The sequence below is a fragment of the Drosophila gunungcola genome (assembly GCF_025200985.1).
Source record: "Drosophila gunungcola strain Sukarami chromosome 2R unlocalized genomic scaffold, Dgunungcola_SK_2 000017F, whole genome shotgun sequence".
Lineage (NCBI taxonomy): Eukaryota > Metazoa > Arthropoda > Insecta > Diptera > Drosophilidae > Drosophila > Drosophila gunungcola.
The window spans coordinates 381,994-454,082 of record NW_026453173.1 but is presented as its reverse complement, the minus strand read 5'-3'; the positions used below and the strand labels follow the sequence as shown (position 1 = coordinate 454,082).

At 34.6% G+C, this 72,089-nt stretch overlaps 1 protein-coding gene, 2 long non-coding RNA genes and 1 pseudogene across 3 annotated transcripts; 2 read left to right on the top strand and 2 right to left on the bottom strand.

Moving 5' to 3' along the window:
- Positions 1-15,843: 15,843 nt before the first annotated feature.
- On the top strand, positions 15,844-17,364 carry LOC128256364 (alpha-amylase 4N-like; annotated as a pseudogene).
- A 22,141-nt stretch (positions 17,365-39,505) lies between these two features.
- On the top strand, positions 39,506-44,017 carry LOC128256393 (odorant receptor 42a). Its single transcript, XM_052986724.1, has 3 exons — positions 39,506-40,442; positions 43,461-43,818; positions 43,884-44,017. Exons 1-3 carry the CDS (start codon positions 39,667-39,669, stop codon positions 43,968-43,970), a joined length of 1,221 nt encoding a protein of 406 aa, XP_052842684.1. The 5' UTR covers positions 39,506-39,666; the 3' UTR covers positions 43,971-44,017.
- A 9,803-nt stretch (positions 44,018-53,820) lies between these two features.
- Positions 53,821-67,258, bottom strand: LOC128256403 (uncharacterized). Its single transcript, XR_008267772.1, has 4 exons — positions 67,170-67,258; positions 54,463-54,584; positions 54,015-54,176; positions 53,821-53,928 (listed from the first exon to the last, which is right to left on the bottom strand). It is a non-coding gene; the product is annotated as an uncharacterized LOC128256403 (long non-coding RNA).
- On the bottom strand, positions 56,947-57,745 carry LOC128256402 (uncharacterized). Its single transcript, XR_008267771.1, has 3 exons — positions 57,546-57,745; positions 57,409-57,486; positions 56,947-57,296 (listed from the first exon to the last, which is right to left on the bottom strand). It is a non-coding gene; the product is annotated as an uncharacterized LOC128256402 (long non-coding RNA).
- Positions 67,259-72,089: the final 4,831 nt, after the last annotated feature.

Here is a 72,089-nt window from a genome sequence, read left to right as displayed (position 1 = left end):
TTCGGCAAAGTCATCCGACTGACATCATGGACTTCGTATTTTACCGTTCTTTTTCTTTCGAATTGCTTTTGTAAGTCAAAGGCTGGTTTTCTATTTTTGAGGGATATTGCTCTATGGAACTCAAAGGCAAATTCACCTTTAAAAACTAAACATTTGTTGTTGCTGTTGTCGTCCGACAAAAAACAAAATGAAGTCTTTTTCCTATTTTTAAGAAAGTTTTTTTCTTAAAAGTTTACAATCAGAAAGGATTTCCATTTTTAATTACAATTTTTTCTTGAATCAAGAAATTTTTGTCATTGATTCAAAGACTAGCCGATTTAAAGGCGAGATTTCTAAATTTTGGGATTTTTTTTCTATGAGTGTAGTTTGATGCACTTTTATCCGATTCGGCTTCAGATAAATTTGGGCATTCATTTCCAGAATTATTTTTTGTATCAAAAGTATGATGAAGCTCTTCCTTTTGTTTTTTCGTTAAACGGTGAATATTTGACCGCGACATTCCCTTCATTTTAAATTATATGAGTTTTGTTTATTTTGTAAAATATTTTTTTTCAATTAATTATTTAAATTTATGTTTATTTTACTTTAATTTTTGTTCACTTAATTTGTGTTCTTAGGTTCACCCTAAAAAACACAACTTGTATGTAGATGTAGGTCATCCCTAGGTAGAAGTAAAAGGAAGAGAGAAAAAAGAGAGCAAACAAATAAACGAAACGAGTTCACAAAACAAAAAATTTAAATTTATGAAATATATATAAATTACCTTTTGTTTTGAAATAGTTTTTTTGGAATTAAACGAAAATAATATTTAAAACGCATTAATTAAATTAAAACTCAAGTCTTATTGCAGTGTACGCTCAAAAAAATAATTATTTTTATTTGCTTGATTAACAGCCACACACAGTTTTAGGGACAATTTGCTTACATTTGTTTTGACCGTACACTGTTTTTAAGACTGTTAATAAGTGTTTATAAATTTAATATTTATTTGGCACAGGTACACATCACTTATTGTTTTAATTAATCCAGTGTTTGGTTCATGTTATTTAATAACAGTATTGGAACTCCTATTTAGATTGTTTATATCAACACTATACTAACTTGAAAATTAAAACCGCAAAGAATATATTAATTTCACAAATCACAGAGGCACCAACTATTTCAATTGAAAATCAAAATGCAAGTGGCGAGAAATACAAAAGAAACGAAAAAGACCGCGCGCTTTCTTGCATTTTTCCTTTTGTTCTTGTCGTTTGCTTTTAAGAGTACCGTTTTGTTCGGTTACTCCATGTGAATACAGTGGCGGCAAATGTAAAATAATAATCAAATCAAAATCACGCTTTGAAAAGAAATCATGTAATCGAGTATATATTATTACCAAAACTAAAATATAAAAAACTGATTCAAGTTAATAATTTTCTAATACAATATAAAACATATTAAATATTATTATTAATAAAATTAAATATTAATATTTTTTACAGAATTAAATTTAGAAAAAGTTTAACAAGTCATATACCACCAACATAACAAAGCGTTTAGATATTCTTTTAAAGATATAAAGTGAATATATTTACGCCGCTGCTGTTCATTAAGAAAAATAGATTAAATTGGTTTCCCATTTTTTTGTCCATCCCAAAACAAGACTTCTTTTTGCGATCTTTCGTAAACGAGGTTTTCGGTAAAAAACACGATCTCAAAAATATCGGACGATCGGCAGCGTTCGGGTTTCAGCTTTTTATTTACATTGCAAAAGAAGGCTTTTTTATGCATTATAGTAGAAGGGACGATTTCACAAAAACTCTTTAGAATGCATAAACAATGCTTCTTAATAGCTTCTTACATTCTTTTTCGCTTGCAAAGCATGCATGAAAGAAGCTTTTTTTTATTGAAATGCGTTCTCTTACTTCCGACTGGGTATTCATACATATGTACATGTATGAATATGTTTAAATAATCCTTAGGTGTATTAAAATAAAAAATTGGCGGGAACCTCGTTGCTTTGAGCTCTGAATGCTAGCACATCATCCCCTTGCAAGTCGTCATTGTTGGTTACATGATCGTTCGGTTCATAATTGTCTGAACTGAGTTCTGGCGAATGCTGCGAGTCTTCGTTGCTTTTGTTGCTCATAATTGTCACTCACGCGTCCATGTCAGGCCACGCTCGAAACCAGAAGAAAAAGAGAGACCAGACCTAACAACGCATACGAAGCCACATTCGGCCTCAGTTCGCAAACTGAGTCCCCATTCTACCAAAACTATATCTAGTATATCTAGTATACCGGTACAACCCATGGTCATACCTGTCGAGAAGCTAAACTATATACTCTCCGACACATATGTGTATAAATTTGAAAAGTTTCAAAAAAATTTGTACACTGAAAACAATTATCAAGAATAAAAATTTGACGCTGTTTAAAAAAGATTAATAACAGCAGATAAAATACTAATAATAAATATAATAAATATCCGTTTCTCCGCAAACTAGTCTCTCAGTTTTAAAGCTATCTGCATAAAACCCAAAAGTTGTCTTTCTATTGCAGGTAGTATATAAGTCGTTAAGAGCCGGATCGGACGACTATAGCATATAGCTCCCATAGGAACACTCGGAAAAATAAATTAAAAAAAATTATAACTTTTTTATTTTTTAATTTTTGTTTAGTTCTTCGACACATAGTAATGGTTAATTATTTCAGAATTACGATTTAAATTTCATCAAAATCGGACGACTATAGCATATAGCTCCCATAGGAACAATCATAAAATTAAATAAAAAAAATTATAACTTTGGTTTATTTTAAATTTTTTTTTTAGTGCTTCGAGATATAGTATTGGTTAAATATTTCAGAATTACGGTTTTAGTTTCATCAAAATTGGACGACTATAGCATTTAGCTATAGCTGCCATAGGAATAATTAAGCTGAAAATCATCATAGCTTCAATGTTTTTAAACATACACGCAAGTAAATCATAATTTCAACGTTTTCAAGAGTATTTAGTTTTTGAAATAGCTACAAGGGTATATGAACTTCGGCACGCCGAAGTTTGCTTCCTTTCTTGTTTTTTCATATATTTTCCCAATTGTTCACATGGTAGCTGTATGATTTAGTCGACCGATCGGGGTCGGTTTAGCTAGTAGTAGCTAAGCTTTTTAACTGATAGGCTAGTTTGCGTAGAAAGGAGTGGACAGTGATGCTAATAGGGTCGGGAATGTTCCTTCTGACTGAAATTATTACACCATTTGTGGGGATATCAAAATTAACGAGAAAGTTGTCTGGCTCCCAATAGAACATTAAATTTTTGATGGGTTCTTTGTTTATCAAATATTGTATTAGCTTACATCTTGCTCACTTTTTTAATATTAACAAATACTACTAAAAATGTTTCTTCCTTTAAACTAAAACCATTTTTTTTACTTTAAGCGGGAAATTTTTGCCAAGGCGGCGTTAACTGATCTGTGCTGAGAAACATTCATGTAGCGCTTGGTGCAGCTGCAGATAGTCCAACGCCATCTAGATACGAAGTAAAAAAAAAATCGGTGGTGCCATCTAGATCTCGATGGGGAGAATTGGTGGCCTGGCAGGGTTAGATCATTTGGGGTAACAGGGCGAAATGTCAGACTTTCTCTGAGTGAGAGAATTTCTCCAATTAGGTGGAGAGATAGGTTGCCGCCTTTATTGCGGCGTCACTAGCCGCCATTCCTAATTGGGCATCCAAAAAGGTCGGTTGATTAAAAAGTGTTTGAAATCAGTTAACCAGTGAAAGTGCTCGACAAGCAGAGGCGGCTACCAACAGCCGCACAGTTAACACGGCAAGGGAGCCCAGAAGGAAGATCCCAGCGGGATTCCGGCCAAGTTCAGGGGTGAGTGAGAAGTGGATGAGGTCTTTTAGATTTTCTAAGGGGGCTCATCTTGTTGCATAGGTGTTGGCCAAAAGGTGCCGCCCCAAGTCCAAGACGCAACCCGTGAAGTTAAAAGCAGGCACCAGTTTTTTTTGCAGTGCTGTGAAGCCACCACAGCGCAAAAGGCCACCAGTGATCGGCGCTCCAAAGAGGAGAAGGAGGAGACCACGGATGGACGGCCGGCAGAAAACATAAAAGAAATCAGCGGTCAAGTCAGCGTCCGGCGGGAGAGCGAGAGTGTCGCAGAATTCGTCGGTGGTGTTAAAAGTCTCATCGTATTAAGAAAAATGGCATATTAATTGCCAATAGTTTTATCGTCAGCCCAACTAAAAAGTTAGGCAGCAAAAAGCTGCAATGATGTGCGGAAATTAGTAAAGTTAATTTAGTCTAAGTTTTTTTTAATAATTTTTTTTGATTAAGTGATTAAGTGAGTGAGAAAATATGGAATGTGTGGCTATCGTGGTGTTTCTTTATTGGTAGCTTAAAGGAAAAACGAATTAGGCTTACATTACAAAAAAAAAAAATAACTCAAAAAAAAAAAAAAGAATAAGAATTAAAAGTACTAACGTTCATTTAGTGGCATCGGGTAATGTTCAAATAAATAAAATTTCTAGTTCCTCCCAAACAGCAGACTACCGTCGCCGAAAGCGCTTTCATCGATGGATGTTTAAAGAAAATTGGTGAGTGATATTAATTCAATAAATCCCGATATTACCCCTACAAGAATGTTCCTACATTGCGTATAGTTATGCTGTTACAAAAAAAAAAGAAATAAATCATACGCTACCGTTCGCTAGGGCCTCTTGAAAAAGAAAAATGTAAACAAAGGCAAAATAACCAAAAGAAATTTACATGCATTAATATGTTTGCGCGAACGCAACCCAGTCGCCGTTTAAAAGTATTCCTATCCTCACGCACTATGTCAATCGAATACTCTGCCTTATGCAACTAATTTGCCCGAAATAAATTATCATTGTATTAGGATTTACCATTAATTTCATTAGTCGCATTTTTTTGATCATTAATATATTTTTAATTATTATTTATACCAACCGTTATATACGTTCATACATGTCAATTTCAATATTTATTTATTTATTCACCATAATTTTTATGTCTATTTTTAAGAGTATTATTTCGTCTTAGTTTTAATAAATATGTTTATAATGTTTTGAACATCAATATTTTTTGCCGCAGCTAGCATGAAGCCTCTGTAGAGTAAGTTACTTGGGCCTAATAAGGGGTCATCAATAATTAAGAAAATAAAAGGGTATGATGGCCATAGGTAGGGCGGGCAGAAGACCTCCTCAGTCATCGAAGGTGAACTGAGACTTGTTTGGGCTAGAAGAAACCAATGTCCCTCTCCACTTTTCTTATATGAGTTCTCTACTTCCGGTTCTAGTAAGCTTGTCTTTCACGCGAAAATAAGTTTTAAGATCAAACAAGAAAGAAAGCAAACTTCGGCAAGCCGAAGTTCATATACCCTTGCAGCTATTGCAAGAATTAAACATTTTTGAAAACATTAAAATTATGATTTACTTTCGTATATGTTTAAAAACATTGAAGCTATGATGATTTGCAGCTCAATTATTTGATAGTTATTTTATATATTTTTATTATTTCTAAGGGAGCTATATGATATAGACGTCCGATTTTGATAAAATTTAAACCATAATTCTGAAATATTTAACCATTGCTATATGTCGAAGAACTAAACAAAAAATTAAAAAACAGAAAAGTTATAATTTTTTTCATTTATTTTTCCGATTGTTCCTATGAGAGCTATATGATATAGTCGTCCGACTTTGATGAAATTTAATCCGTAAATCGGAAATATTTAACCATTACTAAATGTCGAAGAACTAAACAAAAAAATAAAAAACAGAAAAGTTATAATTTTTTTTCATTTATTTTTCCGATTGTTCCTATGGGAGCTATATGCTATAGTCGTCCGATCCGGCTCGTTCCGACTTATATACTACCTGCAATAGAAAGACAACTTTTGGGAAAGTTTCATGCAGATAGCTTTAAAACTGAGAGACTAGTTTGCATATAAACGGACGGACAGACGGACAGACGGACAGACGGACATGGCTAGATCGACTCTACTAGTGATGCTGATCAAGAATATATATACTTTATAGGGTCGGAAACGTCTCCTTCACTGCGTTGCAAACTTCTGACTGAAATTATAATACCCTCTGCAAGGGTATAAAAATTAAAAAACAGCAAAGTTATAAGTTTTTTTTATTTTTTTTCGATTGTTCCTATGGGAGCTATATGATATAGTCGTCCGATTTTGATGAAATTTAAACCGATATTCTGAAATATTAAACCATTACTAAATGCCGAAGAACTAAACAAAAAATTAAAAAACAGCAAAGTTATAATTTTTTTTCATTTATTTTTCCGATTGTTCCTATGGGAGCTATATGCTATAGTCGTCCGATCCGGCTCGTTCCGACTTATATACTACCTGCAATAGAAAGACAACTTTTGGGAAAGTTTCATGCAGATAGCTTTAAAACTGAGTGACTAGTTTGCATATAAACGGACGGACAGACGGACAGACGGACAGACGGACAGACGGACATGGCTAGATCAACTCGCCTAGTGATGCTGATCAAGAATATATATACTTTATAGGGTCGGAGATGTCTCCTTCACTGCGTTGCAAACTTCTGACTGAAATTATAATACCCTCTGCAAGGGTATAAAAAGGCATCTATGGAATCTGAAGCAAGACTACCACCAACGCTCGCGTGCGCTCAGTTCCATGTATTACCATCTCGCCTGAACTCGGAATTATTCGTAATTCGTTACACTCAAGGGCTATAAACGTAAAAAGTTAATTATTTGCAAAAAAGTAAAAGAAGAAAATTTAAAATTAAATAATTTGTAAACTATTTTATTTAGACCAATTATGTTAAGGCATCGTAATGAGCATTGCCAGTAGCTTTACTACACCCAGAGAAATATTAGACTTATTCAATATGGAGTAAAATTTCAGTTTAGGGTATTGCATTACCTAAAACTCTCAGAATATGGACTATTTTCGTACTGTTAAGGTTATGGGTCAACAACTTTTTTTAGGTTAATTGCCTTATTAAAAGTAGTCCATTTTACCTAAACATTTTTAGCTGCATTCAAACCATTTCTGTGACACATTTTGTTGAAATAGTATTGGTTAACAACACAATGTATGAATAAGTTGCTTATTGTCATTCAGTTAATAATTAAATGAATTATTTTAAGTTTAACTTGGCTTAAATGTTATACTGTAAGATGTATGCTAGAGGTGGGCGATATTTTATTTTAAGTTATCACTATCGTCCTAAAATTGGTGGCATGCCATCACTTACATAAAGAACGCGCATTTCGTAGTTTCTTGAAAGTGCAAGTGCAAGTGAAATGTTTTGAAGATAATTAAATGAGCAATTAAGTAATGCGAAATAACTTTATTTATACGCATTTAATATCGCACTGCTGGTTTCTTCATTTTAAGATAAAAGTTTTTTAAAACGGATTTAAAAAAGATATTTTTTGGACGGCACTTATTCACATCCATACACACATACATACATATACAAATGAGCAGTTGGGTCAAAATCTCATTAAAATACATTTTCCTGGAATCCAACTAATGCGTATTTACCATACAAAAGTATGCGGAAGTGGTTACTTATGTGTGTATGTATATACTCGGTGAGGCGTGCATTTCATATTTATTATTTAATATGTTTATGTTTCTAATTAGATTATTAGAGATTTGGATTTGAACTCAGTTTGGAAAACAAGTGGATTACATTCCGAACAGAGTTTAAACAGTTGGATCAAGAAAGGGCAAAAGAGCATTACAGCCTGGAAAGTTAAAAAAATTAAAAGATGATGATATAGGTGAAGGTAAGTTTTTCTATCCGTATACATTTTCCATATTAATACGTCTATATTTGCAGTAAAAGTAATTTTTGAATAACTTTTGAACAGAGCATCAAGCAAATTTGGTTTCATTCGACGCGGATTTCGAATAAATATAAACAGTTTTAAAAAAGTATAATATTTTACCAAGCTCAAGAGCTCCACTTCAAAAAATTTTTAGTATGTCACTTTCACCGACCTTTCTCCTGAACAGTAACAGTAAAGTTACTGTAACGACGAGGTTACCTTTCAATTTTTCTTTTTCAAATACATATATCATTACTGTAATTATTGGTACAAAGTTGGTTCACTCAGAAAATTAGAGAACGAAAATACCAAGAGCAAATCTTCTCCATTTCAGTATTTTTACATCTCACTTTATCGAGAAGAAAGCTTCTTGAAATCGAGAAGAAATTGGTTAAATTGTTCTTGGTTTGGTTTTTGAAGAACACATTTTGCTTATCGAGAAGAAATTAATCTAAAAGTTAAAAAAAACTGAGAGAGATAAAAATTGGAAGAGATTTTCTCTCAAATTTTTCGGGAAGTTACCGAAGTATACTTCTGGCCTCACAATTTCCTTAAAAATGTTTTTTCGCGGCGCGAAGTTATGTTATGTCTTTGATTCTTTCGGTGCTTAAAAGTTGGAAGATGAAGACGGCAGACGATGAACGGCTATTCGACCTGTTGGTGGGACTTAGTCTGGTAGACGCGCAGCTTTACATGAACCGTAAGTAAATAATATTTTATGAGATGAAAATTATAATATATAATTTTTACGTACATATATGTAAAATAATAATTTATATTATAATTTTAATTCAACTTAAACATGTGTAATGTGAAACTTTATTTATTTACTTTATTTACTTATTTGTGAACAAAAAAAACGTTTTTCAAATGTCTGAACTTCCATAAATCGAAGTGAAAAACTCGAGGTCAAAGTTGATTTTAATCTTTATAACACAACTTTTGATATCTTTCATCACACGGACTCAGATAGGACTAGCGTTAGTTTCGTCTGCGCGTCACCGCAGTCTCATCAGCTATCTCTGGGTACAACGGCTAAACGGCAAAAAATTCTTTTAGGCTCAGATCAGAAGATTGCAATTTTGGGCGTTTGCCATACACTTCAGGTTCTTGAGCTTAGATGCAGCTTTTGTCGTTAAAGTTTCTGTAGTGTGTAAAAGTTAAATGCATAGCCTATTCGTAAGCGATCTGCTTTCCCATATACAAATGTAGGCTCGAATGTAAATTCGGAAAATGTACGCAATTTATATGCAACATGCGACAAGTGTTGGGCGTGTAATTCCCCTTTAGATATGTGTCTAAAAACATGCGAAGCGTGACGATGCTACAAAAAAGTATATATTTAGTTTTACGATGTAAGACTTAACACGTGTTGTAAAATAAGTTAAACAAATCAAAATTAAAGTAAACATCAGCTTCCGTTCGAAGCCCAATTAATTGCGCCTTTTGCGTTTCGAGTTGCCACCAAATTGCATCGGTCAGCATAATTGAATTTCACAATGAGTTGCAACAGTTCCATCTTAAGCTTTTAATCTCAACATAAATTTAAGTTCTAAAGATCAAAAAGAAAAGCTCATTGCCGAGGATGATCCAATATCAGATTAAGAAACGAAGAGACCGTCTTATTTCGATCGAGTCCGCGATCGGTTCTCTGGCATTAAAAGTATCTTGTATTTATTGAGTATTAAGGATAAAGTCTTATCACCCGAGTAATAAAAATAAAAAAATTATACATTTTTTAAAATCATATTCAAACAACGAAATTATTTGGCGCCCTACGATTAAAAAAGTTCCAAATACTGTTTATTGAAAAATAATTTATATATAAACGGAGCTCGGGCGGCTAAAAGCTCAACATTTTTAATGAAAAAATTAAAAAATCCACCAAACAACACAGTGACCGTTAACAACAATTAAATGGAAATTAATAAATAAAATAATCCATTTAAAGGTGAATTTAAAATAAAGGTGGACCAAAATCTTAAACCAAAAAAAAAAAAACAAGAACACAAAATAAGTAAAATACGCAAACCAGAAAACAAACAAGAACTAACAACAACGAAAACACAACACGCTGAAACAAGAAAAAATAAATAAGGATGGAAGGGCATTCTCTCGGCTTTAATCTTCGCTGAATCCAGGAAGGAATATCAACCCACAACCTCACAGAAGGAAGACCCCATCGGGACAGTCTCGTGAGAAATTAATTTACAATAATAAAAAATTAAAGATCATAATTTAAGATCAGGGTATTGAGAAAAATAATATAAGATTTAAACATTTAGAAAAATAGTAAGATAGATTCACGATTTAGTAAAAAATATCAAGAAATAATCTGGAAGATTTAATAAATCGCTTTGGTGAATTAAATTTAACAATTGCAACCGGAGGTTCAGCACCAAATTTTTCATCAGGTAATATAGCCACAGCCGGCGTTTTAACAGTGAAATTATTATTTTGATTAATAAATGTTCAATTGAATGAAGTGAGCAGAAAAATAGAAGGTTTAGAAGGAAGGTTAGTCACAAGTGCAAACGCAGTGGAAGATTATAAAATACAAGCAACCGACCCAACTATAAAATGCGATAAAACACTTGAAGTGGTATAATCTTTACCAAAATTCACCGGGAAACCAACACATTATGCAAGTTGGAGGGAAACTGCAGAATCACTAATGAGTCCTTGTTGAGAGCAGACAAATATTTATAGCTAAATTACAATGTCACCAATTGATTGTTATCTACTGCAATGAGTTCACTGTAAACTCCAGCTGCCGGCATTAACATCTCTCTCTCGCTCTCTCGCTCTTGTCGTTGTTCCCTTTTTGGCATATATATACAGATTGCGGCTCTTTTTTTGTTGTTGCTCGTTGAATCTGAAGAAAATACATTGTCGTTGTCGCTCCACCGCAATTTTTAGGCCCAAAATAAATATATATTATAACGATTTAATTTACGATTTATTAATTAAACAAATAAAGCTGCCAAAAAGCTAGTAGCGTCAAAATTGTGGAGGCTCAACCGGGTTGCCATTATGCATACGGAAAGGACAACGTAATTACCAAGGAAACAAACAAAACAATAAGGAGCAATGCTTCACGAATATTTATATCCGGGCTAAATGGATCTATCCCTGAAACTCTTTTCTCATAAAATCCACCAGAATTACCAAATCCTTTGACAAAAGTCCAAGAATTGGTATCAAGCAATTTCAGTGTTCAATTTAAAACCAGGTTTAATGGATTTAAAAATTAAATTAAATATCAGGGAAACAACTTACGATTTGATAAAATACAACAGAATAATAATACTAATATAATAGGTAATTGTTGGAGTAATAACCAAAATTATTATTGGCCACAAAAGAGACATTTTGGCAAAAAAATAATCAAAATAACAATAACAATATCGATTCAACTCCAGAATAAAAATAATTTCAATCGGCAGCAGCGTTATAGTTGGCAGGCAAATAATAATCGAGGAATATATAATAATAATTATTATCAAAATAATAGTCGTTCAAATTACTATCGCACAAATCAAAATAGAGAGCAAACTCAAGCTCGAACAAGAAAGGAAGCAAACTTCGGCAAGACGAAGTTCATATACCCTTGCAGCTATTGCAAAAATTAAATATTCTTGAAGAACATTATTATTACACTATAACATTATATTTTACTTGCGCATACGGTTAAAAACATTGAAGCTATAATGATTTGCAGCTCAATTATTCGACAGTTCCTATGGCAGCTATATGATATCGTTTTCCGATTTTAATAAAATTAAAAGCGTAATCCTAAACTGTCAAGTCAAAAAGAATTTTTAAATTTATAAAATCGCCCGATTTTGATAAAATTTAAACCGTAATTCTAAATTTTTTTACCATTACCATATACAAGAAAGAAAGCAAACTTCGGCAAGCCGAAGTTCATATACCGTTGCAGCTATTGCAAACACTAAATATTCTTGAAAACAATAAAATTATGATTGACTTGCGTGTGTGTTTACATTGAAGCTATATTTAGCTTATTTGATAGTTCCTACGGCAGCTATATGATATCGTTTTCCGATTTTAATAAATCAAAGGCGTAATTCTGAACTGTCAAATTATTAATTAATCAAAAAGAATTTTTATAAAATTACAAAATTAAAAAGTTAAATTAAAAAAAAATTTTTTTTTATAATTTTATTGTTCCTATGGGAGCTTTAAGTTATGGTCGTCCGTAATTCTGAAATATTTAACCATATCAAGAGCGAAATCAGATTATGAATGGTTTTCTGGTTCTGGTTCTGTGTCGGTTAGAGCATTTTAATTGTAGCCGTTAAGTAGTGTGTTACGTCAAATTAACTGTATCTGATAGTCAACTTCAGTAAATTTAACCAATATTTGCCGGTTGTAGAATTTTACCTGTAGAATTGGTATACCTGTACATTTTTTTCTGTCTATATATGAATTAATACATACGTATATATGAATTAGGCTTTTAATTTTATTGAAATCGGAAAACGATATTATATAGCTGCCATAGGAACTATCGAATAATTGAGCTGCAAATCATGATAGCTTCAATGTTTTTAAACCTATAAGCAAGTTAATAATAGTTTTAATGTTTTCAAGAATATTTAATTTTTACAATAGCTGCTAGGTTATATGAATCTAGGCTTGCCAAAGCTTGCTTCCTTTCATGTTTCTTTTGATTTCCGATCGTTCTTCTGGGAGCCATATGCTATAGCCGGCTGATCCGGCTATTTTTAAGAAAAAATATTTAAATTGGGGATATGTTTAAAGTTTGAGAAAAAATATCTCATAATGAGAAAAACGTTCGAAAGAAATAAAGGCGAAAAAACGCATATTGTTTTCAAGAATATTTAGTTTTTATACCCTTGCAGAGGGTATTATAATTTCAGTCAGAAGTTTGCAACGCAGTGAAGGAGACGTTTCCGACCCTATAAAGTATATATATTCTTGATCAGCATCACTAGTAGAGTCGATCTAGCCATGTCCGTCTGTCCGTCCGTCTGTCCGTCCGTCTGTCCGTCCGTCTGTCCGTCCGTTTATATGCAAACTAGTCTCTCAGTTTTTAAGCTATCTGCATGAAACTTTCCCAAAAGTTGTCTTTCTATGGCAGGTAGTATATAACGAGCCGGATCGGACGACTATAGCATATAGCTCCCATAGGAACAATCGGAAAAATAAATGAAAAAAAATTATAACTTTGCTGTTTTTTAATTTTTTTTTTAGTTCTTCGACATTTAGTAAAGGTTAAATATTTCAGAATTACGGTTTAAATTTCATCAAAATCGGACGACTATAGCATGTAGCTCCCATAGGAACAATCATAAAAATAAATGAAAAAAATTATAACTTGGGTGTTTTTAAATTTTTCTATAAGTTCTTCGACATATAGTAATGGATAAATATTTCAGAATTACGGTTAAAATTTCATCAAAATAGGACGACTATATCATATAGCTCCCATAGAAATAATAAAATTATATAAAATAACTACCTAATAATTGAGCTGCAAATCATCATTGCTTCAATGTTTTTGACATATACGCAAGTAAATCATAATTTTAATGTTTTCAAAAATATTTAATTCTTGCAATAGCTGCAAGGGTATATAAACTTCGGCTTGCCGAAGTTTGCTTCCTTTCTTGTTGTAATAGCTGCAAGGGTATATGAGCTTCGGCTTGCCGAAGTTTGCGTCCTTTCTTGTTTATATTTAAATCGGAAAACGATGTCGTATAGCTGCCAGGGGAACGATAAAAACAATGAGGTAAAATCATCATACGTTCAATGGGTTTTAATGGGTACTCATATAACTCAAAATTTAGATGTTTTAAAGATGTTTAATTTTTGCAATGGCTGCAAGGGTATATAAAGTTCAGCTTCACAAAGTTTGTTTCCTTTCTTGTTTTTTATTATATTTATACCCGTTACTCGCAGAGCAAAATGGTATATTGTACTCGTTGTAAAGTTAGTAACAGGTAGGAGAAATCTTTTCCAACCATTTAAAGTAAACGGTAAAATTGTAAAAGATAGAGATTTGGGACTTGGCATGCAGATTCTAGTAGTTCCTTGCGCAAGTTTATTTCAAATCGGAGCCACGCCCACTCTAACGCCAACAAACTACTATCACGATTTGTCAAGTCACGTCACTCTGAGACATGTTAGACCGTAGCTATTAGACGCTACTTGTGTGTTTCGGTAATATCTATCGGTTAATTTTAAAATGTTCAAAATCGACAACTTCGAATAAAGTTATACAGTCATTAAGATTTCTGCCGCCGCCCTGCCGTTGCCAGGCCGCTGCTCTGCCGGCGATCGCTGATGTAGAGAGACAGAACGAAACAACTATAAGCGGAGGGTGAGGGTGCTGCACGCTATTAGCTTCTAGTGTTGACTATGCAGCTCGACAGATGGCTCCTCCTAAACTTTTATTGTTTTGTCGGGGAATATTTGGTTTGAAGTTTTTTGCTTAGTAATGGGTATCTAATAGTCGAAAAACTCGACTATAGCTCTCTTTCTTGTTTTACCTGGGTCCAAGGGATGAACCTACGTATTTTATGTGCGCAGGCATTTAAAGAAAAACGTTGAGCTTACTTGTCTAACTATAGTTTGTGGGAAGTTCGTTTGCATGTATAGATTTAAAATTTGGTTTATGTTGGTCATTTTCTATTCCCTTTGTTTCCCAGCCCTCTATCGTTTAGCCGCCCACAGGGTTGTGGCTAAACAGCTCTCATGTCCGAAAAGTGCGTTTTTGGCATTTAAAAAGCGGCAAACGTTTCCGCTTTGAACTTTGCCATATCCGGCGTTTGCTTACAATACAAATTGGCATCCAAGGTGTGGGACGGCAGTAAAATTGGATAACAAGTTTCTTGCTTGATGGGATGTCGCAGGAAAGTTTTCAACTTTAGGTGTGATGTGCGAAAATGGTCACATTCAGCTCGTGGTCTTTGCTTATGAACTTAAAGGTAAATATTTGTACACAGTGGTGACTGGGCTACAACTTAGGCAGCCCCCCAACCCCCTTTCATCCTCAGGAATGAATACCATGTATATGTGCTTTGTTGAAATATTTTGTACAATTTGATTGTGAAGTAGTCTAGTCAGATAGACCTACGAACAGTCTTTACAAAATGTATTTTTTGAGTTCGAAGAATATTCGTAGCCACTCACTTGAACGGCATTGTTCGCTTGCAATACGTTGCATGTTAAAATATCAAATTCAAATCTATGTGTGCACATTTCGTGTATTCTGAGATGTTAATTGCAAAGAGCAGAAGCAGAAGTCATTTTTAGTTAATTAAAAACTTATCAAGTTCTTGCCATTTTCAGAGCTCTTTCATCCAACGTGCGTGCCAAATAAGTGCTATGCTTACGATCGAGATTCTCTGGAGCATGCAGTTTTTATAATGGCGTAGAGAGTTGCGAAATCAATGTCTCCTAATCAACATTTGAGTTAACCCACTCGTTATTCGACTGGCCACTCGAAGTCCGTGTGTATGCACTCTGATGTAAACGTCGAACTAAACAAATAAATTCTGATGAATCCTCCATGTTTCTCCCCTTCTGAGTTGCGCCTGATGAGGAAAGTGCGGTCCGATAAGCGTCCCATGTTTTCCAAACAGCGTTGTAAAAGTTAGCCAAATATACGGCCATTCACAAAGTGTTTTCGTGTGTTTTCTCGCAGTCCTCAATGGCCTGTAAATCATCCAAAGAACCCGCTACCAATATCAACTAGTTATTTACTTTGATTGAGTGACCACAGTCTTTCCAAGTGCTAAAATCACTAAAACATATGTCAATTGACGCGATAACGCAATTCCATAAAGGTCTTGATGGCTGGCAAATTGCATCACATATCACACAACTGACCAAAGCCTGCCGCACAGACGCCGATCGGTTCTTTGCGGGTGCTTCAGGCTTTAATATAATGCCGGTAACAGCCAAATTCGAATCAGACTGAGACTTGCTCCAGCACCGGCATCAGCATGTTTCCAGCCAAAAGTAATGTGTGCCTCTTCGATTGGAAGTGGGACGACATTGCTGTCGAGGGCGAACACTTTCTTGGTCCCAACGGCTTGCTGGTGTCCAGGTGAGGCACAAGTTCCCTAACCATTGTTTTATGGTGACCTAATCGTGTCGTAATCGATTCGCACACAGGATTCTCCAGTCAATGAAAATGCCGTGAAGGATAGCCACCCTTGGTGGAAGCGCTACCAACCAATCTCGAACAAACTGGTTACCCGTTCCGGAACTGAGGTGCAGTTCGCCATCATGGTCAGGCGCTGTAACAACGCCGGAGTCCGTACATACGTGGATATCGTATTTAACCACATGGCCGCCGATGGAGGCACCTACGGCACTAGAGACAGCACCGCCAGCAGTAAGTGCTACCCCGGAGTGCCCTACTCCTCGCTGGACTTCAACCCCACATGCGCAATAATCAACTACAACAATGCCAACCAAGTGCGCAACTGCGAGCGCCATTGACCTCGGTGTGGCCTGATTCCGCGTGGACGCCGCCAAGCACATGTGGCCCGCGGACCTGGGCGTCATCTTTGGACGCCTGAAAAACGTGAATACTGCCCACGGCTTCGAATCGGGCGCCAAACCCTATATAGAGCTGGAGGTCATCGACATGGGAGGCGAAGCTTGACTCCATCGGCCTTCCGCTGCAATGGACCAGCTGCAGTACTTAGTCAACTGGGGAACTGCCTGGGGATTCGCCGCCTCTGACCGCTCCCTGGTCTTCGTGGACAACAACGATAACCAGCGCGGACATGGAGCTGGCGGTGCCGACGTGCTCACTTACAAGGTGCCCAAGAAGTACAAGATGGCCTCCGCCTTCATGATGGCGCATCCCTTCGGCACCCCGCGGTTAGGACATCTCCTTCTCGGACACGGACCAAAGCCCACCAACCACCGACGGCCAATTATTATTATTAAACGATTGAGTTTTCAAAATTATAAGTAAGAAGTTTGATTGCAGACTTATTGATAAGTATTACGAAAACTTTATTTGAAATAATAATAATTAAAAATAATAATTAAAAAGTCGTTTTATGAATTAGGTAACGAAAGTATAAATCATTTAAGGACATGTTTTGTAGATTCCTTCTGTCAGCGATATTTTCTAACAGAAATAAATTGTATCGCTCTAATCGAGCCTGGGTGTGCGAACACCGTTGGCGCCAGATCTACAACTTGGTGGCTTTCAGGAATGCCGTGGGCTCGGATGTGATCCAGAACTGGTGGGTAGCAACCAGGTTTCTTCCAGCCGTGATAACAAGGGCTTTGTGTCCTTCAACAACGACAACTACGACTTCAACAGCTTCCTGCAGACCGGCCTTCCCGCAGGCACCTACTGTAACGTGATCTCCGGCTTCAAGAAGGGCTCCTACTGCACTGGCAAGACTGTCATTGTCGGATCCTACGGTCGTTCCAACATTTCCATCGGAAGCTCTGAGGACGATGGTGTTCTGGCCTTTCACAACAACGCCAAGTTGTAGTGCACTGGGACAAATGCCGAGCATATGCATTGCGATTACTAATTTTAAATAAATGTATCATGAGAATTTTATTATTCAAGTCTTTTTCCATCTTTTTGTTTCAGAACGGTTTTAAGTTAAATCTCTCTAAGCTTATATATAGTCGGGAAAACAAATACGAGAAGTGTCTGAAAAATATCCAAGCAGCGTTCGAATCTTGTCCAGTAAACAGTTACCTCTGGGTCGCGCGTTATGTCCAATGCGATTTAGTACATTTTTACACCCTTGCAAAGGGTATTATAATTGCAGTCAGAAGTTTGCAACGCAGTGAAGGAGACGTTTCCGATCTAGCCATGTCCGTCTGTCCGTCCGTTTCTTAGTTTTAAAGCTATCTGCATGAAAATTTCCCAAAAGTTTTCTTTCTATTGCAGGAAGTACATAAGTAGAAACGAGCCGGATCGGACGACTATATCATATAGCTCCCAGAGAAACAACCGGAAAAATAAATGAAAAACAAGAAAGGAAGGTAACTTCGGCAAGTTCATATTCACTTGGAGCTATTGCAAACATTTAATAATATTGAAAACATTCAAATTATCATTTACTTGCGTATATGTTTAAAAACATTAAAGCTATGATGATTTGCAGCTTAATTATTCGATAGTTCATATGGCAGCTATATGATATCGTTTTCCGATTTTAACAAAATTAAAAGCGTAATTCTGAACTGTCAAACTATTAATAAATCAAAAAGAATTTTTAAAAATATTTAAAAAATAAAAAAGTTACATTTTTAAAAAAATTGATATTTTTTATATTTTTATTGTTTTTATGGGAGGTTCATGTTATAGAAGTCCGATTTTTATAAAATTTAAACCATAAGTCTGAAATATTTAACCATTACTATATGTCGAAGAACAAAAAAAAATTTAAAAACAGCAAAGCTTTCATTTTTTTTTTATTTATTTTACCGATTGTTTCTATGGGAGCTGTATGCTATAGTCGTCCGATCCGGCTCTTTCTGACTTATATACTACCTGCAACTTTCGGGAAAGTTTCATGCAGATTACTTCAAAACTGAGAGACTAGCTTGCATAGAAACGGACGGCCTGACGGACGGACTGACGGACATGGCTAAATCGACTCTCCTAGTGATGCTGATCAAGAATATATATGCTTTATAGGGTTGGAAATGTCTTCTTCACTGCGTTGCAAACTTCTGACTGAAATTATAATACCCTCTGCAAGGGTATAAATATTATAACTTTGCTGCTTTTTACTATTTTTAAGTTCGATTTAAATTTCAATAAGATCGAAGACTCTAGCATACAGCTGCCGTAGAGACAATCGGAAAATTAAATGAAAAAAATTGTTACTCTGTTGGTCTATCATTTCATTAAGATCGGCCGACTATTGCTTATAGCTCCCATGGAAACAATCGGATTAAAAAAAAATATAACAAAATTTAACTTTTAAATTTTATATTCTTGATCAGCATCACTAGTAGAGTCGATCTAGCCATGTCCGTCTGTCCATCCGTTTCTACGCAAACTAGTCGCTCGGATCGGACGACTATAGCATATAGCTCCCATAGGAGCAATAGGAAAAATAAATGAAAAAGAATATAACTGCTGTTTTTTAATTTTTTTTTAAACATAATACAAAATTTTTTATTAAATGTAAAATTTTTATTTTGTAATTTAAAAAAAAAAATTTTTTGACTTATTTATAATTTGACAGTTTAGAATTACGGCTTTAATTTTATTAAAATCGGAAAACGATATTATATAGCTGCCATAAGAACTATCGAATAACTGAGCTGCAAATCAACAAGCATCAATGTTTTTAAACATAAACGCAAGTAAATCATAATTTTAATGTTTTCAGGATTATTTAATTTTTGCATAGCTGCAAGGGTATATGAATTTCAGCTTGCCGAAGTTTGTTTTTTTCTTGTTTTTAATATATTTGACATTTTTTAAATGGTTTAAAATTTCAGACTTTTAGTTATTTAAAAGAATATTTAAATATGGCAATAGCCGGTTTTTATAGGAGCTATATGATATAGTCGTCCGATTTTAATCAATATGAAAAAGTTAAATAACACAACCTATTTTTTGGATTGTTCATGTTAAGGGTTTGTATGTTAGAGTCATTCGATATGGCTCATACCTTGACCCTGAAATATAATTAACACTAGAAATATATCAATGTTTTTAGTTTTTTTATAAAAATTAAATATAAGGTAAAGTAAAAAGTTATCCATTATTTAAACAATAGATGACTTTAGTGATATGTATCTTGCGTTGTATAAGTCCGATTTAATTTAAGTACGTGGCGTTAGATAGTCCAATCGTCAAAAATGCCGACAAAATAATGGAAATCGTTGAGTCTGGCCGTCATTCAACTAATAAATCAATTGCCCAGGAACTAAACATTGCTTAAAAAACACTTTGGAATCATTTAACAAAACCGACCCGTTTTTGAAGCGGATGGTGACTGGTGATGAAAGTGGGTCACATACGACAACGTGAGTTGAAAACGGTCGTTGTCGAAGAAGGATGTGCCAGCCCAGGCGGTGGCTAAGCCAGGATTGACGGCCAGAAAGGTTTTTCTGTGTGTTTGATGGGATTGGCAAGGAATTATTTATTATGAGCTGCTCCCCAATGGCCAAACACTTAATTCAGTTTTGTACTGTCAACAATTCGACCGTCTGAAGGAAGCAATTGTCCAGAAGCACCCGCTTTGGCCAATAGGAAAGGAATTGTTTTCCATCAGGATAACGGTAGTCCATACACATTAATAGCGATTCGACAGAAGCTCCGAGAGCTTGGATGGGAGGTTCTTTTTCATCTTCCTTATAACCCGGACATTGCACCAAATGACTACCACCTTTTCCTATCAATGTCAAACGTTTGGGATAGTGTAAAATTAGCTACAAGAGAGGATTGTGAAAACCGACTGGCTTAATTTTTTTGCAAATAAGAACGAAGGATTTTATGAGGGGGTATCATGAAATTACCATCAAAATGGCAATCGATTGTAGTAAAAATGGTGCCTATTTCAAATAAATAAAATTTAAAAAAAAAGAAAGGAAGCAAACTTCGGCAAGCCTAAGTATATATACCCTTGCAGCTATTGCAAGAAAAACATTAAAATTATGATTTACTTGCGTATATGTCTAAAAACATTGAAGCAATGATGATTTGCAGCTCAATTATTAGATAGTCATTTTATATAATTTTATTATTTCTATGGGAGCTATATGATATAGTCGTCCGATTTTGATGAAATTTAAACCGTAATTCTAAAATATTTAACCATTACTACATGTCGAAGAACTTATAGAAAAATTTAAAAACACCAAAGTTATAATTTTTTTTTTATTTATTTTTATGATTGTTCCTATGTTAGCTATATGCTATAGACGTCCGATCTTGATGAAATTTAAACCATAATTCTGATATATTTAACCATTACTATATCTCGAAGAACTAAAAAAAAAATTAAAAAAACAAAAAAGAAAACTTTTGGGAAAGTTTCATGCAGATAGCTTTAAAACTAAGAGACTAGTTTGCGTAGAAACGGACGGACAGATGGACATGGCTAGATCGACGCTCCTAGAGATGCTGATCAAGAATATATATGTATACTTTATAGGGTCGGAAACGTCTTCTTCACTGCGTTGCAAACTCTTGCTGAAATTATAATAACCTCTGCCAGGGTATAAAAACTGTAAACGGGTAGTTCACCTGAGCAAGTACGTTGGCGAGATGCATACACCCAGAAAAATGTGAAAATCGGCCGATTATTACTTAAAATTTTAAGGACGAACGTGTACAGATTAAGTACGGATCATACTTGATAATAATATTTTAAAATGTTTTTTTAATACCTAGAGAAAATGATATATTTCACTTAATTCTGCTTATAGTTTTTGTTAATAATATCAGAATTTTTAAAACAGTGAACTCTATTAAAAACTATTCATTTAACAAAAAAACAAAAAAATATTAATTTAAAACTAAAACTAGGGGGTAAGTGTCATGGAACATCAAACATTGGGTAAGCTATTAAAATCCAGAATTCAAATCCTATAGTTTCTTACTCTATGTATATATGTAGTTCTTATTCTATGGAGACAGTTGGCCTGCACATCATGGCGAAGCATTATATTACAATTCAATTTTACACTTGATGTAAATATGATTTCGTGATAATTTGATTTGTTAACAGAAAAAATTTACATTTTGGAATTGTTTTTTTATACTCGTTACTCGTAGGCCAATAATTCCACCACCGTTGACAAATAAGTCGTTTTCTTTTCTTTCGAAAGAAACAAATGTTTCAAAATTACTTTTATAGCTGTTGTTACATGAAGAAAATATGAGTTTATTGTTGTATTAGAAGTTAAGTTTTAAGTTTCTTTTGAAAATAGTTTTTCCCAAAAATTAAGAAATTCCCATGTTTCTCTACCTCATAATTTTTAAAAATATAAAAAAATTGTTTTCTTACCTTTTAAAAATACAAAACACAAACACAAAAGGTAAAACAACAAAGGTCTAACATGTCTCAGAGGGACGTCACAGAAGTGATAAGTGTTTCGCGAATCGTGGGCGTAAGAAAAACTAGAATCTGCATGCATCCCAAATTTCTAAGCTTTGTAGTTTTCGAGATCTCGACGATCATACAGACAGACATGGCTAGATCGACTAGGCTACTGATCCTGACCAATAATATGTATACTTTATAGGGTCGGAAACGGTTCCTTCTACCTGTTACATACTTTTTAACGATCACAACATCCCAGTCGGAACTTAGAGAACACATTTATGCGATTTTGAGGCACACGAAGTAAGTTTGTTTCGATTATTTTTCTCCCAGTCGATACCTACACGTTTTCTGAAGACACAAAAAAACAAGAAAAGAAGAAACTTCGGCAAGCCGAAGTTCATATACCCTTGCAGCTATTGCAAAATTAAGTATTCCTGGAAACACTTTGTTTATGATTGACTTGCGTATTTGTTTAATAACATTGAAACTATGATGATTTGCTGCTCAATTATTCAAAAGCTTCTTTGCCAGCTATATGATATCGTTTTCCGATTTTAATAATATTTAAAGCGTAGTTCTGAACTGTCAAATTATAAATAAGTCAAAAAGAATTTTAAAAAAATTACAAAATGAAAAAGTTACATTTTTTTAAATTTTAGTTTTTAATATTTTTATTGTTCCCATGCAAGCTTTATGTTATAGTCTTCTGATTTTGATGAAATTTAAACCGTAATTCTAAAATATTTAACCATTACTGTATGTCGAAGAAATAAAAAAAAAAATTCAAAAACAGCAAGCTTATAATTTTTTCCGATCCGGCTCGATCCGACTTATGTACAACCTGCAATTGAAAGACAAGTTTTTGGAAAGTTTCATGCAGATAGCTTTAAAAGTGAGAGTCTAGTTTGCGTTGACGGACAGACGGACGGACAGAGGGACGGAAAGATGGACGGACAGACGGACACGGCTAGATCGACTCTTTTAGTGATGCTGATCAAGACTTTATATATACTTTACAGGCTCGGAAACGTATCATGCACTGCGTTGCAAACTTCTGACTGAAATTATAATACCCTCTGCAAGGGTATAAACATTAAATATAGGCATATTAAATTATCGAAACAGTTTTAAAATTCCAGTTTAGGCTAAAAAAAAAAAGGATAATAGCATAAAACCCAAACTCGAACCAATTTGGCAATGTAATAATGCAGAATTTCTAGTTTTTGCAAGTTCTTTCAGCGACAACTTTCAAAAATTGGTGTAGAATTTATGTGTTGCACCGTGTTATTAAATGATGTTTATTGAAGAGCATAGTTACAGAAATTTATACTGCGTTTTTATACGAAAACAGACGGGAATAAACAACCTACACACAAACGAGACACAAGTAAAATTAAAGCAAAAAAAACAATTTGATTTAGCTGCAAGCAAATTTTAAATGCAGGCTGGCCGTTCTCTGGGTCCAGATGTGAGTGCTGAGTGCGGGGCTGCTCCGTGGGATAACATCAAAATAAACGAGAACCGCGGCAAATGGGAAGCGACAGTACCGACAACGACACCAGCAACAGCAACAACATTGACACTGAGAGTGGGGTTTGGGTTGTTTGATGGGGGCAGGGACCAGTCCGCGAGTTGCAGTCATGCTGACAGACAGCGGAAAGGACATTTGTAACGATAACGTTCGTTTCTATTTCGAAGACCCAGCGGCTGGTGTGTGTGGGAATGATAGTATGTGTGACCATTAATTTTGAGCGCGTTTAACATGAAAACTACATGGCAAAACTGATTTTGTGCAGAACCCAGCAGATCTCACACACATTTGTTAGAGTTGGACCTAGAACGACTGGCATGTAGTTCATGCCCACGAGCCAACAATGAAACAGTTATACTATAAATAAGTAAGGAGGGGAGCGGTATGGCAGGAATGGCAAACCGAATGTAATGGGAAAAGCGCAAAAAGCGGGTCAGTGCGCACAAAATGCCAGCAATGATGATGATGGCGGATGCCACCGCTGCCACTGCCTCTGCCTCTGCCTCTCCCTCTGCCTCAAGCAGCAGTGGCAGCGGAAACTGACGAAAGCGCAGAATAAAATGCTGATATTGCCCAAGCCGTTCATCAAGGGGCGGGGCCACGCCATCGCGTGGAACATAGCTGGATGTGGGTACGGCAGGACGTATTTCAGGCGAAATAAAACGAATAAAAGAGAAAAATTTTAAAAAAATAACAAAATGTGCAGACAAAATAATTTGAAACGGGCTTGGGCATCTCTGATGTCCATTGCCCAGTGTCTGCCACGCGGCGTATGCGTATTGCGAAAATAAATAACAGTACTCAAAAGTATGTTACGCGTAACAAAAACAAGCTAAAAGAGCACACATAAACAAAAACTGTAGGCAGCACCGGCAAGCGGTGCACTATTGGGAATTTCCCCTTTTTTTATACCCTTGCAGAGGGTATTATAATTTCAGTCAGAAGTTTGCAACGCAGTGAAGGAGACGTTTCCGACCCTATAAAGTATATATATTCTTGATCAGCATCACTAGGAGAGTCGATCTAGCCATGTCCGTCTGTCCGTCTGTCCGTCCGTTTATATGCAAACTAGTCTCTCAGTTTTAAAGCTATCTGCATGAAACTTTCCCAAAAGTTGTCTTTCTATTGCAGGTAGTATATAAGTCGGAACGAGCCGGATCGGACGACTATAGCATATAGCTCCCATAGGAACAATCGGAAAAATAAATGAAAAAAAATTATAACTTTGCTGTTTTTTAATTTTTTGTTTAGTTCTTCGAGATATAGTAATGGTTTAATATTTCAGAATTACGGTTTCAATTTCATCAAAATCGGACGACTATAGCATATAGCTCCCATAGGAACAATCGGAAAAATAAATGAAAAAATTATAACTTTTCTGTTTTTTAATTTTTTGTTTAGTTCTTCGACATATAGCAATGTTTAATTATTTCAGAATTATGGTATAAATTTTATCAAAATCGGACGTCTATAGCATATAGCTCCCATAGAAATAATAAAAATATTTAAAATAACTATCTAATAATTGAGCTGCAAATAATCATAGTTTCAATGTTTTTTTTTAGCACATACTCAAGTAAATCATAATTTAAATGTTTTCAAAAGTATTTAATTAATGCAATAGCTGCAAGGGTATATGAACTTCGGCTTGCCGAAGTTTGCTTTCCTTCTTGTTTGTTCTTTTATTAGTTTAGGCAATTTTTTGATTTTTAAATGCTAACGTATTAAGAACAAAATAAATGTTAATATACCGCAAATATTAATATGTCAGTCCAGTCTGTTCTTATAAGGTGAGAAATTCAGCTGTTGCAAGCGAAGCGAACTTTTGAGGTGCAGTTTAAAATTAATATTTTACCAACAAATCAACCTTAAACGTTTAAATTAAAAATGGCAATTCAGTATACAGACTTGTTACTTAAATCTGGCTTACTTTGTGCGTCTATTTCTTAGAAATTGTAAAATTAGCAACTAGTATCAATGTAGAGCTTTTGAAATAAAAATTCAGCTTTAAGACGTTGTTTTAAACAAATTTTAAGGTTTGTTCAATGAGTGTTTATGTCCATGTTGTAGAGCCATCAATTACTGATGTAAAACACCAAATCTCAATTTGCGCTTTCTGCGACGTTTTGCGAAATTTAATTTTTTCGGAAGCAATCTCTCGATTTGCAATGGACCCTTTTGGCCGCATAAGCAAACACTCGCGGCAAGCAAAATTCAGTCTACGCTTTTTTAAGTGAGCAAATTGATGCCAGCATTCTTAATGTTAATGTATGGGCTTTACAAGAGAAAGCGCAAATGTTTTCCGTAAAAGGGAAAAAAGGGCAATAATGCAAGGAAGTCGAGTAGTAACTTTACTGATGTTTTTCAGAGGGCAATAGTCACTTCGGACCCTATAATCTCGTCGGTCAATTCAAAAAGGCGCATTCAAAAACACAAGCGTTTTTCTCTTCCACCGGTAGTCATTGAGCTCTTATTATGCGAATCTGAATTTGCAGATGAGTCTTTTGGCGGCGTTAATTATGGAGAGAACCCAGACTTTGAGTTTTTGTATAATATTGAAATCGAAATGGATGAATATTAAATATAAATATTAGATTAAATTAAAAAGAAAAAAAGCTTTGCGGCGTGGCTTAGGAAACGCCCACTTTTTCAAAATAATAGTAACGGTATGAAAAGCACTAAAAAGAGAGTTATTCATTTATGCTTAGAAACCGTTCAAATTCCCCATAGTTCAGTGTTGACAACTTTAATGGTTTAAATTTCATCAAAATCGGACGACTATAGCATATAGCTTAATTTAATTCTTTTTGTCATATTATTAGTTTGACAGTTCAGAATTACGCTTTTAATTTTATTAAAATTGGAAAAAGATATCATATAGCTGCCACAGGAACTATTGAATTGTTAAGCTGTAAATCATCATAACTTCAATGTTTTTAAACATATACGCGCGTAAATCATAATTTTAATGTTTTCAAGAATATTTTATTTTTGCAATAGCTGCAAGGGTATATAAACTTCGGCTGGCCGAAATTTGCTTCCTTTCTTGTTTAATATATGTACAATTAGTTCAATTTTGTCAGAATATCGAAACGTTCCACGTCGGCGTTGGTCTAGGGAAACGATAAAATATCTAGGCTACCATAGACAGTTCTCCTGTGTTTCCACAGAATATTTACAAAAATTTACTTTTATAGAACACTTGCTTTAAAGCGAAGAAGCATAGGATAGTTCGGTAAACCAAAGACAAGAAATTTCGTGTTGCTTCACATATTATGCTTTTTATTAAAAAAAATACAAATTCTGTTGTCGAATTTTTTTAGCACTTCAAAATTTGTCTAGCCTTCAAAAATGGTCAACCGGAAACTAGCACAACTGGCGGCAATCGCAATATAATAGCAACAACAGCTTGTTTAAGTGTCGCACTAGAATAATGCTTTTTTCTTGTTTATAATAGGCTATGCTTTTTCGTTGTGATGTTTGGTTAAAACAGGCAAAAATGAATTTTGCTGAAATTTCAATGACGCTGACTGGGTAGACTTTGGAGGTCATTATTTCAGCTTAGATTATTTCGTACACTACAGTGCATCTCGGTAAGAGTATCTGTAATTTTTAACGTCAGATTCTGAATGTACTCATACAAACTTGTGAACACCTATTTTGATTCTTCTGCCTAAGTTTGCGTTTGGATATTATGTCGAGTAAAAGATGAAGATACAAATTGGTTTTGTTATTGCTATATCACTTAAGCCAATTAACCTCTAGTCAGAAATTAGCAAACGGAGCTCGACACCTGTCGAACTGCATAGCCAACACTAAAAGCTAAGAGCGTGTAGTACCCCCATCCCGGTTAATAGTTCTTTCATTCTGTCTCCCTACTGCAACGATTGCCGGCAGAGCAGCGTCGGTTTGAGTTTTTACGTTAGCCTGTATTTTAAAGACAACTGCGTAAGGTAGTGTATAACCTTTTAAAATTAAGCTTAATTGTACATGCACTTATATTTTCTTATATTTAAAAAAAATTAGTATCGAATAAAATTCTGTGACAGTCTTGAAAGCCCGATTCCAATAAAAGAATGGAAGCAAAACTATTCTTGAAAACATTAAAATTTTTATGGACTTGCGTATATGTTTAAAAACATTGAAGCGATAGTTCCTAGTTTTCGATTTTAATAACATGAAAAGCGTAATTCTGAACTGTCAAATTAATAATTGGTCAAAAAGAATTTTAAAAAATTACAAAATAAAAAAGTTAAATATTTTTAATTTTTTTGATTATTTTGATGAATTTTAAACCTTAATTCCATTACCAATTTTTAACTAAAAAAAATTAAAAACAAGAAGGAAAGCAAACTTCGGCAAGCCGAAGTTCATATACCCTTGCAGCTATTGCATTAATTAAATACTTTTGAAAACATTTAAATTATGATTTACTTGAGTATGTGCTAAAAAAAAACATTGAAACTATGATTATTTGCAGCTCAATTATTAGATAGTTATTTTATATATTTTTATTATTTCTATGGGAGCTATATGCTATAGACGTCCGATTTTGATAAAATTTATACCATAATTCTGAAATAATTAAACATTGCTATATGTCGAAGAACTAAACAAAAAATTAAAAAACAGAAAAGTTATAATTTTTTTCATTTATTTTTCCGATTGTTCCTATGGGAGCTATATGCTATAGTCGTCCGATTTTGATGAAATTGAAACCGTAATTCTGAAATATTAAACCATTACTATATCTCGAAGAACTAAACAAAAAATTAAAAAACAGCAAAGTTATAATTTTTTTTCATTTATTTTTCCGATTGTTCCTATGGGAGCTATATGCTATAGTCGTCCGATTTTGATGAAATTTAAACCGTAAATCGGAAATATTTTACCATTACTATATGTCGAAGAACTAAACAAAAAATTAAAAAACAGCAAAGTTATAATTTTTTTTCATTTATTTTTCCGATTGTTCCTATGGGAGCTATATGCTATAGTCGTCCGATCCGGCTCGTTCCGACTTATATACTACCTGCAATAGAAAGACAACTTTTGGGAAAGTTTCATGCAGATAGCTTTAAAACTGAGAGACTAGTTTGCATATAAACGGACGGACAGACGGACAGACGGACAGACGGACAGACGGACATGGCTAGATCGACTCTCCTAGTGATGCTGATCAAGAACATATATACTTTATAGGGTCGGAAACGTCTCCTTCACTGCGTTGCAAACTTCTGACTGAAATTATAATACCCTCTGCAAGGGTATAAACAGGAAAGTTATGGGAGCTATATGCTAAAGTCGTTTCGACTTATAAACTACCAGCAATAGAAAGACAACTCTAGGGAAAGTTTCATGCAGATAGCTTTAAAACTGAGAGACTAGTTTTGCGTAGAAATGGACGGACAGACTGACGCAAGGACAGACGGACATGGCTAGATCGACTTTATGGGGTCGGAAACGTGTCCTTCACTGCAAGGGTATAAAAACCTTACTATTTGGCATACTTAAGATTTTTCATTAGTGTTTAATTCAGAGCTACCGTATTTTTAAGAACAGTTTAATTTAAATTGCTTATGTTTTTCTGAGGTTCTTCGGACTGTGCAGCACAACGTTTGCCGGCAATTACCCATGGGTTTTTTTTTCAACACGACTGTTCGATCTTCCTGTAAGATAACTGTGGATGACTGTATTGTATACAGTGTGGTCAAGAATGTGTTCAAGGCAAACGAGTGGACCTGTCGAGACGTCAAAACAACAAAGATAATTGATTATCAGATGGTTGCAGAGAAACTGCAGCTTTAGAGATAGGCTCCTTTAGGGCGATTTCGATGTCGAGAATTTGATTTAATTGCTCTTGCCAAAGTGCGCTGATCACCATAAGACGAGGATAAAAGAGAAGTGCATGGTCTTATAATTATAAAAGCACGACTGAAGTCTCTCTTTTTCAAACACAAACTGCTCGCTGCTTTTATTTACAGAGTCATATTTTCTTTGCAGAATAATATTAGGTTAAAATTGCGAAATAGCAACTATCTCTATGCTAATTCTTATTCTTATGGTTGTCCTTGTCTAAGAATATATAGAGCTACTACAATACGGCCATCCTGACGAGCCGGATCCCCTGATCCTGTTTAAATACAATATTTTTTGAATTGCACATGCTAAGAGTTATAACTTTTTTATTTACCTTTAGGGTATACACACTTTAAACAATTCTCAATATGATTACTGCACTTACCTTAAATGTAAAAAACCAATAAATTTTTAAAATTATATCTAACATCTTATCCCTGCATATGTGCCCTATGGCAATATGACATTTATGCAACACATGACTTTCTACATCCTCTGGTGCGTAACAAAGCATTCTATTATCGTTTGTTTCTCTATATACTATCCCGTTCTCCAACTGTTCCTTGACATTTTGAATTTTTAATCTTTTGATTGACAAATTATCAAGTAATCCTCAAAACTGTTTGTCTCTACTATGAGGACATTATTACATCTACTTAGCGCGTTTACATGTTGCATTCTAGCGCCAGACCTACATATGTAAAAGTCCGTAGTCGTAGTTTTGTACCTCAAGCGCCCAACGAGATTTAATTGAACTCTGTGTTATGTAAACGATCTTAGAACGTTTGCCTTGCAAATAATTTCGAAACCTACGTAAAGCATTTACAATCGGAAACGTTTCCAATTCGAAGCTATGTACTTACAAGTAGATTCTGTTTTAGTAGTCCGTTTATAGAAATAAAATATTGGATGCAACTGGCCATCATCTTTCTTTTGAAGCAAAACTGTCCTAAGTCCCAAAGCATTTACATTACAATGCAGTTCAATTTCGTCTTTGTAATTGTTGATAGCAAGTACAGGGTACTTAATTAGTATTTCTTTAATCGTTAAAACACTAACTGTCTTACCTCAGCAGATCGTATAAGAGTTTAGCTATTGTGGAAAAATCTTTATACCCATTGGCATACTCAACAATTTTAGCTGTCCCAATGGGGTAACAAGTGAAGTAAATTTCACCGATTCATTGTCCATTAATACGTGAAAATATCCATTCTTAAGATCTAACTTTGAAAATACACTTTCATTGACCAATTGAAGAGCATACTCCGAATCGCCAGGGGGAATGATTTCCTTCAAATAGTACACAAATAGCATTTTCTGCAATTTTTCTTTTTCAGTGTAGGACAGACGTCTTGGTGAGCAGCTAAATGGATTCGACTTCTCAACACAAATCTCAATCTCGTATTTAATTAAAGGAATCGGGTCTAAATACTTTGCTATAACTTTTTTCTATGAACCTCAAAAGTTTATCCTTAGTTTCTTGGCCGACTTCTTTGCCGCAGTTATAGTCTACCAGTCTACTATCTACTATGCTTGTGTTAAACATGTCTTTGTCAAATCTTTCTTTAAAATATCAACCGTTTAATTTTTCATTTGTAATACAGTTATGAACCTCCACTTCTTGACCGGCTAAAATTTTTTCCCTAAAAGCTGTATATGCTAACAGTTTGTCAATATCAGTTTCATTTCCTAACAGTTTATCAACAACAGTTTCATCTCCTAACAGTTTATCAATAGCAGTTTTATCTCAAAACAGCTTATCAAGTACAGTTTAATTTCTTACCAGTTTATCAATAGCAGTTTTATCTCATAACAGTTTATCAATAACAGTTTCATATCCTAACAGTTTATTAATAACAGTTTCATTTCCTAACAGTGTATCAATAACAGTATAATTATTTAAAGATTTAAGTGCCCAGAAAATCTTTGGATTGAATAACGGTTTATCGTAGCGTAGATCGGTATTATTATTTTGTGGATTTAAGTGTTCATTTTCGATTTGCACGGCAGGGTCACAAGTTTCAGAAGCATTCCTTCTACTGTTTTGATCAATGAACACAAACCAAAGGCATCCATAAAATCCCTACCCAAAACTACGTAATGACTCATAGACCCTTGGGCTACAACATTAAACTAGAAAGTAAATTCACTTCCATTCTTTAAACACAAGCAAAGCATTTTCCATAAGCGTTAAGATAAATAAAAAAATGTAATATTTAATTTGTTCAACGTTACTTTAACTGGGTCCAAACATTGCTTAATGAACGAGCAATGCAATTAAAGAAAAGTTTAAATTTTTTTTAGTTTTTTTTTTTAATTTTTTAAACAGTGAAACAAAATCCAGGATCTCTCTTGGGCTTGCGACAGTCCTTAGCGTAGTGACCCCTCTAATTGCAGTTCCGACAGCGATGGTCACTCTGCCTGGTGGGTTTTATAAAAATCGAAACGCCTTCCTTGTCTCCTTTCTTTGGGAGGCATATGTTTGCGAATGCCTGTCGCATATCCTATGGGTTTCCAAAGCACTGTGTATAAAGCCAGCGTTTAGCGTTGCTTTTCCTCTTGCTGACGAATATCATGCGCATGCACTCCATGTCCAGGCCATAGATTCGTCCAATGTTTTTAAGCTTGTTAACTTAGCTGCGCCCGCAAACTTTTCCGTCGAAATCCATTACGGCCTCCTTATTATTTACTGAGTTGGTTTTACATATAAAATTATTTTGTGTGCATATACACTAGCCAACCATACGATGCAAGATCGAAAACAATGGGCAAATGAATCGGTAACCCTGGCAGTTGGGTGACAGAATGCATTGGCCACAATGGTCAAAAAATGTACGCGCAAAGTCTTTAAGATAAAGTGAAACAATTATTTTTGGTTTTTAGGAGTATGTTTTTTAAGAATTAATTTATGTTATCCGAACTTCAGTTTTAGCAATTTATTCAAACTTTATGAAGCTCTAGCATCTATACAACCTAACCTCAAGAAGAAGAAGAAAGTTAAAGAAATAAAATTCGCAGGAAAACAGGTGAGAATCGTTATATACACTTAAAAAAAAAACAAAATATTTGGGTGTACAGTAAGCCCTTTGGATTCGTCGTTGCGTTGATGCCAAATTTCATCTGGCCAGTCACTCTTTTCGCAATTGCACTTCGACCGCAATTCGATAATCATTTCACATCGAGATCCGTTAATTTCACGATGGGAACGTTTGAACAATGCAAACGCGCATCGAAACACTTGTAAGTAGCGCTGGCGAAGAGACTGGACTTTCCTGCGCCGAATTGAAATGCCGGCTGGGAATATTGGCATCCTACTTCGCGCAAGCTATTAGGGTTCAATCTGAGATCGAAACTTTGGATCCAACTGGCAGCGAACGCGTGAAATTGGAGGACAGCTATGTTGAGACCAAAGTCGCAATCAAAGATCAGCTGGGTAAGGAACTAAACAACACCAGAGCCTTGCCCACTTTCGATGGAAAACTATCAGAGTATATAAACAACAACTCGTTCAATCAAATTATCGCTCGTGAGTTAACTATGACCAACCTGGATAAGTTCAACCACTTGCTGAACAGCCTGAAAGGACCTGCACTGGACGCAATCAAGGCGTTCCCAATAACTGATGAGAACTTCCCAAAGGCTTTAAACCTTCTTATTAAACGATTTGATAATCCCATTTCTAGAACCCATCGCCGCACTGTTTACGCCAGGCATTTAAACTAATACCACAATCTGAGCGATTTGACATAGCTAAAAAACATAACCTCTGCATCAATTTTCTGGGCAGTGGTCATTGCATAGCTTAGTGTCCATCAAAGAGTCGTTGCCGCACCTGCAACCAGGACCTTTGGGCCATAGAAGGAAATCCCAGCAGCCGCGCAGATAACCTATCACAACAAAGTGAATGACAAATGCCAAATGCACACTTACCCGAAACAGGTCTAACTAGCCACCGCTATGGTTTTAGTCAGGGATGCGCCAGGAACGTACCGACCTGTTTCCAGTTTAATCTCATAAACGAGGAATTCACCCATAAACTTCGGCTTAGGCAGGAAAAATTCAGCATGGGAATTCGCAGCGTAGGAGACTCTTTGACCAACACTAAGCCATAAAAACTTTAAAATCGCGCAACACTGATTGCCAGTTCCCACTGGGAGTTTTATGTTATAGTCGTCCGATTTGTATGATATTAAAAACGTAATTCTAAAATAATTAACTATTAATATATTTTGAAGAACTAAAAAAAAAATTAAAAAACAGCAAAGATACTTTTTTATTTATTTACTTTTCCGATTGTTCCTATGTGAGCAATAGAAAGACAACTTTTGGGAAAGTTTCATGCAGATAGCTTTAAAACTGAGAGACTAGTTTGCGTAGTAACGGACATACAGACGGACAGACGGACATGGCTAGTAATCAAGAATATATATACTTTATAGGGTCGGAAACGTCTCCTTCACTGCGTTGCAAACTTCTGACTAAAATTATAATACCCTTTAATTAGTTCACAAGTGCGATATTTAATTTGCCTATGTGTACTTGACATTTGTTTTGTCGCAGCACGCTAATTTAAAATAAGATTATAATTTTTTAGGGGGAAATTTCGGCACAACCATATAACTCAAATGATCAGTCTATTCAATTCGGCTGAGCATTTGCATAAGTAGCTCGGGATACCTGCTTTCTGAGATGACTCGCAAGCCCCGAATGCAAGTTTGCCGGGGACTAGACCACACAAAGTTAAGTTAATGCCTTATCTGCAGTCTGACGCGCATCGAGTTTTTCGTTTTCAATTAAACTTAAACTTTAAGCGTTTTGCATTTTTTAAACCATCAACTTTACCCGAGTGCTTCATAATTTTATTAAGCAACAATCCAAGTCTGCCTTGCCCTGGGCTGGTGAGATTTTTGCCACGTGCAGAAAATATTTTGCTGGCATCGTGTTGTGGGGGTATTTAGCATCAGCTTAGGGACCCACGCAGATCAAGGCAGACGAGCCCGAGTGCCTGGCCCCCATCGGCTGTATGTGGAGTCTCGGTTAACTGTCTGCCAGCCTGTTTGTCTGTGGGCCTGTTTTCACATCATTTGAGACGTGGCAAGCATTTAAATGGACCGCAACTCTGCCCCGCCTAACCGCCTAATGTGAAAAGTTGAACATTTCTTTTGACGACTTTAGTTCATCTTCTGGTTAATTTAGTTTTTAGTCGGAAACTCTTTTTGCCAGCGCACAAGCAATTTATCAAGCTACGTGTTAGTTTAGCTTTCACTTGTTTATCAGCTTCTCAAACTGTTATAACTTAGAGTTCGTTTTGAGACGTGTATTGTTCTACAGCACTCGTAATTGGTTTATAATTTGAGCGGACCTCGGTTAGGTTTGTAATCCACTTAGTTGTGGTGGCAGCTTATTTGGCAAAGAGACTCGACATGTAGTTATTTGAGGGAATTAGAATCAACTTCGTTTTTAAAAGCAAACGCTCTTTACGTAAATGTGAGCATTGACTTTGCCCAAACATTCTAGACTGGTCGAATAATTGATTCTTGTAAAAAGCATTACTGATTGGATCTTTTTGAAATCCAGTGGAAAAATGTAGCTCAGAGTAGAATAGGCTGCACAATGCATGTATTATTAAATTTGCACGCAAATATGGATATATGCGCTAGTACTTATTACAAACATATATTTTTTCTTGATACCTTATTGTAAAAAAAATATTTCCTTACACCGAGGGTGAAGGGGGAGGGGTGGAGCTGGATATTTGGGCAAGCTATACTGAAAACTCTTCCGTACCGAATAAAACGAACATAACAAGCATAATAATAAAGCCAAGTATCAGTGGCACAATGAAATATTGATAAGTGTATGCTGGGAATTCACAATATAAATTTACCTGTTTCCTCTCTCAACACAAGGGACACAAAAATATGTATTATTCAAAGAATTCCGACTAAAATGCAAGCACTAAAGCCTGAAACAAAAATATGTATGGAGTAGCCATATAGTGTTTCGTTGTCTTGACACCAGTCCAATGTTTTCTTCTCTGCCGAAAAACTTTTATGTCGGTAACCCACATTGGAAACAAGATGTTTCCTAAACAAATCGAAACCTTGCGGCCAAATAATAATTATTTTAAATTATTATCCTGGACTTATGGCATGACTCCAGCAATGTAAAGGTCGGTCTAGGGAGAAAAAAGATAGCTTAAACTCTAACAATCAAAAGTTACTCTCATTGGGTGAGCAAGGGGAAGCCTGACTGCAAGTAAAATACCAAATTTACGCACTCACATAAAAGCAAAACGACTTATTTTCAAAAAATTCTATGTTTTCTAATTTTTCTGTTTGCAATAAACAGTTAATTTTTTACGTGTTTTTTTTTTAATTAATTTATTTATTGTTTACAGTACAGTATAAACAAGTGACCCAACAAAACTCACGAAACCCAATACGAGCTTGTTTCGCTCGGCTCCTATTAGCATAGTGTGCCCACTATTATCGAGTTCGCGAGGAAAACACAATTAACATAATGTAAAAACATTTATAAACAAGAAAGGATTCAAACTTCTGCATGCCGAAGCTCATATACCCTTGCAGCTATTCCAAAAATTAAATATTCTTGAAAACATTAAAATTATCATTTACTTGCGAATATGTCTAAAAACATTGAAGCTATGATAATTTGCAGCTCAATTATTATTATAAAATCGTAAATCGGCACTGTCAAATTATTAATAAGTCCAGAAGAATTAAAAAAAAATAAAAAAATAGAAAAGTTACATTTAAAAAAAAAACCTTTTAATATTGTTATTGTTTCTATGGAAGCTTTATGTTATAGTCGTCCGATTTTGATGAAATTTAAACCGTAATTCTGAAATATTTAACCTTTACTTAATGTCAAAGAACTAAAAAAAAAATTAAAAAAACCAAAGCTTACATTTTTTTTTCCGATTGTTCCTATGGAAGCTATATGCTATAGTCGTCCGATCCGGCTCGTTCCGACTTATATACTACCTGCAATAGGAAGACAACTTTTGGGAAAGTTTCATGCAGATAGCTTTAAAACTGAGAGACTAGTAGAAACAGACGGACAGACGGACGGACAGACGGTCATGGACAGATCGACTCTCATAGTGATGCTGATCAAGAATATATATACTTTATAGGGTCGGAAACGTCTCCTTCACTGCGTTGCAAACTTCTGACTGAAATTAGGAGGCAAACTTCGGCAAGCCGAAGTTCATATACCCTTGCCGCTATTGCAAAAACTACACCGAGAAATTTTGAGAACGAAAAAACCAAGAGCAAATCTGCTTTATTTCAGTATTTTTACTTCTCACTTTATCGAGAAGAATCGTTCTTGAAATCGAGGAGAAATTCTTCTTTTTGTTCTCGATTTCGCTAATCGAGAAGCGAAAATTTTGAACTCGAGAACAAAAGATGTTAAACTCAAGAAGAAATTAGTCTAAAACTTAAAAAAAATTGAAAGAGATAAAAATTGGGAGAGAAGTTCTCTCTAAAATTGTTCGGAAAGTTACCGAAGTATTCTTCGGGCCTCGTCGTTTCCCATTCGCCACAACCTTTTTAGAAAAAATACCGGAAAATACCGATATTTAACATTTTCTATATGCAAGGCTGGCGCAATTTTTGATGTCTTTTGAATATAAAATCTATTTTGTATAAAAATGACTGAAACCTAGAGCGCACGCAATCAGCTTCTCTTCCTTGTCGTCCAAGTTGGCAAATGCCTCGGTCGCATTATGGATGTCCTGCTGAGCTTAGTAAACTCACTCATGTTCATTAGTTTTAATTAATTTCTTTTGGATTTGCCAAAATTCAAAAGTAAACAAACCCAGATCAGCTGTTCGTGCCACTCACATGTCGGAGTAGCATTAGCTAATGCAAATGCGCCAATGGAATCAGGCACATTTTAAAAGTCCACTAATGCGGCAATGGAATCAGGCTATTAGAATCATAAAAAAAAAAACACATATGTACATACATGAACTGAAGCAGCGTCACTTGCGGTAAATTTATATTTTACAACTTGTGTTAAATCTTTTATTTCACTCAAATTCAAATTTTTTAACCAGTTTGTTTCAGTTTCTTTTAGTTTTTAAATTCAAATATATATATTGATACACTATTCAATCATTTTTTTTTCTAGGGGCCCTTCTGAATTTCGAGTACCTTGAATACATCACAGCAGAAGAGATAAAAGAGACGATTCCCCTCCCCTTCATATGTATGTTTAAATAATTGATAAAAAAAATTATAAGATTAAAATATATTTAACTATATAATTTTAAATGTGAAATGTATAAAAAAAAAGTAAATAAAAGAAGAAAACAAAAAACACAAAATTCGAACAGTTTATGGGATCTGGCATTTCTACTGAAAAAAACCGTTCTCAACAGTCTCGATTGCTCATTAGGGCGCCAAGAACGGATTTACCGAAATCAAGAAGACATTTCCTTAGATCAAGACTGCTTTCTTGAGGCTACTGATCAATAATATATATTCTTCACTGCGTTGCAAACTTCTGACTGAAATTCTAATACCCTCTGCAAGGGTATAAAACTAATTAACTGTTTCTTTCCCAAATTTGCTTCCCTTCTTGCTAGTTAAGCTTTAAAGTCTTCCCAAACGTCAAATAACATTTGTACTAAGTTATAGCGAAATATTTGAGTATTTTGATTAAATTTTGTATGAAAAAACTTCTGATATAAAAAAAAACACATTTTAACGAGGTAAAAAGGTCGTGACGATTTTGTGACGAAAAATTAATAAGCATTCGACTTTTAAATGTTCCCATTCCGCACTCTGAGATAATAATGGCTATGTAGGCAAAATACCTGGTTGAAGTGGTATTTATTTAGTTGACTGCTTATTCATTTTTTGTCACAAAATTTTGTATGTTAAAGGTGGGAACGTCACCACTTTTTTATCTCGTTACGAGGTATTATTTTTCACTATAGACGGCTGTACCTACAGTGACAATGCGCAGTAGGAGCGCGTGCATAGGAGACTACTATACTTGTATATAGCCACAGAATTTTAAATCTGCTGGGATGGTACGATCGTAACGAGTAATACACCAATCGAAGGAATCGAAAAAATAATAAAGATTGCATTCCAACTTTAGTAACTTTAATTGGTTCAGGAAAATGGGCGGTAAAAGTGAATTACTAAACATTTTTTTAAGTGGAGTTCTTGAGTTCTTGGTAAAATATTGTAGAAAATACGCTTCCAGTGAAAACAAATTTGCTTGGATCCGATGCTCCGTTATTCAAAAATAAATTTTTTGTATATTTCAAAATGAAAATTGTTCGTGTCTGTTTGTCAGTTTCGAACAATTTTAAGGACCTGTTTTAGACTTCTGGAATAATATTTCATGCATTGGACAGGTCGTTACAAAAAAGTTTGTTCTACGACTTTTTGAAAAGATAGCTTTTTTAACAGGAAATCGCTTAAAATAGTAACTGCTAAAGTAGTAAAGCTAAATAGTAATCACGCTGCCCTTTTTATTTAATTTTATTTATATTTAATTTATTAAATTTTTTTATATCAAATAGGAATTTATTTTTCGTCATAAAATTTGATATGAGATTACCTCGTTTGATTTTAAAGAGCGAAAAAACGCAAAAGATCTTTAAGCGGGGGGCGGAGATACTGTAATGTTAACCCTGCAGTTCGGCAGAAGGCGTCACCTAAGACCCGGTTGTTTTGTAAGGGTATATTTATTTTGAAATTGGCTAGGTAATAGATACCAGTAACGTATCTAATAGTCTGAGCACTCGACTATAGCGCTCCTTATTATTTATTTTATAAAAACCAAACAAATAAACTATTTGGTTCCTACAGGAACGTTTAAAAAATGTATCGGAAAATCAATATAGCTTCATTCTTATAGCCGAAATAGATTACTGCATTTTTGGAAAGCTACAAGGTTGTATGCTTTAAATAGTTGGGTGTCTGTGGGTCTAGTTACCGATGATGTAAATGGCACAAAACCGCGTAAAATGTCTATTGAAACGTTCCTTGTGAACGGTTGCAGCCTGTTGGGCTTGGCTGAGTAGCGTGCGAATCATCAATTACTTATGAGTATGTGTAAACTTTTACACTTCTATGAAGCGTTAGGTTTCTATCGCTATTATAAGTTTGGTAGGGCATTTTTTTCTGTAAGACCCCCCATTGAATAAGCGTAATGGAGTGAAACCTCTTTATTCCACACCCTAATTGATTTTAACAAACGAGTTTTAAAGTGTCACTCATGAATTACCTAAGCCCTCCATTGATGGGCTTATAATCACGCCACTGGCGGCCATATAAAAGGGCTCTGGCGCCTTGATATTAGGGCTATTATTCAAGTTAGAGTGCATCACAATGGAGCTACGAAGAATCTTTCCAGCCTTGTTCACCCGATCGGAGGACTCCCCAGCTCGCTCGCGAGACGGAACCCTGTACCTGCTGCGCTGCATCTTTCTCATGGGCGTACGCAAGCCACCCACCCATTTCTTTCTGGCCTACGTTCTCTGGTCCTTTGCCCTGAACTTCTGCTCAACCTTTTACCAGCCCATTGGCTTCCTCACGGGCCTTATCATCCATTTATCGGAGTTCTCGCCGGGGGAGTTTCTCACGTCGCTGCAGGTGGCCTTTAACGCCTGGTCCTGCTCCACCAAGGTGCTGATTGTGTGGGCGCTGGTTAAGCACTTTGACGAGGCCAATGTCATCCTCGACGAGATGGACAAACGTATCACGGAGCCGGGCGAGCGTCTGCAGGTGCATCGCGCAGTCTCGCTCAGCAACCGCATATTTTTCTTTTTCATGGCAGTCTACATGGTTTATGCCACGAACACCTTCCTTTCGGCGATCTTAATTGGAAGACCGCCATACCAAAATTACTATCCGTACCTAGACTGGCGCTCCAGCACTTTGCACCTGGCCCTGCAGGCCGGCCTGGAGTACTTTGCCATGGCTGGCGCCTGCTTCCAGGATGTGTGTGTGGACTGCTACCCCGTGAACTTTGTTCTTGTGCTACGCGCTCACATGTCCATCTTTGCGGACCGCCTTCGGCGACTGGGTACAGATCCAGCCGAGAGCCAGGAGCAGCGTTACGAGCGACTGGTTGAGTGCATACAGGACCACAAGGTCATTCTGAGGTGAGTTATTAAGCAAGCCGAAGTTTATATGCCCTTGCAGTTTTTCCGAAAATTAAATATCCTTCAAAAAACATTGGAGCTTTGACGATTTTTAGCTCAATTACTCGATCATTCCTATGTCAGCTATATGAAATCGTTTTCCGATTTTATTAAAATTAAAAGGGTAATTCTTAAATTTTAAAACACTACCATGTTCAATAGAAAATTTTATAAAAATTAAATAAATAGGGAGGTAATATTTTTTTTAATCTATTTTTTTTTATATTCCGATTGTTGTCATGCGAGCTATATGCTGTGGTATACATATACTAATCTTTAAGCCGGCTAAAAGTCTTTGATTTTAGAAAAAAACAAAGACAAAGACGCTCTTCTAAGGGTTTTAAGAGCGTGAGGTATGCGAGTGTCAGAATTATAATCTAAGGTAAAATCATACGTCAGAAAGATAATAACATGTTAGATGCAAAAGCTCTCACTATTACGAGCACCAGCCCTTTCGTGCGATTCAGTTGAAGCAACAAAAGTTGTAGGCGATTCAGTTTATGCTACTCCGACATGTGAGTGGCACGAACAGCTGATCTGGGTTTGTTTACTTTTGAATTTTCGCAAATCAAAAATCATGTATATCAACGAGTTCACGGAAATCTTTAATGCCCAACAGGACATCCATAATGCGACCGAGGCATTTGCCGTCTTGGACGTCAAGGAAGGGGAGTTGGTTTTGTTTGACGGGTTTGCAAAGGAGACATCCACTGTTTCTTGAAAGGGCAGGGATCCCCGTATATGGTAGAGTATTTTCCTGCCATATATCCAGCAGTTTAGCATTGTGGTACTGCGACCAAAATTTGCTGCGTGTGCTCTTGTATTCAGTAATTTTTATACAAAATAAATTTTATATTCGAGAGTAATCAAAATTGTGCCATCCTTGCATATAAAAACAGTTGTTATAGTGGTGGCACGAACAAAATATCGTTAAAAATCAATATTTTCCTGTATTTTTTCAAAAAATGTGTCGGGGCGAATGATTTTTAATCGCATTTATTAATCGCATTTAGCCTTATAAATAATTGCCGATTAGGCTTAATGCGTTTTAATGCGCCAATGGAGTCAGGCTATAAAACTTTAAAATTTAAAATTTTGGTTTTATTTGCTTATGTTTTTTATTTGGTGTGTATTACTTATATTCAGTAACACAAGTTTTCGGTAAATTTTTCTCAAAAAAGGAAGGTGTTAAAGAAGAAATGAACGATGGAAAAATTCTGTATTTTGCCTGCATATATATGTTGCGCATCGATAACATTCACGAACGCGGTAATGTATCTATGAACGTTAAGATAGTTTGCTCATCCCTGTCTAGGTGATGTTGCCAGTTCAGCCCGCCATTTTAAAATGACTGTTAAAAAGCAACCTACTTTGGTCTATATTTCGTTAGATATTAACTTTACCCAAAAAAGTCACTACACAAAAATATGTATTTCATATACTTTAGTTTGGATGTGTTTTTTAATAAACGTCAAAAATATTTTAACCGTTATTTTCAAAGAAATCGGTCTTGTCGCATACTTTGACCTATTTATTCGTAATCAGGACCTCAAAATACATGGAACCTGAAAATTTGAAAATTATCGGGCATTGGGGCTTTACAAAAGTACAGCCAATATTTGACTTATGAATAATGAATATTAAAAAACATATTTCATTGAAATTTGAATAATTTGAATTTTGCAAGAAAATATGTGTCGAATTCTTCAACAGTATGAATTTAAGAAGTTGCGACTTAAAGAACCCCAAAAATAAAAAAATGTCGGAAATGTCTGCTTCACTGCGTTGCAAACTGACTGAAATAATAAAACACTCTGCAGGGCAATAAAAACCTTTTTGCTAGTCATATGCGAAAAAAGGCATCGCCATTGTTCTGCAGGAACATATTTAAAGCTGAATCTTCCATTGATCTGACAAAGTATTACTAAAGTAAGCAAATTGGAATTAAAGATACTTGTTACTTACCGCTTCAATTTTACAATTACGCAGAAAATCAATCTGTTCAAGACTTTTTTATAAAATTGCTGTGTCCAAAGCATATTTGTTAAATAAGAATTTAGTAAGACTAATATACCACAAAATCTAACATAAACACACAGAAATTTCAAAATTGCAGCGACACTATTTTTTCGAACTAACATTTGATATAAAAACTATACCAATGTGTCGTGTATTCATATAAGTAAGCTATTGATATGAAACAGATCTTTTTGGTAAGAAAAAATGTATCTGTAAATTTTGAGCAGCCATTATTAAACTACAATTGTTAGGTTTTTATACCCTTGCAGAGGGTATTATAATTTCAGTCAGAAGTTTGCAACGCAGTGAAGGAGACGTTTCCGACCCTATAAAGTATATATATTCTTGATCAGCATCACTAGTAGAGTCGATCTAGCCTGTCCGTCTGTCCGTCCGTCTGTCAGTCCGTTTATATGCAAACTAGTCTCTCAGTTTTTAAGCTATCTGCATGAAACTTTCCCAAAAGTTGTCTTTCTATTGCAGGTAGTATATACGTCGGAGCGAGCCGGATCGGACGACTATAGCATATAGCTCCCATAGGAACAATCGGAAAAATAAATGAAAAAAAATTATAACTTTGCTGTTTTTTAATTTTTTTTTTAGTTCTTCGACATTTAGTAATGGTTTAATATTTCAGAATTATAATTTAAATTAATCAAAATCGGACGACTATAGCATATAGCTCCCATAGGAACAATCGGAAAAATAAATGAAAAAAATTATAACTTTTCTGTTTTTTAATTTTTTTTAGTTCTTCGAGATATAGTAATGGTTAAATATTTCAGAATTACGGTTTAAATTTCATCAAAATCGGCTTGCCGAAGTTTGCTTCTTTTCTTGTTTTTTATATCTTGTGTATAAACTTGTGTATGTGTAACCGCAGCCAAAAATATTTTAACCCTTTTAGTTTTTGTCTTAAAATATTCAAAAAACAGATGATATTACTCATTATTATTTCAGATTTGTCGACTGCCTGCGCCCAGTTATCTCTGGTACGATCTTTGTGCAGTTCCTGGTAGTGGGTTTGGTGCTGGGCTTTACTCTGATTAACATTGTTCTGTTTGCTAACTTGGGATCGGCTATCGCGGCGCTGTCCTTTATGGCCGCCGTGCTTCTTGAGACGACGCCCTTCTGTATTCTGTGCAACTATCTCACGGAGGACTGCTACAAATTGGCCGATGCCCTATTTCAGTCCAACTGGATCGGAGGGAAAAAGCGCTACCAAATGACACTCATGTACTTCCTGCAAAAACTACAGCAGCCGATTACCTTAATGGCCATGAACGTGTTTCCTATATCTGTGGGAACCAACATTAGTGTAAGAAGTTAAAAGCCTTCACGGCACTGCAAATAACGGTATAATATAAAATGGACTTATTGCAGGTCACCAAGTTTTCCTTCTCCGTTTTTACTCTCGTGAAGCAAATGAATATTGCTGAAAAACTTGCCAAGCCAGATGAGGAAGAGTGATGAAAAAATTAAATTTTACAAAAAATGTACAAAAAAATAAAGATTATGCCTAACATTTTTTTTTTTAATTTGCATATTTGTTATATTATATTTACTAAAAATTCATTAATGGGTCCAAATTGCCAACCAGCGCATTAAAACGCATTTAGCCCATTGCGCAGATTCCATTGGCTCGTTCAAACGCATTTAGGCTGATGCGCATTTATTTATGGGCTTATGATCCTATGAGGCCAACAATCCTCATTCATTGCTCATTTTTTTTTTAACTAGACGAATTTACGCAAGTGCGAGCAATACAACCTATGACGATTCCAATGATCAATGAATGTGGAAAACTCAAAACCGATACCCGATATTAAAAAATGTGCAACGGGTTTTGGTATAAAAATACCATTCGAAGAAATACCATCAGAGCCGATGCATCAATGAGCAAAATTGTATTTAAAAAGTACAATTTTGGAATTTAATAAGTACAATTTTGCTCATTTATGGGAGTTGACGACAAAACGAAATGAAAAAGCGAAGCTTAATTGTATACGAAATGTGAGTGGCACGAACAGCTGATCTGGGTTTGTTTACTTTTGAATTCTGGCAAATCCAAAGAAAATGAATTAAAAATAATGAATATGAGTGAGTTTACTCAACTCTTTAATGCTCAGCAGGACATCCATAATGCGACCAAGGCATTTGCCAAATTGGACGACAAGGAAGAGAAGCTGATTGCGTTGTTTGACGGGCTTGCAATGAAGACCACCACAGTTTCTAAAAAGGGCAAGGATCCCCGTATATGTGGGAGTTATTTTATGCCAGAAATTCAGCAGTAATGCATTGTAGTACTGCGAGCAGAATTTGCAGCGTGCAAACCATCATCACCATCAGCTTCCCTACCTTGCACACTGGTCCCAAAGTCCAAAATTTGTGCAAGAATCCAATTTTTTTTTTTAAGAGTTGGGCAAAAACAATATTTTATTGCGATAGAGTAATATTCAGGGCAATTGACAATAATAGTGTTTCAATTGAAATTGCATCCCTGCGATCGCTGGCAGCCCTGAAAATCAGCTGATCGTTTACCGCAAACTTTGGCATTGCTTTCTCGTGAAATTAATGCAAAGTTTGAAAACAAATTGTGTAAAATCTAATATCTCGATTGCAATAATTCAAAATGGATGATAATTGTGCAGGTATGTGAAATATTATGTAATATTGCAATATTTGTTATATGTGTAATTTCTTTATTAATATGTGTTTTTGTGATGTTATGTGTTTTAGCAATTCTAACCTAATATTTGTCGTGTTCCGTGGAATAAAGGTATATAGTATTTAATCGTATTTAAGAAACTATTGATACAGATGTTATCTTTAACATATATATTTTTTGATTACACTAATTTTTTTTGCCCGTTTTTGCCCGATTCCATGAAATATTGTTTTTTGACAGACAACATCGATTTGAGCTATGCTGAAATGGTAGAGGTTTGGCTGGCAAATGGTCGTGAAAATAAAAGTATTTATGATTTTGTGCTGCAGTATATTATTAAAACATTAAAGGAACATATAAAGAACTCAATAGACAAGAAAATAGCAAACTTTGTTGCTGCATTAAAAACACGGTTAAACAATTGTAACCGGGATGTTTCAAGACTTAAGAAGAAGCATGAAAATTGGCTCGCATTACGTTTCAAAATCAAATTATTACCATCTGATTTTATGGAAGAGGCCCCCAAAAATGCAGGACGCCCACGACTAAACTATGATGCAGGAAGTAGCCGATTAAAGCAAAGATTAGCTGCCGATCTTTCATCTAAAAATAATAACGACGTTAATCTGTTAAGACAACCAAATGTCAATTTCTTAAATAATAATATTAATACAGATAATGCACATGATGATGGAGATGACTTGGACACAACTGAATTTACTAATGACTATTCTTTTGATTTAGATGTAGAAAATGATTAATTTAATAAATATATGTGATAAAAAAAATAAATAAAATTAGCCGAAAACTTTCCTCATTTTCTATTTTAGTTATTTTTTCATTTAAAATATTTATTTTCTGATAAGAAACTAAAATCTAAGCCATGTAAAACTGAAAGCAATATCAATTGACAAACGGACGTATGAGTAATTTTGTTGTTTATAAGGGGAGGTAAGGAAGGCGTGGCCCGATCGCAAACAATTTTTGCACAGGCTTTTTTTATCCAACAACCATTAACTGTACCAAGTTTCAAGCGCATATCTCCATTTTTCTAATTACTGCACAAATTTTGGACTTTGGGACCAGTGTGCCTTGTCGTCCAAGTTGGCAAACGCCTGGGTCGCATTATGGATGTCCTGCTGAGCATTAAAGAGTTCCATAGACTCACTCATATTCATTATTTTAATTCATTTTTTTGGATTTGCCACAATTCAAAAGAAAACAAACCCAGATGTTCGTGCCACTCACATGTCGGAGTAGCATTATCTAATTTGTAACGACCCTGATTCGGGAGGTGGAATAGCTCGCCGTGGCCAGGGTTCGAGACAGAAATTTAATTCCTCTTTTGATCGGTTTCCCTCCCTTTCCCCAAAAAATAACACAAATCGAACGCTACAGAGTATGGTTATATTTTAATACAATATTACGATTGCTTAAGACTACGTTTCTAATTATAATTATATCGAGCGTGATACTGCTTGATGAGTAGCTTCGGCGCTGCTGAAGGGCAGAGTGTGGTACTGCTTGTTGATATTGACGCTGCGGAAGGGCCGAGTATATCGCAGCTCGTAGACTATCGCACTGCTTTGTGCGCCGGATCAACGCTACGGAAGGGCCGTGCGATGCACTGCTTGATGTTGATGTTGCGCAATGACTCAATGAACTACTTGGCGTTGCCGATGCGCGATTGCTGGATTCACTGCTTGATGTCGACGCTGCGCGATGACTGGGTGCACTGCTTGATATTAGCGCTTCGGGAGGGTTGGCTGAAGCAGTGCGCAGCAAATCATAATAGCTTCAATGTTTTTAGACAAACACGCAAGTAAATCATAATTTTAATGTTTTCAAAAATGTTTGATCCTTGCAATAGCTGCAAGGGTATATGAACTTCGGCTTGCCAAAGTTAGCTTTCTTTCTTGTTTTTCATTTATTTTTCCGATTGTTTCTATGGGAGCTATAAGCTATAGTCGTCCGATCTGGCTTGTTCCGATCTATATACTACCTGCAATGGAAAGACGACTTTTGGGAAAGTTTCATGCAAATACCTTTAAAACTGAGAAACTAGTTTGCGTAGAAACAGACGGACATCGCTAGATCGACCCTCCTAGTGATGCTGATCAAGAATATATACTTTATAGGGTCGTAAACGTCTTTTTCTCTGCGTTGCAAACTTCTAACTGAAATTATAATACCCTCTACAAGGGTATAACAATAAAAATAAAATAATAATACAATATGTTGAATTTTTAATAAAGATTAATTTAAAGAATTTATTATACAAATATAGGTTAGGTTAGGAAAGGTATGGCTGGGGTCGAACTGTGTTTGTCCCCGCAGCTAGGTTGCATGGGCCCTTTGTGATGCCATATAATCTCTGAGATCAGTCCCTAAGCTCGTTACAGGTTTGTCTTCTCAAGCCAACTGGTATGATGTAAGTATCGTGAAGAACTGGCCAGTTTGATAGTTGGTAAGACCGCAAGTTTGGGCAAGGTATAGTTACCAAAGTGTAGGAATCTTATGTGGTTGTGCCCAGAGCACAGACACAGGAGGTGTTTTATGGTTTCCTTCTCGTCTATCTGCTTGCAGCTACGGCAGAAGTCGTGGTGTTGGACTCTAAGACTTCGCACTTGGTTGCCTATTAGGCAGTGTCCTTTTAGTGCACCGATTAGAATGGAAATGTCCTTCCTCGTGCTGTATGAGTGCCTTTGTTTTCTTGGCGTTACGTGTGGGCCAAGTTAGCTTTGTTTGTTTGCAGGTGGTAATTGAGTGCCATCTGCTATCAGAAAGACTGGTTACGGTTTGTTACAAGATCAGCTTACAAGTGGTAATGGAGGTGCCCACCGTGGCCTTTTCGGAAAGCATATCGGCGGTCTTCCCTTGTCTAGTCAGCTCGACAACTACGCAATTGCCTTCAACGTCGCGGTGACCAGGCACCCAAATAAGGTGGATTCTGAGATGGTTGGCCATCTCGTTAAATGATATGCGGCACTCAGAGAGAGGTATATGTCTCTGTTATAAAGAAGTTTTGGGTCCAGGTGAGTCCTGGCGTCTTGTATTACCAGGTAGACGAAAGGAGTCCTTGATGTCTAATTTAGGAGAGTAGACACCACCTCCCACTTGGTTGTTCAGCTTGGACCCGTCCGTATAGATGTTGATGGCATTCTCCACTTGGTGTTGGAGATTGTCCTAATCTGAACGTGACGGGATGGAAACCTTGTATAGTTTAGAGAAGTGTAAGAATGGGGTGACGTAATCACTTGTGTTGGGTAGGTTGGTAAAAGTCCTTAGTATAGAAGAGTGTCCCGTTGGACCTGATAACCATGCCCTCGCTTCGCACAATCTCAGTGCGGTTGCCGCCAAGTGCCCTTTGCATTGCAGGTCCAGGGGATCAAGGCTTAGAATGGTATCTAAAGCATCAGTGGGGGTCGTCTGAAATGCTCCACTAATGCAGAGTTCGGCGGTTCCTTGGATTGTCTGAAGCTTGGTAAAATTGTTCTTCTTTTCTAAGGAGTTCCAGCAAACAATGATCCCATACCATAGAGTAAGAAATATATAAAGGCACCATTTGTTCTGCCGCTCTCTCGACATCATAGAGTAAAAGCCTGATTGCATTGTCGCGTTAGTGGATTTTTTAAATGTGCCTGATTTAATTGGCGCATCAGAATTTAGCTAATGCTAAATGGGAGTGTTTACTTTTGAATTGTCGGAAATCAAATAGATTTGATTAAAAAACATGAATATGAGCAAGTTTACGGATATCTTTAGTGCTCAGCAGGTCATCCATAATGCTATCGAGGCATTTGCCAACTTGGGCGACAAGAAAGGGAAGCTGATGGTGTTTTTTGACGTTTTTGCAATAAAGACCACCACAGTTTCTAAAAAGGGTAAGAATCCCCGTATATGGTTTAGTATTTCCCTGCCAGAGATCCAGCATTAATGCATTGTGGTACTGCGAGCAGAATTTGCAGCGTGTGCTCTTGTTTTCAGTCATTTTTATACAAAATAGATTTTATATTCGAAAAAAAAACAAAAATTGCGCCTTGCATATAAAAAACAGCGGTTGAAGTAGTGGCACGAACATAATATCGTTAAACATAGGTATTTTCCGGTATTTTTTCTAAAAACGTTCGGGGCGAATGATTTTTTATCGCATTTTTTTTAAATGCGGCATTTAGCCTTATGGGTTTCCCTGTGTAAATAAATACGCATTAGGCTAAATGCGTTTTAATGCGCCAATGGAATCCGGCTAAAACAAACTATATAGAGACACCATTTGCTCTGCGCGAATCTCTGCCCAAGCTCCATGTTGGAAGCTAAACTTGATTTCCCACCCCACTTTTCAGTTTTTGGTTCGAACTTGCAATTCGGTCCCGCGGTGAATTTGCATCTGCACCTGCCCTTAACAATGAGAGCGAGCAGTTCAGCTGCAGAAACTCACCGAGGGGCCAAATGACAAAATGACTTGGACAGGATCAACAGCCGAGTCGATCTAGCCATGGAGGTCTGTCTGTCAGTCTGTCCGTCTGTATGAACGTCGAGATCACAGAAACTATAAAAGATAGAGATTTGGGACTTGAAAAATTTTAAGTAGTTCCTACGCAGCGCAAGTTTATTTCAAAACAGAGAAACGCTCAATCTAACGCACACAAATCGTGAAAGTATGTACTGTCAGTCTGAGGCATGTTAGTTCCTTGGTGTTGGACTCTGTGTGTGTGTTTCGGTCATAGCTATCGGTAGACAAAAAAAAAATCGAGCCTATGTCTTAGAAGTGATGGGGTTTTGAAGTCCTCTGCCGCCGCTTTGCTGCGCCTCAGCCGTTCCTCGGCGACTGCTTTCCGGTATTTTTTATCCAGGTCGACAGATGGCGCCACCTATTTTTTTTTGCTTTGACGTTTTCTTTATTTGCTGAATCTTCTTCTTTAGGGGACTAAGAACAAGTTATAAAATCATAAATCTATAAATTTAGTTGATGCCCATTAATAAAGTCATTTCGTTGATAAGTGGCCTCGTTAGCTACCGGGCTGGTTAGCCAATTCTTCTTAGTCGCGTTTGTGTTCTAGTTTCGCAGAGATATGGATATGTATTTGGCTTGTAGTTGGGCAATTTATTCTTTTGCTAACGTGATGTTTAGGTTTCTGTGGATGTCTGTGTTGCGGAAGTACCAGGGCGCTGCGGTTATAGTTCTTAGCACTTTTGAATGTGCTCTTTGAATCAGCTGTATATTGCTGTTACTGGCATTGCCCCATAGCTCACAGCCATATTTCCAGACAGGCTTTATAACAATGTTGTAGAGCATAACTTTGTACGCTAGCCTTAGTGGAGAGTGGTAGCTTATTAGCCAATGCAGTTGTCGGGACTTATGATTTATTTGTACCAGCTTCGCTTTTATGTGCTTCCTCCAAGTGAGACGCCTATCTAGGCGTACTCCGATTTATGTGACTTCATATGTAGATGGTATCAATACGTTATTAAGTGCTAAATTGTGGGCTATTTTTTTGGTAGGGTTAAGGTAATGTGTTCGCATTTTTGCTTGTTCACTTTTATGCGCCAATCAGATAACCATTTTTTCAACTAGGGTAGAAGAGAAGCTTGTAATGATGATGCCTTCCTTGTGGTACGGCTGCCGCGATGTCAACCTCTTAGGTAAAGCAATTTTTGAAGTTGCGTAACTTGCAGCAGATACAAGCAGTGTTTCCAGGTCTTTAACTGTGTCATCTATGTCCTTAGTGCTGTTGATGATTGGGTCTAGGTTGATGAGTGAACTGATGTCCTGTTTGTATTTTAGCCAGCTGGTTCTATTCGTTGTTAAGAACTTTGAGTTTTTGGATTGCTGAGGGCGCTCAAAGTGTCAAATAAATCTGGCTGTTTATTTGGATCAGTTGTCCAGTAAGTAAATCTTCATGGCGAGACAAAGTCCAGTTTATTGCTTTGTTGGATAATCGTGCTGTATAGTTGTCTGTCATTCGGGTTTAGAAGGCCTCGCCTTCCAGTGAGAGTGCTTTGCATTATAGTGCTGGGAAGTTCCGTTAGAATTCCAGAAGCTAATACTAAGAGGATAAGTATTGGGATCAGGTGATTTTGATTCTTCATTAGCTCCGGCATTGCTGTCTGCATGAATGTCATGAGGCTCTGTTGCAGAGAGGCGATCAGTGATTCTAAGCCATTGGATCTGTTGAATCGCTGTTTGTTTCTGGTATTGGTCTGTTGTTGTGATTGGAACCTGGAATCTGGATACCAAAGAGTGTTAGCGAATGACACTCCGGGTGTTATGGTCGAATATACTGGCGTTTCTGCGTTTGCGTGTCTGGGGGCCCTTAATGGAGGGTACTAAAGAATACTTCGGGCATCCCCTATAGTTGGCAGTACGGTTACCACCGCAATTACCGCATTTTCTCACAGTTGCATCGTCCGAGCAAAGTGCAATATGTTTTGGAGTGATCGAATTCTTGACAGTTTGTGCATTAAACAGGGGTTTTCCGCTTGTATGGTTCTCCACAGATATTCTACGATTTAGACGGTATTTTGTTGATTTGCTTCGTTTCGGGACTTAGTTCAATTTTAAACTTAGACTGCGGAACTTGTTTACGTTCGGCTTCTGAGACTTCTGGGTTTGGCGAACCCAATTTGTTGCATGAATGCCTGTAAGCAACTTTTTACGTAACTAATTACTTGTGATTATTTTTTTTATTATAATTATAATAATTATAATTATTTTATTTTCAGTCATAAGTTTGCAACTCAGTAAAGTATATAAATTCTTGATCAGCATCGATCTAGCCGTCTGTCCGTCCGTTTCTACGCAAACTAGTCTCTCAGTTTTAAAGTTATCTGCATGAAACTTTCCCAAAAGTTGTCTTTCTATTGCAGGTAGTATATCGGAACGAGCCGGATCGGGCGACTATAGCTTATAGCTCCCACAGAAACACTCGGAAAAATAAAAGATAAAAAAAATATAAGTGCTGTTTTTAAAATTTTTTTTTTTAGTTCTTTGAGATATTGTAAAGGTTAAATTTTTTAGAACTACGGTTTAAATTTCATCAAAATCGGACAACTTATCATATAGCTCCCATGTAAACAATCAAAACTTCTCTACTTATGTTTATACCCTTGCAGAGCGTATTATAATTTCAGTCAGAAGTTTGCAACGCAACGAAGGAGACATCTCCGACCCTATAAAGTATATATATTCTTGATCACTAGGAGAGTCTATCTAGCCATGTCCGTCTGTCCGTCCGTTTCTACGCAAACTAGTCTCTCAGCTTTAAAGCTATCTGCATGAAACATTCCCCAAAATTTGTCTTTCTATTGCAGGGATTATATAAGTCGGAACGATCCGGATCGGACGACTATAGCATATAGCTCCCATAGGAACAATCGGAAAAATTAATAACAAAAAATTATAACTTTGCTGTTTTTTTAATTTTTTTTAGTCTTCAAAATATAGTAATGGGTAAATCTTTCAGAATTACGGTTTAAATTTCATTAAAACCAGACGATTACGTATTTTTTCTATTTTGTAATTTTTTTTTAGATTCTTTTTGACTTATTATTAAGTTGACAATTCATAATTAAGCTTTTAATAATATTAATATCGGAAAACGATATCACATAGCTTCCATACACTGGTAAAAAAACGTAGTAAATTTAAATATTTTGTATTCAATTTAAATATATTTCGCTTTGATTTTCATCCATTGCGGTTTATATTTACTTTAAATATGCACCGTATTAATTTTAATTTCGTATTTAGTTTAAATATTTTCAGAGTAATTTTTAATATTTTAAATATTTTATTTAAATTTGGTCCATATTTAAGTTAAATATAATTCATTGTTTAATTAAACACGATGCGTGTTTGTTTTGAATATTAAAACATTTAACTTAACTAGAAATCGTATTTAAAGTAAGTATGAAACATGCTTGTTTAAAATATTAAATTAAATTTAATTTAAGTAGAAACCGTATTTAAATGAATATGAAATAAATTTAAGTTAAATTCGGAACATCTTTGTTTTAAATATTATAATATTCAATTTGATTTATAATCGTATTTAATGTTAATATAATATATTTAAAGTAATTAGGAAACATGTTTGTTTTAAATATTAAATTAAATTAAATTTAATATAAGTAGAAACCGTATTTAAATTAATATGAAATAAATTTAAATTAAATTTAAATTAAATATTATAATATTTAATTTGATTTATAATCGTATTTAATGTTAAAATAAAACATATTTTAATCTAATATTCAAAATTTAAATACAGTGCAATTCATATTTAATTTTCATTCATATTTAAATCAAATATGAATTTAAATATTTTAAATTTTAATTTAAATATGAATTAAATAAAATGTATTATTTAGAGCCTTATATATATATATTTATTATATTTAAATCAAATGCAGGGTATATTCATTTAAATAATTTAAAAACGTTTTTTTAACATAAGAAAACATGAAGCAGTTTATTTTTTTTAATCATTTTATTTCAGCACAATTTATTAACAGTACGGCTTATATAGTTTATCAAAGAACATAGAACATCATACATGATTTTAAAGAACTGTTTTTAAATTCGAACAGTTTTTACTGACAAGTTCAGCAATCCCATGGCGATAGTCGGCGATGGAATTCACTCGAAGGACTAAACTTTCCTGGGAGTCAAGCAAAGTGTATTATATCCTGGTTTTTGATGATTTTGAAGAAAAGGTAAAATTAAGGGAAGCAGGATAATCAAAATGAAGTCTGATGAATCTGTTATTAAAATAAAAATTAAAAAAAAGACAAAAATAAGAAATTTAATTCAAAAATAAAACAAAATATCTTATAATGTAATTTACCTATAGTCTCTCAATTCTTGAAATTCATAAACAGCTTCTTGCTGTTCACGTTGTGGATGTTATACGCAATAGTACTGTTGTATATTCTCCTTAAACGATTCCCATTTTGAAGCTAATGCGCCTTTCCTTTCCAGGGAACATTAAATCAAAATCGATTTTTATCTGAAAATAGATTTGTTTTCTAAACTTGGGTTTTTCTAAGTCATACGGTATCACTATGGATTGTTTTATGCTTTTTTATTGTTATTATTATTGATTTGGTTTTTTAAAATATTACAAAATAATAACAATGCTTAAACTATCATTATTTTCTAATATTTTAAAAAATCAAATCAAGTATTCGAAGTTTGAAAACTTTGTTATTCTTTTATCCATACAAAGATTTAAACATTATGCTACTAGCGGTCCCTGAAATATTTAAAAAAAATAAAAAAAATACGGCTTTTACCAAATACTTTTATGAGCTTTGCTGCTGTAATCAAATTTTATTCTCGGCGTGGTTGAAGGTGGGTGCAAAATTTGTATTTCTTTCGGCAAGGATGAGCGTGATAACCTAATTCAAGTAGATATCTTTAGGAAGACCGCGCAAAAAAATATGCGTGTAAATGAATAATCAGTGAATGATCAGCAAAGAAAACGTAACGAATAATGCAGAGTATATTAATAAAAACAAGAAAGAAAGCAAACTTCGGAAAGCCGAAGTTCATATACCCTTGCAGCTATTGCAAGAATTAAATACTTTTGAAAACATTAAAATTATGATTTACTTGCAGCTCAATGATGATTTGATGATTTGCAGCTCAATTATTAGATAGTTATTTTATATATTTATTTCTATGGGAGCTATATGATATAGTCGTCCGATTTTGATGAAATTTATACCGTAATTCTAAAATATTTAAACATTACTATATGTCAAAGAACTAAGAAAAAAATTAAAAAAACAGCTAAGTTATAATTTTTTTTCATTTTTTTTCCGATTTTTCCTATGGGAGCTATATGATATAGTCGTCCGATTTTGATTAAATTTAAACCGTAATTCTAAAATAATAATTAACCATTATTATTTGTCGAAGAACTACAAAAAAAATTAAAAAACAGCAAAGTTATAATTTTTTTTATTTATTTTTTCGATTGTTCCTATGGGAGCTATATGCTATAGTCGTCTGATCCGGCTCGTTCCGACTTATATACTACCTGCAATAGAAAGACAACTTTTGGGAAAGTTTCATGCAGATAGCTTTAAAACTGAGAGACTAGTTTGCGTAGAAACGGACGGACAGACGTACATGGCTAGATCGACTCGCCTAGTGATGCTGATCAAGAATATTATACTTTATAGGGTCGGAGATGTTTCCTTCACTGCGTTGCAAACTTCTGACTGAAATTTTAATACTCTCTGCAAGGGTATAAAAATGAAATATTTAATTTCAATATGTAAGTATTAAATTGAACCATATTAAACTTAAATATGGGACGTTTCACATCAACCGGCCCAGAGCTCTGCCCAAAATTCTACTGAACGAAAATGGACTTATTATAGCTTAAAATTCTGAAATATTTAAACATTACTATATGTCAAAGAACTAAGAAAAAAATTAAAAAACAGCTAAGTTATAATTTTTTTTCATTTTTTTTTCCGATTTTTCCTATGGGAGCTATATGATATAGTCGTCCGATTTTGGTTAAATTTAAACCGTAATTCTAAAATAATAATTAACCATTATAATTTGTCGAAGAACTACAAAAAAAATTAAGAAACAGCAAAGTTATAATTTTTTTTATTTATTTTTTCGATTGTTCCTATGGGAGCTATATGCTATAGTAGTCCGATCTGGCTCGTTCCGACTTATATACTACCTGCAATAGAAAGACAATTTTTGGGAAAGTTTCATGCAGATAGCTTTAAAACTGAGAGACTAGTTTGCGTAGAAACGGACGGACAGACGGACATGGCTAGATCGACTCGCCTAGTGATGCTGATCAAGAATATTATACTTTATAGGGTCGGAGATGTTTCCTTCACTGCGTTGCAAACATCTGACTGAAATTTTAATACTCTCTGCAAGGGTATAAAAATGAAATATTTAATTTAAATATGTAAGTATTAAATTTAACCATATTAAACTTAAATATGGGACGTTTCACATCAACCGGCCCAGAGCTCTGCCCAAAATTCTACTGAACGAAAATGGACCTATTATAGCTTAAAATTTTCGTCAATTCATACCCTTTCGAATGAAAAGTGGCGTTTTGAAAAATTCAAAATGGCGTCCTTTCTGTGACTCTAAATGCACAAGTATTTGTGGACTTAGCAAACAAATATATTAAATACTTTATGAAAAACAGTATATCTCGATGGATAATGACTGATTCTTATAGTTTTGAGGTTGCTGATTACGAATCTGAAGTCAGATTTTTAAAATTCAAAATGGCGGTTCCAATATGGCGGATCAATTTTTTAAAAGTTAATGAATTCACTTGAAATTCATAACTCGGGGGTTTTTGGAGTCGCTGATTACGAATCTGAAGTCAGATTTTTAAAATTCAAAATGGCGGATCCAATATGGCGGATCAATATATTTTTTTTTTTGCATAGGATGTGAAAAGCTGCTTTCAGGTACCCTGTAGCCATGCTTCAGGGTTATGGATAGTGCAAACACACAACTGCGCATTTATTTTTGCATAAGAACAGGCATGGGCACGCCTGGGCTCCCTGAGCTCCGGCGGCTCTTTCCGTTATGTTTTGCAATAGGCGACAGCCTGTCGGCAGAGGCCTCAGCGCACATTTACAAAAACAAATGCCATGCAAAAAAGCGCAGTTAGGTCTGCTCGCTCGAGAATACAAAAACAAAATGCTGCGGCGACGCTGGTTGTTGTTGTAACAATTTTATTGTGCATCTATTTTTTTGTGCTTGAAGACTACTGCGCATTTATTTTTATGCTTGAAGACTGCTGCGGAGAGTTTGAACCTCCATATTAAAATAGGAATATTTTTCATATTCTTTCGTTTCTATATTGGTTTTGTCTTGAATTTCATTTTTCATTCCAACCATGGCAGATCGCACTAAACAATTACCAAATTGTCTGTTTCACACAGATAGATGCATTAACCCTTTCAATCGTGATAAACATAAAGGTTCAGGACTAAGAAAAGTATCGTTCTTATTGAAATTTCCCCAGATACGAGAAAATGCTCGTATTTGCAATGAATGTCGGAAATTTTGTACCACAGATGATTCAACTGAAGAACGGGACACGTCTTTCACAGATGAATATGAACTGAAAGAAAATGTTTATCAAGAGATGAACAATTAGAGGAAATGCTTAGTGGGCTTAAGGTTAAATTTTCTTCTTTAGAAACAAATGACCCGTTACGATTATCTATACTCACAATTGCTCCTGAATGTTGGACTATTCGACAAAATGCTTCAGAATTTGTTACCTCGGAAAGACTAAAAAAGCAAAAAAACTTAAGAAAAACAGAAGGTGTTTTGTCAACTCCCAATTCAAAAAGAGGCAAATGTTTACCTGATGATACGATTAAAAAGTTCGAGATGATTATGAAAGCGACCTAAACAGTCGCATAATGCCTAACAAAAAGGACACTGTTTCCATTAAAGTCAATGGACAAACTGAAAAATTTCAAAAAAGGCTATCGCTTTCTGATATTAAAGTTTTACACACACAATTTAAGGAACAGTATCCTACTTTTAAAATTGGTTTGACAAAGTTTGCAGAGCTTCGGCCAAAGTATTGTATCACTGCTGGATCATCAGGTACACATAGTGTGTGTGTCTGCGTTATTCACCAAAATTTCAAAATGATGATAGATGCTTTAAATTTAGAAAAATTAACTTTTAACTCGGAGGATACTTTGAAAGACTGGAATGATTGCTTTAACTGAATTACCAACTTGTTTCCTTTTGGAATGTACCTCATGTCCTGGAATTGCAAGCTTTTGTAACAAGCTATCAAAATTCTAGAGGAAAATGATATTTCCGAAATTATTTGTTGTTGTTGGCAATTTACTTTGCTTTTCTTCAGAAGATTTTATTTCTAAAATTTCAGAAGACTTACAAAAGGTTTGCCTCATCATTTTATTTCTAAAAATCTGTCAAAGAATTGAAAGATAATCTGAAAGAGAATGAGGTGATACTGCAATGTTTTCTGAAAATTATGCTTTTATTGCACAGGACGCTGCTCAAAGTTTTCACTATAATAACGACCAGTAAACAGTTCACCCTGCAATATTTTATTACAAGCTTCATGGTAAATTAAACCATTCCCGTATTGTATTGCTTTCAGAAAGTACCACGCACGATACTGCCGCAGCGAACATTCTGCAGCAAACAGTTATTCCTGAGATTAAAAAGGCTTGCCCAAAAGTAAATAAAATAATTTACATTACTGATGGTGCGAAACAGCACTATAAGAATAGGTACCAAATGATGATCACAAACAAGATTTTAATCTGAAGGCAGAGTGGCATTACCATGCAACAGCTCATGGCAAAGGAGCTTGCGATGGCATAGGAGCTGTTTTAAAAAGGGAGGCTACACGTGCTAGTCTGCAAGCTTAGCCAGAAGAAGCAATTTTATCGGCAGAAGGTCTTTTTCAGTGGGCAAAAAAGCACTACAAAAGTACCCAATATTTTTATTACAATAAAAAGCAGCATGAAAGAGTTCAGTGATCTCTGTCAAAAAGATTTTCACTAGCACCTGCTGTAACTAAAATTAAAAATTTTCATTGTTTTAAAGTTCCTTCGGAAAAAAAATTAGAAATATACAGGTATTCAAATGCACCAAAACCAACTGCAGTTATCCAATACAAGTGAATTCGGTAAGATGAGCGCTTAAAGGGTGTGTTTTTAGCGTGAAGCATGGCTACAGGGTACCTGAGAGCAGGTTTTCACTTCCTATGCAAAAAAAAATATTGATCCGCCATATTGGATCCGCCATTTTGAATTTTAAAAATCTGACTTCAGATTCGTAATCAGCAACTTCAAAAACCCCCGAGTTATGAATTTCAAGTGAATTCATTAACTTTTAAAAAATTTATCCGCCATATTGGAACCGCCATTTTGAATTTTAAAAATCTGACTTCAGATTCGTAATCAGCAACCTCAAAACTATAAGAATCAGTCATTATCCATCGAGATATACTGTTTTTCATAAAGTATTTAATATATTTGTTTGCTAAGTCCACAAATTCTTGTGCATTTAGAGTCACAGTAAGGACGCCATTTTGAATTTTTCAAAACGCCACTTTTCATTCGAAAGGGTATGAATTGACGAAAATTTTAAGCTATAATATGTCCATTTTCGTTCAGTAGAATTTTGGGCAAAGCTCTGTGCCGGTTGACGTGAAACGGTTCATATATATTTTTTAAAACAAAGATGAACCACTTAAAATCTTATATTTTTCTTATTAATTTAAATAGGTACATATTAAGTCATGCAATTTAAAAAGTTTTGTACTTAATATTATGATTTAATATTTAATTTAAATACTTTTATATTGAACACATCAATTTAATATTCAGACATTTATTATTAATATTCCTTTCTTTTAACAGTGTATTTGTTTTTTTATTCTATTCTCAATACAGCCACATATGCATGCACGTGCAGAATGCGTTTACCGCTTTTTTTTTTTATTTCTTTGGCGGTAAATAGAAACGGTAAACGCATGCTGCACATGCAAGTTAACCAACCCGTGAAACCGGACCGCTTATGGAATTAATAAACAATTTTTTCAAAATTCAATTTAAACAATCTTTGCCTATGCCTTTGCATTTGCCTTTGTCTTTGCCCATGCCTTTGGCTTTGGGGTCCGCTCTTGATTTCCCTACCAAATAAACAAACAAATCCTAAAGTAAACATAAGATTCCACTCGAAGCCCAATCAATTGCGTTCTAAGTTCAAACTATTGCGATCCAAGCCCAAACAAATTTCATCGGTCAGCATATTTGAATTTCACAATAGGATGCCATGATTTCATCCTAAGCTTATATTCTAAACAAAAGGAAAAGTTCGAGAAGCTCAAAGAAAAGCTTCTGGCCGAGTTTCGTTGGATAAGATTTTAGAATTAAGCCGGCAGTCCATCTTTGATCAAGAAACAGTTCGGAAGTAAGAAATTCGATTGTGAAAAATTAAGTGTATTGTACTTGTAAAATTAAATAAAAAGGTTTAACACCAAGTTACTAAAAATAAAAATATATTTTTTTAACAATATTACTAGTGATAAATCTAATTGGCGCCCAACGTGGGGGAAAGTTAAACAAAAACACAAATATATCAACTGGAAGAATAAAAACAGAAATATTTCTTTTAAACAAAGAAGGAAGGAAGGAAGGGCTGAAGGGCATTCCCTCGCCAAAATTCAACACGACTACAACGAAAATAACAAAGAAGGAAGGTAGCTGAAGGGCATTCCCTCGCCATCATCAAAGAAGATAAGCTTAATAATTAAAAGATCGTAAGAAATATGAACAATTATATTTAAGTAAAAATTTAATTTGGAAGATATAGAAGATTTAATAAATTAGAAATGACCGATAAGCCAAGCACAAGTAAAATGGCGAATCAAGAATTTGAAAAGCAAGCCTTTTTGACCAAAGAATTAATAAAACAGATTGTTTCAACAGAGGTAAATACTTTAAAAAACGAAATAGAAACACTGAAAGCAGAACTTCAAACGAATGTCAATAAAGTAGAAGATTATAAAATTGAAGAAGTTGACAATTTGATAAAATGTGAAGAATCCTATGAAATCATTAAATCAGTTCCAGAATTTATGGGGGAACTTGAAAATTATGTGAGTTGGAGGGAAGCAGCAGAAAACGCTATGAGTCAGTATATTCGAAAAAGTAAGCGATATTTCGCAGCACTATCAATATTAAGGAACAAGATAACAGGAAAAGCAAACGATGCTCTAACCATCCACGGAACAGTCCTAAATTTTGATGCTATTTTAGCCAGGTACGATTTCGTTTTTAGCGATAGAAGACCGCTACACATTATCGAGCAAGAACTAAGTATTCTTACACAAGGAAAACTAAGTGTAATGGAATATTATAACCAAGTTTACAGGAAACTAACATTACTAACTAACAAAACTATAATGACATATGGTCGTAATAAGCCAATCACTTCAGAAATTAATGATAGACATAGACAGAGTGCATTAAGAGTTTTCATAACTGGCCTTAACGGCCCAATATTATCGACATCCAACTGACTTGCCTAATGCAATGGCGTTTGTACAAGAGATGGAAAGTAACAACATGAGATCAAAATTCGCTCACAATTTCATTGGAATGAGTTATAGAAAATATAACTCAAATTATACTACTAGCCCAGAACAAAATAATAATTATTTTAATCAAAAGACCACTAATTACAATAATTCAAACTATTTGAGATGCAATCAAAGATCACCACAACAAGTTAAAAATAATCAATGGAATCAGAGTCAGAATAATAATAATCAGTGGGGACAAAATAATAATTGGAAGTTTAATAACAATCAGGTACAGCCTGCTCCTGAACCCATGGAAATAAATGAATCAATCCAGTATCGAATTCGTCCTAATAACAATTTTAACAGGGGTAATAATAACAAACAAAATTATAATAATTATTATCCAATAAATAATTATAATCAAAACCAAGCGCAAAAAACAAATATAAGCGCCACTCAAAACAGACCAATTGAATCACATCCACAGTTAAAGCGGGAACCAACTGGTTCAATTAATCAGCCTGCTCAAAAAATTATGAGAGTAAATAACATAGAAGAGGATCATTTTTTAGATCAGAATCCGGAGTAGGATTACCCTACTTAATGAGAACTGACAAAAAAATCGAAAAGGAATTTCAAGTTTTGATTGATACAGGAGCAACATCTTGTTACATAAAAAGGGGAATTTATCAAAATTTACAAAAGAGTTTCAACCATTAATGGGTTTACAATAATAAAATATTATCATTTAATAACGATATTTAACACAAGACAAGTATTTTATGAAATAGAAGGGTTAGAGTCCGACTTACTTATAGGTTTTAATCTTTTAAAAAAAATAGGAGCGGTTATTGATATTCAAAAAGGGACCATCAATTATAACGGGAAAAAAGAAAAATTACTTTACGATGAGGATAATGCTTTAAACCAATTATCGCTAACAAATGGAAAAATTATCCTTCCATTAAAAGAATATATTATAAAAAAATACTTTGAAGAGCAAAGTGGAAATAAAACAGATTCACAAATGGTGGAAAAAAGTTTATTTAGCTTGGGATCACAGAATCCTGAGCAAGCCGACGTAGAATTATCCGTCAACAAAAAATCAAATAGTTTGGGATCTAGAAATCCTGAACACGCCGACGTAGAAAAATCCGTCAACAAAAAATTATATAGTTTTGGAAAAAAAAATTACTTAACACACCGACGAAGAATTTTCCGTCAACAAAAAGTTAAAACATTTGGGAACACAAAACCCTCAACGTGCCGACGTCGAACTATCCGTCAATAAAAAAGTAACAACTTTGGGATTAAAGGATTCCGAAAGAAATAAAATAAATAATATTAAAATGTTAAATTCAAATCAAGTAGAAGATTTGGAGAAAAGAATAATTGACATAATAGAAGAGGAACACTCTAAAATAAACCTACAAATTCCTTTTAGAACTGATATTCGGTGCGAAATAAATACAAATAACGACAGGGCCATTTATGGTAAACAATTTCCCTATGCTTTATCAGTTTCAGATTTCGTTACCAATGAAATCAATAGAATGATAAATGAAAATATTATAAGGCCGAGTAGAAGTCCTTACAATTCTCCAGTACTGGTGGTACCCAAAAAGGGTCAAAATGAAGACGTTAGGCCTAAACACAGACTTGTAATAGACTACAAAAAATTAAATGAGAACACAATACCGGATAGATACCCGATGCACGACCCATCTGTTATATTAGCCAACTTAGGAAAGGCAAAATATTTTTCCACAATTGATTTGGAATCAGGATTCCATCACATTCTTATGAAAGACTCAGATATTGAAAAAAACATCTTTTTCTATTAACAACGGAAAATTTGAATTTTTACGCATGCCTTTCGGGTTAACCAATGCGCCCAGAATTTTCCAGAGACCAATGGATGATATTCTCAGAGAACAAGTAGGAAAAACATGCCACGTCTACATGGACGATATTATAATTTTTTCAAACACAATCGAGCAACATTTCTCAGATTTAACTCAAATAATAGGTAGGCATTTTACAAAGAGCAAATATGAAAATTTCTCTCGAAAAATCGAAATTCTTTAAATTAGAAACCTCCTTTCTTGGTTACATTGTTTCTTTTAATGTAATCAAAACAGATCCTGAAAAAATTTCCACAATCTCAAGGTATCCGTTACCACAAAATATTAGAGAACTTCGAAGTTTTCTAGGCTTAACTGGCTATTACCGAAAATTTGTCCGTAATTATGCAAAAATTGCAAAACCACTTACAAAATATTTAGGAGGGGAAAATGGAAGTGTTTCTAAAAGAATATCTACAAAAGTTTTAATACAATTGGACGATTCAGCTATACAAGCTTTTAACGAACTAAAAGAGAATCTAATAGCACAAGTTGAACCGAGCAACTTTATGCCACAAACAAAAAGGAACTGCTAGCAATAGTATGGACCTTAAAGAATTTGAGAAATTATTTGTACGGAGTAGTTGATATAGAAATCCAAACGGACCATCAATCTTTGTCTTTCACGATTTCGGACAAAAATCCCAAAGTAGAAATGAAAAGATGGTATTCTTTATAGAAAGCTTTACCCCAAAAATAATATATAAACCCGGTACAACAAATGTTGTAGCCGATGCATTATCTCGAATACAAATAAATAACATTACAAACAGTGATGTAGAACAAACAGAACAGTCAGACTCAGATCAAAACACACAGCATTCTGCTGACAGTAGTTTTGAAAATGTAATACAAGAGACCCGTAAACCGTTAAATCAGTTTAAGCAACAACTGTTATTAACAACGGGGAGGTTTACAAAACGATGAAGATAAAGCCATAATTATAGAAGAAACACACAGTCGAGCTCATAGGGGTCTAGATGAAAATTATAAACAAATCAGTAGGTTATATTATTGGCCAAACTTATTTAAAAAATTGAAAGAATATATAAAAAATTGTGTGATTTGTAATGAAAATAAATATAACAGGCACCCAATAAAAATTCCAATCGGGGAAGCCCCGTTTCAAACTAAAGAAGGAGAAAATTTACATATAGATATATACTACGCGCACAACTTAACATTTATTACTTGTATAGACGCGTATTCAAAATACCTTGTTGTAAAAGAAATTCAAAATAAGTTAAACATTGAAATTAAGGTAATGGAACTACTTCAACAATTTCCCCAAGCAAAAGTAATTATGACCGATAACGAACCTAGTTTTAACCTCGGCCCAATTTAAATCATTTGCACAAAGGTGTGGAATTACTTTGCGTTACCCAGACCCAAGACACAGTACTTCAAACGGACAAGTAGAAAGAGCACACTCGACATTAACAGAAATAGCTCGCTGCATAAAAGAGGAGTTTAATTTAACTAATTTTTCCGAAATAGTTATTAGAGCCGCTCAAAAATATAATCAGAGCATTCATTCCACAACCAACGAAAAACCATTTGATATCCTATATAATAAAATTGATCATGATAATATTCCCATTGTCTTGAAGAATACACAATCTAAAATGTTAGAAACACATAATGAGAACAGAAAAGAAATAGATTATCATGTAGGACAAGTTGTTTATGAAAAGAAACATGGGGATCTAAACAACCTTAATTCCAGATATAAAAAACAAGTTGTAAAGGAAAATTTACCTAACAAAAAAATAATCAACAATAGAAATAGGATTATTCATAAAGATAATATTAAATTCTAATATAAACAAAAATATTTTGTTTTCAGAAAAATGTTTTTTTCAGTACTTATTCTCAACCTATTACTTTTAAAAAGTTCTGAAATAATTGACTATACAAGTCACGAATATTTATTATTTAAGGACAATAAAGACGTATTGACGTACGATTCATACGCAGATTTATTTCATATAACTAATTTAAGTTTTTATGAAGAAATAATTAACACGGAAACCAGATCTTTGACCAAAACATCAAAAACAGACATAGAATAAGAAATTTCAATGGACTTGGAACTCATTAAATTAACTTTTCAGAAATAATGCCAAAAAGACAAAAAAGAGGAATTAATGAAATAGGAACTTTATGGAAATGGATAGCAGGTACTCCTGATCATGATGATTTCATAACGGTTCAGAACAAAATAGACAGCCTAATTGAAAACAACAACAAGCAGTTCACAATAAATTCAAAATTATTTAATGAAGTAAAATATCTTACTGAAAGATTAAAAAATGTAGTTTTCAACGAGGAAACAATTTTACGAAAACATCGTTTGCGGTTACTCACATTTGACTTACAAAATTTATTAGATACTATTATCTTAGCAAAAGCAAAAATTTTTAATACAAAAATTTTAAACGAGAATGAAATTAAAGAAATTTACAATCATGAAAAACAATCTGTAGTATTATCTGACCTAATGGACATATCAACTTTTAAAATGTTATTAAATAATGATTTACTTGTAGTTTACATAAAATATCCCATGATTAACGGTAAATGTGACCTTTACAAAACAAGAGCTATTGCAAAATCCGATGGAAAATTATTAATAAATAATGAAGTTGCCAATTGCAAAAACAAATATTACCTAATGACTAATTTTAAGAAAGAAATGTTTAACAACTATTGTAAATTAAGTTTTGAAACTAATTGTTTTATTAAATTATTAAACGGCGAAAAAGCCAATTGCTCTTAAATAAGAGAAATTAATAATAAAATAGATATCTTACAGTATGGTGCCATTTTAATAACAGGAACAAATATAGTAGACAACACTCAATTAAAAGGTTCATATTTAATTTTGTTCAATGACTCAATTATCATTAATAACAGCACCTACATTAACAGCGAAAACAAAATATTAAACTATATAGCTTAGCATAAATTCATAAATTATGACATTTCCGAATATATTGCTTCAAATAATTCGGAGCTAACTCTTGACAATATAAACATTATCAATCCATTTGAAAAAATTAATAATACCAAAATATCAGTTTCCTTTATATTATTAATTTTTATCATTATATTTTTAATATTATTACTTTACATAATATATAGAAACTTTGTAACCAAAAAACAACGGCCAGAACTAGAAATCAGTACAAACCAAGAAAAAGTTTTAAAAAAAGAAAATACAAACCAAGATGAAATTTTAATAGAAGAAAACACAAATCACGAAGAAACTTTTGAAGAAAAAGATACAAACCAAGACCAATGTTTTTTTTCAAAACTAAGAGAACGCTTGAAAGAAATTCATAATGAATCGGGGCGATCCATTTTAGAAGGGGGAGAGTCAACCAACCCGTGAAACCGGGCCGCTTATGGAATTAATAAGCAATTTTTTCAAAATTCATTTTAAACAATCTTTGCCTATGCCTTTGCATTTGCCTTTGTCTTTGCCCATGCCTTTGGCTTTGGGGTCCGCTCTTGATTTCCCTACCAAATAAACAAACAAATCCTAAATTAAACATAAGTTTCCACTCGAAGCCCAATCAATTGCGTTCTAAGTTCAAATTATTGCGATCCAAGCCCAAACAAATTGCATCGGTCAGCATATTTGAATTTCACAATAGGATGCCATGATTTCATCCTAAGCTTATATTCTAAACAAAAGGAAAAGTTCGAGAAGCTCAAAGAAAAGCTTCTGGCCGAGGTTCGTTGGATAAGATTTTAGAATTAAGCCGGCAGTCCATCTTTGATCAAGAAACAGTTCGGAAGTAAGAAATTCGATTGTGAAAAATTAAGTGTATTGTGAAAAAAAAGGTTTTACACCAAGTTACTAAAAATAAAAATATATTTTTTTAACAATATTACTAGTGATAAATTTAATTTGCATGCATACAAACATGTATACACAGCGTGCGTATGTATGTACATAACATTACCACATTTATATTTTTATTTTTAGATTGGTCCTTACCAAATAGTTATGCTTCCGAAGCTAAAAATTAATCTTGGCGTGATCTTAATCTTGAGGGTTAATCAAGTTTAACTAGATCGCGGTAAAATACACATTTAAATGTGGGAATAGCTCTAGAAGATATTTGTTTTTAATAATTTTCACACACTCACATACAAATATATGTATGTTTCCGTTTACCGTTTCTACCCAAGCAATTTGAGCGTTTTCTGACGGTTTTCTGATGCTTTTTTTGAGCATTTAAAGTCATAAAGTGTGAAAAAAAGTGTCCGGAAAGAGTATTTTTTTCTTTGAAAACGGTTGCACTTTAAGAGACAGATTTCTTCCGATGGAAGCATAGAAAACCCTCAGAAAAGGCACAAAAAAGTACCATTTTTAGACGCTTAAATTTCTACGAAAAATACTCTTTTCAGACTCTTTTTCGTTTGAACAAGAATTGAAAAATATAAATTTTTACACTTATTATACTTAATATTTAATTTACTCAAAAATAAACAAGATACTTAGGAATAAAAATTTAAAAAAAAACATATGTTCAAGATGATAAAATAAGATTAAATGTCGAACTCACAGTCACATGTTTTGAATTATGATATATAGGAAACTTAACCGATAATTTTTAAATTTAAATTATGAAATAGTAGAAACTTAAACATTAATTCTTAAATTTTTATATATTTTGTTGTACTTCTTTGTTTGTTTTCTTATAATATTTAATTCTGTCATTGGCAGTTTGGAACCATTTGCTGCATATTAATGAGAATTGCTTCTCGTCGACAGCCAATTTTTTATTGAAAGCACCAAAAAAAGAGTAAGAAAATAAAGAATTCAATAAAAAAATATTAAAATTGATTAAAGTCAAAATTTTAAAATGTAATATTTACTTCTAACTTCTGTTGTAATTGCCAAGCTTAGGACACAGATTTTGGTGTTGGTCCCCTTTCACGAATACTTAGTAGCAATTTCATACGTAAATATTTTTTTCCACATTGTGCGCAGAAATTTAGCAGGATCGGCAATGTTATAGTTTATCAATTCTGGCTCCTACAAAAAAAAAATAGATTGCATTATTTTATTGAAACTTTAACTACAATATTAATTAGTCTTACCAGTTGTTCACACAATTCAGCTGAATTGTTTAGGTCCTCTTAAAATTTTATAAGGTCTTCTAATTTATCAAAGGGCTTAGGTGGTAGCAGCATTTGAGTCTTATTTCCTTGTACAAGCTTTCGTTGTGCTATCACTTCCGTTAGTAGGCGAGTTCGAATATTTGTGTTTTCAGCTTCCAACTAACTTTTTTTACTAAACGTTCCTTAAGATCTATAAAAATTTAACTTGGTGTTGTTCGTAAACTGTAAAGTAACTATTATCTACCTTCTACATTTTTATTCAATGTTTGCATCTGGTTGAAAATTAACTGCAACATAGATGAAAAAATACAAATTTACTTTATAGTCTTTGAAAATAACCTTTTATAATTATACTTACTTAAGGAAATGTTGGTGTAGGAAACGTTGGACATATCGAAGTTGTCGTTTCCTCTGATTCCGTTTCGTTTCAGTTTAAAAATTTCTCGGTAAAGTTATTCATTGTGTATGATGAGAATGACAACTATACAAGCTGGAGACGAAATATTAAAAATAATGGCCTTTTGGGTAAAGTCTGTTACTTTATGAACTGTCGATATGTCGTTAAGAAGAAGGGCTTTTGAATATTCTATGCCTAAAAGGCTTGACTTTAATAAAATTTCATTTGATTTCACGATCACTTTAATGCGTCAGGCAATGAAAATTATATATCAGAAATGTTTCGTCATAAAGCTCTGTTAATTTACTTATAAAACTACAAATTAGTTCTTTAGCACATACATTTTCAGTCAAGCCATATTTGTTACTTAGGAGAATTCTAATTGCAACGCTAAGTTGAATAAAGTGTTCATATCTGCTTTCTGTTAAAACTCCTCTCAAAACTACTGGTTCTAGATACAGTAGGAATTGCCTAAATTCAAAGGCTTTCCACCTATCCATATCAAAAATACTCCTCGGTTTTCTGGCAAACTCCTTACAAATATCTGCCTTTAAAGACATAAACTTGTTGTTTATATAATCTTGATAGGGAGTAATCCTTTCCTCTTATTTTATTCCATTTTTTCAGCATACTTTTCATAACTCCTAAGCAAACTGTATGCATATAATCAAATGGGAATTGACGCACTATATCTAATGGAAGCTCTTCAATTTTAATTAGAGAAAGAATATTGTGATGCTCGACCTGTGCTCTATTTCTAAATTGATCGTCTGTTCTTGGTAAGCTGTCTTGAAGTTTGTATATTATTCTTCTTTCATAGTTCTCACAGCGTTGATGGCACTTCAGGCAACCAAAATAGGCGCTGTGACTTTTAATTCCAAGAACAAAAGCTCTTGCAGGCGAGTCGCAAATAAAGGCTCGAACTTTTATATCAAAATGATTCGATTTATACAAAAAACCAGTGGAAATAAGAGAACGAAGCTCAGAAATAAATAAATTAAGATATTTGTTAACATCTTTCGGTTTGTTGTCTCCACAAAAAACGCCAGCTAACAATACAGGGGAAGTTTTATAAATATTTATTAATATCGGCCATGCCTGCATATTAGAGCTTTTAAATAGTGGCAGGCCATCAATATTTATATTGATAAATATTGTCTTTTTTTTAAAAGTATATTTTTCAAAAAAATCTGTCAGGCAATCTGCGATTCCATAATGTATACACTTGCCGCCATCCATTGGGACACAATAACCATCTTTAGGTGTTATCTTCAAAGTTCTGGAATCGCATGGCAACTCAGGTGAAATACGGCGCATTTAAAGCAGAGCACGATATATAGAATGCAACTGCCCAGTTTGACAATTCCTCGCGCAGGGATTGGATCTCATGCTCTTCGGAGTCTTCAGAAAGGTTACATGCATCACTTAAATATCCATCGTTTTCAATATGGTTTTGCTCCAAATAAGGCCCTGAATCCAATGTTGGTTCACTCACTTCGCCGAGCTCAGGTGGCAGAGACTCATAGCCACGTAGATTACTGGTCTTCAGGGCACTTAATATTTTCTTACATTCATTACGACTTGATCTTTGCACACTCATAATTTATAATTTATGCCGTCTGTAAACAATACACATATGTATGTATATTAGAATAAAATACAAAATCTGATATATTTTGCTAAAATATACATACCGACTATCACGAAAAAGAACGCTGGAAAGCGGCAGGTTGTTTCGCTTCAGGATTGCTCCTCATCACTTTCGATCGGGAACGAATCGTGGACTTCTGAAGCATGGCTGTCAGTTTTGAAATCAGCTGCGTGCATTCAGCTAACTGGGTCGTAATTGCCTCTATGGTCTTCGTGTTGGCGTCCAGTTTTCCCACACCTTTAGCTCTTCGATCTGGTCCTTTAGTGAGGATCCTGGTAAGAGATCGCAACTGTTTTGCGGGGTTTCCGTCACATAGTCGTCTTCTAAGAAATACAAATTGTATTAAAAAAAATTGAATTAATTCGATTTTATTTACTTACCATCCAGGGAGAAAATGAGCTTTTGAATTTAATTAGGGGTTGCCATCTTTCTAAATGCTAAATTAAATACATAAATGTTTATTTATTTATTTATTCATTTATTTATTTATTTTTTTATTTATATTTTTGCACTTACCTGACTAATTAAAAATCGCTTAAAATTTTCACTTTTAAAAACACTATCTTACTCTATTCCAGTCGATTTCAAGCGCAAAGGGAATGGGAAGAACGGAAACGAAACCGAAAATTCTGCCTGACGCGTGCCAGGGTATATCCGACCATAACAATGCCTTGTGGTTAAAAACACATGAGGCAGATAATGAAACATGAACATTTGGGCGTTGCCCATAGCAACCTTACAATAACTTCCAAAATGTTATTACATAATCAATAAAAATCATTTATATATAATCTTAAAAAATAATAAACATACTAGCGCTTCTAAAAAAGGGTATTCAAAAATCTTCACAGTACTTTTTGTTCCTAACATTTTGATTTTTTCATTTTTTTCTCCGCTTTCTCTCCGTCTAACCCTCTCAGCCGCTGCTCCGAATTACTTCGAAATAAATATCAACAAAGAAGTTCGAACTTCGGCAGTGGCAGAATTTCTGACAGAATTTTGAACTTCTCTAGATGAAGCCCATCCGATTTGTTTTTGTTTTTCGAACATGCCGGCCAGAAAAAAGCAGGGAAGGGAATTTCAGAACTACAGGCCCCATATGATTCAGGTATAGAAAAAAAAAAACAAAGCACACAGTGCTAGACCCCTTATCTTAGCTTACCGCCATCTTGAATTCAGTCAATGGAGGGCCAGTCAACATCTTCTGGAAGGGAAATCCTTTAAGGTTTTTATTTTATTAAGTGGTTTCTTATTTTGGAATTACGGTGTTTTGTTGTTTTCTTAAATTTTCCTCGCCAAATTGGTGATTCATACTTTACAGCGAAATTTTATTCCCAGCCAGTGTTAACTGCTCTGAAGTGAAGTTGCCGTTTTTGTTGCTTAATAACTTCCCAAAAAAATTTTTTAGAAAATTTGCTATATACCAAAAGTTGAGTAATTTTAGGAGTTAAAATAAAAAATAAAACACGTGCAAAAAAAACCGTAAGAAATATAAATCTAAATTTATTGTATTAGGTGAGTTTACCCTTGCAGAGGGTATTTTAATTTAAGTCAGAAGTTTGCAACGCAGTGAAGGAGACATTTCCGACCCTATAAAGTATATATATTCTTGATCAGCATCACTAGGCGGGTCGATGTAGCCATGTCCGTCTGTGCGTCCGTTTCTACGCAAACTAGTCCCTCAGTTTTAAAGCTATCTGCATACCACTTTTCCAAAAGTTGTCTTTTTATTGCAGGTAGTA

Bases quoted from the DNA above. Each gene is read 5' to 3' on its own strand.
- LOC128256393 (XM_052986724.1), top strand. From the start codon at position 39,667: ATGGAGCTACGAAGAATCTTTCCAGCCTTGTTCACCCGATCGGAGGAC. The intron at 40,443-43,460 runs GTGAGTTATTAA...TTATTATTTCAG, and splicing joins GACCACAAGGTCATTCTGAG to ATTTGTCGACTGCCTGCGCC. The intron at 43,819-43,883 runs GTAAGAAGTTAA...GACTTATTGCAG, and splicing joins CTGTGGGAACCAACATTAGT to GTCACCAAGTTTTCCTTCTC.